At 37.9% G+C, this 72,089-nt stretch overlaps 3 long non-coding RNA genes across 9 annotated transcripts; 1 reads left to right on the top strand and 2 right to left on the bottom strand.

Moving 5' to 3' along the window:
• Positions 1-24,000: 24,000 nt before the first annotated feature.
• On the bottom strand, positions 24,001-27,425 carry LOC135290764 (uncharacterized). The gene is made up of 3 exons (XR_010353561.1): positions 25,789-27,425; positions 25,506-25,675; positions 24,001-24,495 (listed from the first exon to the last, which is right to left on the bottom strand). It is a non-coding gene; the product is annotated as an uncharacterized LOC135290764 (long non-coding RNA).
• Positions 27,426-28,253: 828 nt separating this feature from the next.
• On the top strand, positions 28,254-45,879 carry LOC135290765 (uncharacterized). 7 transcript variants are annotated; one of them, XR_010353568.1, is made up of 8 exons: positions 28,254-28,503; positions 37,334-37,478; positions 38,010-38,358; positions 38,757-38,938; positions 40,405-40,517; positions 41,454-41,605; positions 44,644-44,766; positions 45,122-45,879. It is a non-coding gene; the product is annotated as an uncharacterized LOC135290765 (long non-coding RNA). The 7 variants fall into 7 exon arrangements; XR_010353567.1 differs by having other exon boundaries at positions 28,307-28,503; positions 37,334-37,406; positions 38,010-38,167; positions 45,122-45,873; XR_010353564.1 differs by having other exon boundaries at positions 28,310-28,503; positions 38,010-38,167; positions 41,477-41,605; positions 45,122-45,871.
• Positions 45,880-46,004: 125 nt separating this feature from the next.
• Positions 46,005-53,724, bottom strand: LOC135290767 (uncharacterized). Its single transcript, XR_010353569.1, has 3 exons — positions 53,627-53,724; positions 53,183-53,345; positions 46,005-46,177 (listed from the first exon to the last, which is right to left on the bottom strand). It is a non-coding gene; the product is annotated as an uncharacterized LOC135290767 (long non-coding RNA).
• Positions 53,725-72,089: the final 18,365 nt, after the last annotated feature.

Here is a 72,089-nt window from a genome sequence, read left to right as displayed (position 1 = left end):
TTCATTGGAAGATTCTCTGAGGAGATCAGTGGTGAAACAGTGGGAAAAGATCTAGCTCAGGAATATAGTTCAGGAACTTGCCTGAGCTATTAAGGACAATGAAAAGAAACAACAGATGAAACCAATGGCAGATAGCAGATATATTTTCTTTGGTTTCTGGTCAGGATGGGGCACCACAGGATGCACAAGAACAAAGCTGACTCTTCCTGCTCTATACCACCCATTTCCATGTAAATTAAATCTGTAATGCGTGAATTTTAAATGTTTTACTCTATAAAAGAAGAAAAATGAGAACAAGAAAAAAGGAAGTAGGAATATGATGAGAATGGTCAGGAAGAGGGTACACTGTATTTAATATCTTTTGATTTCTCAAATAGTTGTAAGAACCATTACTAACTTGCCAGAATCACAGTGGGAAAGGAGTTTCACATTGCATATGAATGCTCACATGTTGTGAAACCTGTGAATCCCAGAGACATTTGATACCTGGTGCTGCAGCATATGAATAGAAAATTAACAACTTTCCCAGGTGCAAAGGAAACAAACATCTAAATGCTTCTTGTCCTGCAGATCAGCTACAGGCCTCTGAAGTCTAAGCAGCAGATGAAGGCACAATTTTCTTAGAGTCCTGACAAACATGGCAGACAGGTAGGCAGAATTAAGGTAACATATTCTCTGGAACCTTTAGACTCCAAGTGGATGCATAATCTGAGCATCAGCTTCAGAAAGGATGCTCAGGAAAATAATGAATATGCTAATGTATTAAAATAGTCAATAATGTATGCTATTGATGCCCTAATGCTATGATGTAGAGTAAAAATCTGTCCAGATGAGACCTTACCATTTATAGGTAGACTGAACAAGGCTTATATTCCAAAATATACTACGTACAGCTAGCTGTTTGGAGCCAGGGAGGAATTCCTTTTTTTGCTGCACTATTTCTGTGGCTGTGAAAGGATCAGGAAAACAGGCAGAACTCAGTGTAGATATCATGTTATAGGCAGCAAGGTCATTCAGGATGCCATCCAGCAGGTGACACATCTCTCACGTGTGACACATCTCTCACATGTGCACAGCCCAGGATCTGCAATGCTGGTGAGCAGGACCCAGGTGCCCTCACCCCTGCCATGCCAAGGGGTCCCTCTGCCCTCAATTCTGCAACCTGTAGTTTATACTATGATATGTGCTATTCTTTTCCTTCTATATCTTCATGCCTTGCATCGTGGCGTTAGTCTCTGCACTTTATAAGGTTAAAATCTACTAGACAGCGTGATCGATGTCACATATATTCCCATTAAATATTATTGAATAATATGCAGGCACAAAACTTAACAAACAATCATGGAATTAATGAATGGTTTGGGTTGGAAGGGAGGTGAAAGATCACATAGTTCCAACCTCCCTGCCATGGGAGAACACCCTCCACTAGACAAGGCTGCTCAGTCATCATGCAACGCCTGCACCAGATCAAGTGTGGTCCAGTTAGTGTTAATAGCACCACAAGCAGGAACAGCTAAGGAGTAGGTTCTGCTGAAAACTACATAGGTACTGTGGGAAAAAATTTGGTCAACTACCACACTGCAGAGGGCAGACAAATGATGATACTCATCTAAGGACTCTCTCATTGATCTCACCAATTTAAGGAAACATTTTCCCTTTTCTCTTTTGCTTGGTCTTTCCCCTCATCCCCAAAGTAATTTTGAAATCAAGATCTGCTCTCTGCTGTGGACTCCACAAACCTAAGTTTCTTTGTGCTACATGACACATTTATTATGGGTACACCTGTCAACTCAGTCTCAGTTTTGACTCTTATTTTTCCTCCTTGATGTTCTCTGGAATCTATATGAACTACCCATGCAACTTCCCCCTTCTGGTCTCAAAACACCTTTTTCTCCAAAGATTTATAGAATCTCATTGATTTCAATAAAGAATGAATAAGATTTTAAACTAATGTTTTACACAAAATTCTGGCCATATAAAGGATTTAAATTACTAAATACATTAAAGCTAAGCATTGTTTTAAGGTCAAAAGGCAGACACAGTTTTTCCATATTAACTACCTCCATTAATCTGCACAGTGCTTGCCTTTGATGTATTAATATTAATGGGCTGTTAGTCTCACACAGGTTAAAACAGGGAGTGTAGAATATATACCTTCATAATTGCCATTAGTCCTGATGAGGCTGTACATCTCCAAATACAGAGAAGAGCATATATCTTCCAGTCTCATAATAGGCCATGTGAATGATCATTTCCAGGAATTAATGAACTGCATAGCTCCTTTGTTTAAAACACTATGTTAAAACTGTACACAATGAAAGAAAAAAATCTTAAATTTAAATATTTAGAATTTTAGTGTCCAGCTCTTTACTGGAATAAGGCAGAATGTCTTGCAAAAGCTAGGTGAGGGATATAACCCTTAAGTGATTTACCTTTCTTTTTAATTATTTTAATTTTAGCAATCACAGCAATGCTGTTTACTCTTTGTGCATTCTAAAACAACAAGGTTTACTTTCTGGTTTTATTTTCTGTGTTGATATATTTCAGTTTCTGCATACTTGGCCTACTTTGTAGAGTTCAAGTTTTAAACAACACAGAGAATTACCTCTGACATTAAGATTATGAAAACTGCACTCATACTTTGGGAAAAATGAAAAAGATAAAAGCAAACCCTCTAGGTTTTTAAATATCCTGCTAAAGGCCTGAAATAATAGAATATCTTAGTTTTCACTTATTGCCTACAAAAACCAAAATGTAAGTATTATTTTTTCTTAGTAATAGAAAAGTGGAACGAAGAAAGGTTTTGCTGTCAGCTGTTGTCCTTGTGTCTAGCCAGTGACCTTGTTCCAATTGCATGTGAATATAAGGAAATTTGCAAGGCTTTCTCCTGTGCTACTACTAAATGATAAGAGGTAATTACGAGAAGCATCTGGGAATTACCTAGTATTAAAAAAATAGATTAGCACGCATGATCAGAATCTTAATACATTCAGTTCCTATCTATTTTTCTTTATATGCCTTGGAATATTAAGAAGGAAATTAGTAAGTGAATGGGGAGGAATTTTATATTGGTTTTGCTGGTTGTGAGTTTTATTAACAACACCCTTCTCTTTATTCTATATTGGTTTTATATAGGAAAGGCAAGCTAAATTGAGCACATCAGATAACAGGGATATCAAAATCTCTAAACTTTAAATGGAAGCATATTTTTGCACCCTAATTGGGAATGGAGGAAAAGGAATAGTGTTAAATAAAAACTGAGGTACAAGAACTGTTCTTTGGTTTTGGATCCAAAGTGCATTGTTAGGGTAAATAGAAATCAGATATGGGTAAAACCAGAAAGAGATAGAAAGAGAAAATAAAGAGACAAATGTATGCACTGGATGATATTTGAAGAGGTAGGAAAGGACAGATCTGACATTATTAATAGTTGCACAAAATGCATTAACTCCACTGTGGAGAAAAGGGAGGAAGAGGTTCATCAAGGATCCATAAGTCCATAGTGGGCATGGGAAACACCTTCTAAAAGGGCAGAGAATAATCACAATTTGTTCATCAACTGGGACAGGGAAAAGTTATTCTAATATATTAAAATGGACTAACGAGCTGTCTTGCAAATTATTGGTCAAGAGAAACACAATCTGAGTATCTCTCCAGCAAAGTGGGAGGAAAGATAGTAGGATAAAGTTTTTTCCCCAAGAAGGTTTTTGGATACTGCCCAAGCTCCCCAGGAAGTGGGCACAGCCCTGAGGCTGCCAGAGATCCAGGAGCCTTTGGACAGCACTCTCAGACATGCACAGGGTGGGATTGTTGGAGTGTCTGTGCAGGGCTGGGAGTTAAACTTGATCATCCTTGTAGGTCCCTCCCCACTTAGGATATTCTGTGCTTCTCTGATTTTATGAACACTTGTCCATCAAAATGAATGCAAAACTTTGGAACAGGCTGCTTGGGGAAGTGATGGAATCACCTTTCCTGGAAGTGTTCAAAGGGCATGTGTGGGAATCCATGGGATTAGAGAATTTTAGGAAAGCTGGAAAAAAAAAAAGGCCTCAGAGACAGTAAGGATAGTGAAATGCTAAAGCAGCAGAAAAGAGATATCAGCAGTAGCGAAGACATGAGAAATAGAACAATAAAGCTATGTAGTTTGGCTTTCTAAGTTGCAAAAAGGTATATTGTAGTAAATATTTAGAAGGTTAAATATGAATAGGGCTCTGTGCTTTGTCTTTGAGAGAAAGCATGTATGAGAGAAAAAGGTGTTTTTGTTTTAACCAAAGCTACACGTGCTCCATGTGGTTGGATAGAACTACTGTCAATATGCTTTTGCTCTATGTAATTGGCTGAAACTGCGTCTGAAACTATCTTATAATATGTTGCAACATTAAGTTTCCTCGGCCTTCTGTCTGGATAGCGAGCTGCTCGCATCAATCCATTGCCATAGCCATGTAATGAGACTGGTTCTTCTTAAATAAATAGCTCACAACACTATTCAGATGTGGTCCCGTTCTGTTCGTGTCTGTATATAAACTGCCGGTGTCAAATGGTGCCCCTCTGTGAGGAGGACTTTAGATTAGAATAAAAAAGAAAATCTTGGATAAACTTGGGAGCCGGAGACCCAGGTTGTTAAACAGGAGGAATACATCATCCCCTCGTCTTCTACATCTGATGTCTTTGTAAGTAATCTTTTTCTACGGGCTTCCTGGGTGACAGAAATGGGAAATCATTTATCTAAAACAGAATGGGACGTTTTTTACCGGCTTGAGAAAATATTACAAGATAAAGGACGTTCAGATATCACAAAAAATGAACTGAAAGACTTATTAGTCTGGGTAAAAGCGAACACTCAAAATATAGACTTGCAGTCTGCTTTTACCTTTGTTTTTTGGGATCAAATAAACTGGAAAATCTATAATCTGTTCTCTCTCAAAAAGGACGAGACTATAAGCAAACTCATGCCTGTTTCCAGGGCTTTGTTAGAGTGTTTTAAACAAACTGACTGTAATACAGACATTTCCAAACAACAGAACAAAAAATCTTGTTCAGAAGCTTTAAATCCAAGTCATACCGAGTCACTGTCCTTTTCTGTGGAAGTTTTGGGTTCCACTCAGAGTTCCTTTCCTTCCAAAGTGTCCAGTGTCATGTCTTCTGGAGATGGCGAACCGGAACAGCTTCCATCACGGGTCACGTCCCCTGTTTCTTCCAGGCTTGCCAGCGTTTCTGCAGCTGAGAGCAGTCCTTCGCCCCTCCCTCTGGGAAAAAATGAACTTTTGCCATGTCAGGAAATTTATTCTGAAATTTTGTTGCGTTCTGGGAATGAGAATGTGCGCGAGTTCTGTTGGGGGTGGGTGCGAGCCGCGCAAAGGTGGTAGATGATAATTTGCAGAGGTTTTGTGATAAAGGAATTGCGTGTTCTGAAACTGTACAAGCAAGGTTGGCCGAGACAGCTTGGGATCTGTTTTGCCTGGTCGGGGAGCTGAGGGCGTCATTCCTGCCACTGTTTCCTCTTCTCGTACAGACACCCCTTTGGGTTTGATTCAGGCGGGCAGTGTGTGTTGCCCTTCGAAAAATCCTTTTCTAGTGAATTGTTCTGTTAAGCCTCTGCCAGGTTTTTCTATGGCTCGCCAAGCTTTTGGTACAGAGGATGAAATAACTGTAGCTGTGACGCTGCCTTCAGAGAACAGGGCAGAGGGAAAGATAGAGGCAGCAGTCGACAGCCAGAGGTTTGAAAAGAAAGCAGGAGATTTTTGAAAGGTCCCTGTGGAGGTGCAGGCTGAGATTTTGAGGGATTTGAAATCTGTCTCATTTGTTGTTGAAGGAAAAAATAGCATTTTAAACTTTCAGTCTAATATTGGCAACCCTCCAGCTGAGTCCTCACTGGCAGGGAGTCAGTGTGAAACATGCAGTAAGGTTATAGAAATTATCAAAAATATAAATTCAAGGACAAGTAGCCAGGCTGAGACAAATTTTGGATTTATTCCACAATCCAGAGAACACAACTCCTCCCCAAGCCCTCTTGGGAGGGCTCCGGAGGGGGCGTGGTCCATGGTTGAGCCCGCCTCTGTCCCTCTGGGCAGGGCTCCAGGGGAGGCGTGTTGTTCAGGTGTCTCTGCTAGGAATTCGGAGGCATGTTCTCCCACCCATCCTGGCAGAACTCCTGGGAAAGTTCGTTGCTTCAGCAACGTCCCTGCCAAGAATTCGGACACTGGCATGGTTCCCGGCAGAGCCACTGTCAGTGAAACTGTCAATTCCAACCCTGATCCTTCTTTAAAACTGCCGGACTAGTCTGATATTAATCAACAATTAGAAAAAGATTTGGATTCAAAGAAACAACTCCTTGCATTACCTGTAAGATATAGTCGTAATGATGTTAACCCTAGATATGAAAGTCTCTCTCACCATGACATAAAGGAATTACGTCAGGCTTTGAAAGAAAGTGGGTTCTCTTCTCCTTATTTTAATAGTGTGTTGAAAAGTACTTTTGATTCTTATGGTTTGGTCCCTGCTGATTGTCGAAATATAGCTTCACTGATTTTAACCAATTCACAATACCTTCTATGGGAATTACAATGGAAAAAACTTCTTAATAAGTTAGTTGAAAAATATGTAAATACTGATCATGCAGATTTAGATGTTGTTCAATTAGCAGGCGATCCACCTTACCACAGAGCAGAAAATCAAGCAGTAGATTTGCCTCAGTCTGTATTAGCTGATATTAAAGATGCTGCTAGGGAAGCCTTATTTTCAGTAGAGCCAGCTGGCACACATGTAAATTCTTATACCTTGATTAAACAAGGTGAAACAGAATCCTATGGTTCTTTTTTGGATAGACTAACCCAAGCAGTTGAAAGGCAATGTCCAGATGAAAAAGCTCATTCTTATATTGTTCAAAATCTTGCTTTTGTAAATGCCAATGATGAATGTAGAAAAATTATTTTAACTTTGCCTGATCAGCCTCCAACTGTTGTGCAGATGTTAACAGCATGCAGCAGAATAGGTGGACCACAACACCTTGCAAATTTACAGGTCAACGCGTTAGAAAAAACATTAGAAGGTAATTTGACAAAACGAATGGATAAATTTGAAAAGCTGTTAGAAAAAAAGCTTGGGGAAAATTCTGTTAACACTGCGCAGTTGGAATCTGATAAAAGGCCTTGTTGCTTTACTTGTGGTAAACCAGGTCATGTTAGAAAGGATTGTCCTGCGAAAACATTTCCATCCAAACAACTTTCTATCTGCCCTCGAGGCCGAAAAGGGAGGCATCTTGCTAAGCATTGTCACTCTCTTTTTGATATCGATGGCAAGCCTCTGTCATTGAAAACAGCGTGCATTACCACTGCGCTCAGACACAAGTAGTGGTACCCCCTGGGAACCAGGTACCCATTCAAATGATGATGGTACCTCAGTCATTTGTGCCTCAATCAACCAATCCACAAACGATTCCAGCTCAATATCCTCAAGCACAAGGATCGAATTGGCCTCCTCAAAATTAATTCCTCTATTAAATAATTTATGCTGGGTGAACATTCCTACTGGAATTGTAAATCCTTTTCAGCAAGGGCAAAATTTTTTAATTCTAGGCAAAGTCAATAACAAATTTCTTGGACTCTCAATTCTTCCTACTGTTGTTTCGGTAAACTCTAATGAAGAGCTAAAGATTTTAGCTCTTGCACTTGAAGTTCCTATGGTAATTCCTCCAAAAACACCTTGCTATTGCATTTCTGTTTCCTGTGAATACCCACAAGCAAAACAACTTTTTTGCCATTGAAAAAAGACTATCTTAATTGGGCAATGCAAAATTCTGATGATTTACAGTATGCTTTCTTGAGCTTCCCAGGTGCTTGTTCTGTTCACTACCCATCTCACAAACTATTGCAAGCAAAATTGAGTTTTAGAGAAAAACCTAAATTAAGTGAAGAACCTTTAAATGCAGTCACTCTCTTCACTGATGGCTCTGGCAAAAGTCACAAATCGGTTGTAACTTGGTTGAACCAAAAAACTAATGCTTGGGAGTCAGACATTCAAATAGTAGAAGGGTCACCTCAGATTGTTGAGCTTGCTGCTGTGGTTCGAGCTTTTCAGCTCTTTCCTTAACCTCTTAACTTGATAACAGATTCTGCTTATGTTGCTAATGTAGCTAGGAGATTAGAAGGGTCAATTTTAAAAGATGTTAGTAATGATACTCTATATGGTTGGCTTTCATGTCTTTATACAACTTTGCAATGTAAAACTAATCCATATTTTGTTTCTCACATCAGGGCTCATTCTTCACTTCCTGGATTTTCAGTGGAAGAAAACGCGAGAGCAGACAAACTGACGATGGTCATTTCAAACACTTTACCAAACATTTTTGAACAAGCAAAACTGAGTCATGCCTTTTTTCACCAAAACGCACAAGCACTTTTGCGAATGTTTCAAATTACTAAAAGTCAAGGTAAAGCTATCATCAATACTTGCCCTGACTGTCAGCTTGTGCAGCCTCCTGTTTCCACAGGAGCGGTCAATCCACAAGGTTTGCAAAGCCTGCAGTTATGGCAAACAGATATCACTAAATACCATTCCTTTGGCAAATTTAAAAACATTCATGTTTCAGTAGACATGTTCTCTGGTGCAATGTTTGCTTCTCTTCACACAGGTAAAACAGACAATCATGCCTGTCATCATTTTCTGCAAGCTTTTGCTTCATTGGGTGTGCCCCAAGAAGTAAAAACTAGCAATGGTCCCGCATACATATCTCAAAAATTAGCCACATTTCTAAAAGAATGGGGTGTTTGTCACATCTTTGGTATTCCTCACTCTCCCACAAGCCAAGCAATTATTGAAAAGACACATCAAACATTAAAACGCATTTTAGATCAACAGAGAGGGGGAGCAGAAGTCACACCTCAGATGAGACTGAACAAAGTTTTGTATGTTTCTAATTTCCGAACAGTTCGTTTGCAGAACCTGATCCTCCAATTTTTAGGCATTTTTCAAATAACACTCAGGCGAAACTGAAAGAAAATCCACCTGGTTTAATTAGAAACCCTGAATCTGGACAAATCAGAAGGTCCTTTCCGATTAATAACCTGGGGCAAAGGGTATGCTTCTGTCTCTACAGGTGCTGGAATTAGGTGAGTCCCCGCCAAAACGTCAAACCATATCGCACCCCAGAACGTGTTGACAAGTCCAGAACCGAGGAAGCAAGTACGCAGACGTGAGCTGAGCAGAGGGATCCCGGGTCATGCCTGACGTTCCTTGTTCATCGGTGGAACCTGCAAATTCTGATTTTGTGTTAATGTTATTTATAATTGTGTCAATTGTGTGTCACATGTTTGTTTTGTAGGTTTTTGTTTTTGTTGAAAGCTAAATTTTAAAAATTGATATATATGTAATGATTCTGCCAAAACTTAGCTCATGGATAAGACGAAGCAAATGCAAGTTGTATGTTGGTATTGGTGGGTTTTAATTCTTTTTTGTCGTGCAGATTTGCCTATGGAACAACCAAAAACAAATGTTTGGGTTGACCTTAGCCAAAGCAGCCGGCTCAGATACCATATGTTTGTCTAATTCAGAACCAGAAAAACCTTTCTCCACCTGTCTGGTTGGTGTGCCAGTAAAAGAGTTGCCTTTAGTCAAAAAACAATCCAATGGTAAGCCAGGTGAAATTGACAATGGAAACAATCCCACATTGAATTGGAACGTTTGGGCCAAAAATCTTCCTAGGGCAGCTTCTGAACCCCAAGAATTAGATATCCTGGGTTCTTTAACAATGGATTTTTGCTTTACCTTCATAGCTAGTGCTTGGTGAAAAGGTGATCTCCAAATTTTAATGTTACTCCTCATTACTTTGCATATAGAAATTTGAGTTTTTGGTGTAATTTTTCAAACAGTTGGCATGTGCTTCCTGAGGCTGACCTATATCCACAGCAATTGCCTAAGGGATATTGGTTCATTTGTGGAGACAGGGCTTGGCAAGGCATTCCAGCACACCTTGAAGGTGGCCCTTGTAGCATTGGGATGCTCACTGTAATCACACCCTCAGCTAAAGTGGTCATGAAAGGAAATACAGGAAAACAAGATCTGCTCATCATTACGATGAGAACTGTGAGAGTGATTTTATGCCTTGGGAAGCTGCAAGAAGGGTTTCAGCAAGTATATTTTTACCCCAATTGATTTCAGCAGTGGCTTTGAAACAATTAGATCGAGTTGGGTGTTGGCTGAGCAAGTAAACTAATGCCACATCCTCTGCTATTAGTGATATGTTGACCGATGTTGATAGTGTTGCACATGCTATCCTTCAAAACAGAGCAGCAATTAACTTTCTTTTACTGGTACAAGGGCATGGTTGTGAGGAATTTGAAGGACTGTGTTGTATGAACCTGTCCGATCATTCAGAATCCATTCACAAAAGCATACAAAAACTGAAAGATTTGACAGCCCAAATTAAAGAGGATGGTGAATCCTGGTTGGATGATCTGTTCCAAGAATGGAGCTTTGTACCTTGGCTAAGGCAACTTTGCAAGATAGGTCTCTATATATTGGGTGTTTTGGTAATGATGTTGATAGTAATCCCCCACATACTTCAGTGTGTGCGACAGATGATGAAAAAAACAGTCAAGGAAATTTTTGTTATACAAGAGAGAGGGGTAGGAAGTAGAAGCACAGAGAGTGTTTGAAATCTCACAGAAATGACAGATGAAGGTATAGAAATGGAGGAGGGTTTTGAGTTAAGATCCTGGAATTGACAAGAGTTTTTTGAACAATGACTTATAACTATTGTCAGACATGATTCATATCTTTTCACTGACTGGGCCTTCACAGCATTAAATTGCTGTGCTGTAACATAGCGATGATTAGAGTCTTCAAGAATAGGCCTCAAGCAGATAGTAAGCAAAAGTGTTGTAGTAGGGCTATGAAACGCAAGTAGTGGACGACATGGTTTTGAAGATTTCTTTTTGGGTCAACAGAGAGGGGGAATTGTGGGAATCCATGGGATTAGAGGATTTTAGGAAAGCTGGGAAAAAGAAAGGCCTCAGAGACAGTAAGGATAGTGAAATGCTAAAGCAGCAAAAAAGGGATATCAGCAGTAGTGAAGACACGAGAAATAGAACAATAAAGCTATGTAGTTTGGTTTTCTAAGTTGCAAAAAGGTATATTGTAGTAAATATTTAGAAGGTTAAATATGAATAGGGCTCTGTGCTTTGTCTTTTATAAACGAACCATTGTATGAGAGAAAAAGCTGCTATTGTTTTAACCAAAGCTACGTGTGCTCCATGTGGTTGGATAGAACTACTGTCAATATGCTTTTGCTCTATGTAATTGGCTGAAACTGCGTCTGAAACTATCTTATAATATGTTGCAACATTAAGTTTCCTCGGCCTTCTGTCTGGATAGCGAGCTGCTCTCATTGATCCATTGCCATAGCCATGTAATGAGACTGATGCTTCTTAAATAAACAGCTCACAACACTATTCAGGTGTGGTCCCATTCCGTTCGTGTCTGTATATAAACTGCCGGCGTCAGGTGTGTGAGTGTGGAACTTGGGGACATGGTTTGGTGGTGAACACAGTGGTGCTGATTTATTGGTTGGACTCAATGATCTCAGAGGTTTTTTTTAATCTTAACAATCCTATGATTCGGTGATTCCAGCCCTGACCCATGTATTAAAATTGTAGGAGTAGTGAGCTGTTTAATCATTATTTCTTGCTGTTGCTATTTTCTCAAAGAGAACACAAAAGAATCAATACAGTGGGGAGCGACAATAGTCATGTTTATTGTATTCTATTTTAATAAAGAAATTATATTCATACCTATACTCAAATCTAAAATCCAGATTTTGTAAGAAGCAGAAATTAGAATATATGCTATTCTGCTTTTCACCAACCATTAAGTTTCTGACTGAGACAGAAAAGATATTTCTTCATAAAAATATACATACAACAAATGCACTTCAAAAAGAGAGCAATACTTACCATGTTTCCAACAGAGAAAGGAACTTAAATTTTTGAAACCAAACATTACTGCAGGAAGACTAAAGAAGACAGTACTTTGTGTAGTCACAAGAAAACTTTGTTTCATAAGCTTAAAAGTATAATTGATTTCATATTTTGTACCAGAACAAAACAAAACTTTGCATAAAATTTAATTAAAAGTCTTTATAAAATGTGTCCCAAGGCTGCTTGGCCTTCCCTCCCCCCCCCCCCACCCTTCCCCCCCCAGTTTTGTTCTTTATGACTGAATAAGCAATGATAAAATTGAAAGATTTCAGGGAAGAAAGAAATGGGTGAGCAATGTGATTATGAAGGAAATATATGCTAGGCAAATTTCTGAGTTCTCCTTGAATTGCTTCACCATATTATTCAGGGTTTTCTTCCTCTATTTTGTGCATATCTTTGGTTCATAATATACACAGTTTTGTTAACTCATATACACTTCAAGTTCTGCTGCTTGATGACAGTGAGAAAACCTATTAACAGACTCCTTGCCAACAGAAGTGAGCTGTGTTCATAGGGATAATCAAGGAACATATTCCCTGTGAGAAAAGTGTCTCATTTAACTTTCAAATAGGTAGCATGTAATTTGACAGGTTCATTTGGCACAAATTTGGAAAGGATTTCTCATGTTGTCCAAGATTTACATGATGTTCCGAGAATATATTTTCAGAAAAGCCTTTTTTTTCAATGCTACATCTTCAAGCCTTTGTAGCATTTTGTTGAATAATTTCTTTACCATTAGGAGTAGATGGGTGATGAAAATTGCCTTAAATTTGAATATACTTTAGGACCACGTCGGAGCCCTTAATGCACTGCAGCTATTCCAACAAAGCAGTAGATCAATACAGCTGATTAGGTAGATCATAATAATGGAAAATCTGAACTGTAAGAAGACCCCACGAAATCTTCCCTTTGTTGTGGTAGCTTCTATGTGTCAGGCACAGACTACCAACTGAATTGACAGAAAATTGAATAGCCCTCAAACTTCTAAAGGAAATTTCCTGAATTAGTAGAAGAATGAATAGGCTCAAAACGTCCAAATGAAATCCAGGCAAATTAAATTCATGTAAGTAAAAATGTCTTCCTAAAGTCCTCCATGTGAAAGAGAAAAAAGTTAAGATCCACATTTCCCTGTTTGCTAATCTTGAAGTCTGCTTCCACATTAACAAAGAAATTGTAAAATCTCCTCTTTGAAGGAAGGTCATAACTTTTCCAGCTAATTATATTTAAACTTAGTATGCAGTAACCAAAAGATTAAGATCTCTGTTGTTGTGGCAAAGTCAGCTGGATTACATCAATTTATACAAGGGCTACACCAAAGATCAAGGATACGAAGACTGAAAACAGCAGTAGCTGCTTCAGTAATTCCATTATGATGTTTTTCTGGATTCTGGAAACCTTGAATACACAAGAACTCTTATTAAATCCCAAATGTATCTACAATTTTCCAGCTACTTCTTTAGCTTTTGATTTTTCATAAACAATATTGGCCGGCAGATCAATTGTAATTCAAGAGATTACTTGTATGTAACTTGTGAGATTACTTTCTGAAGTTTTGAACAATTAATCATTTATTTAATTTTGGATATCAGACCTACAATTAAAAATGAGAAACCAGATTTTGTTTTCATACCTATAGCCTGTATAATGACATATTTACTTTCTTCTAGGAATTTGCGTATATATATCCTATAGGTAGGATTTTCTCTGGTTGTTTCTGCTTTATTCAAATCCTTCCCAGAGAATTTATAAAATATACATTAATAATAATAAGTTAGTTTTGATATTGTTTTATTGGTGTTGTTGAGACTCATGTTTCTCATGTTTCTAATGTTGAAATGTTTAATTTTGGACTGCTTAAATTCTGCACTGTCATTGTGTGCTGCAATTCATGTAATTGTTTGTGATTGCAGAAGAAGACAAGATTTATTTCTGTATTTTCCACATCACTGATATTTTTTTTCTGTGATTGTGTTTTTTTCCAGCCATGCCAACATCACAAAAGTAAGAAATAGTTAAAAATTCCCCTAGTGAGTCACAAAGAATGAGAATGTGAAACAGGGTCTTGCCTTTCACTGAAACAGACCTCATAGCTTCAAAGGAAGTGTCCTGAACAAAGAACCACCTGGGTTTTATTGAGCAGTCTGGGGTTTTCCTGCTGAGTGTCAGCTCCTGCTGTGTCCCTTGTCACCTGGCTGGCACCACAGGTCCCCTGCCCTGTGTGATACAAGGGATCAGAGCCAGTTCACAGCATCTCGAGCCTGCAAGAGGGAAATTACTTAAGAAACCCATGACTCAAAAGAGGAAGGTTGAGCATGAAGACTAATCAGCAGGAGAAGGCAGAATTATTAACCAACAGAAAATAGAATATTAATTAATAAGAGAAACAGGTAACTTGTACCCCCTTAACTGGGATTTCTTTGTTTGCTGAAATGCACGCAAGTGTAAAGTTTTGACAATCGGTGTGTTTCATTTGTGAAAACCTCCACTTGTACCCTGAGCAGAATAAACCATGTCTCCTTTCTATACTAGGCCCTGTGTCTGTGTTTAGACACTCTTTAAACTGGCAAATCCAGAGCCAGATTAGGTAAATATAAATATACACACCTCACTGAAATGCACTGCAAGAGTTACCTGCTCAATGTGTTATTATTTCAGATAGAAACATCCATTTTAATATTTAAGCTGCTTGACAGTTCTGAATAGTTTAATCTCTTTCTCTGAGATCTCTATAGTTGCCTTCAGAGACACTTCTGCAGCTGATGCTGCACATGAACCCAGCCCACAGGGCATGACACCTCACACAGATCATCAGATTGTTGGTCTCCTTTCTTGTTGTTCCAGAAAGAATTAAAACTGTGTGATCAAGGATCTCTACTAGGACTGTACCACAAGGCTTTCACACATTCAGAAGTAGGGCAGACTGAAAGAAGGGTGTCACAGTCCTGGAGACCAGATACTCTTCCTGCACACATTTTTGGGGATCTTTACTGTGGAATAAATGCTGTCCAATGTAAGGCCCTGGATGTCTATGTGCAGCTGAAAGAGTTGGGTCAACATTTTTTTTTTTTCACAGATTAATTATTTCCCATCAAAACCCTAATTACTCTACAGCCCCAGTGATCCTTCCAAAAGTCTTCAACCTCCCAACACTTCTTTCAAGAATTGACCAACAAATAGGGACACAAACACATCTTTCCTTTTCTACTAGTTCATTTTCCATGCTCTTTCAGAATGAGCTTTGTCCTATATTTCCACAAGTTTTATAAGCCACTGTGCTCCATGTAATCTATGTGGATAATGTCCTTTAGCATGGGGACTCCCTGACATTTTTGAATTCATGTGGGTTTTTTAAGTGAACACAATACAAAAAGGATGAGCCTTAAGCATATCTTAATTACATGGCAGAAGCACATGTATTTTTATTACCACGAGAAAAAAAATACATGTGCATGACCATGGCCTCTGGAAAATCCATATACAGCCTGAGGAATCTGTTCTCATGTACCCGTCTTACAGTCTAGACACACTTAAGAGTAAAATGTCACTGTTATTAGAATTTTAACAACTTTAAAGTTGTCAAAATCTTAACTCTGAGACAATAGAAATTCAGAATAACATCATGTAGCTTGAGACTGTGCTGGGCTTCAGTGCACATATCTCTGTTTCACAGTGCAATAAAGTAACTTGAAAATGAGTTTATTATATTGCAGGAGGGACCTATCTTTCTAGTGTTTCCACCTGCAATAGGAATAATAGCCAATTAATATTTTATAAAAGCTTGTGGAGCATGTAAAGCAGCAATTACTGTATCTGTGATAACTGGTCTATGAATATGTATGATAAAATTCTCAACATAGCTGTATACATGAAAGACTTGATCAAGATATATTAGGATAGAAGTGAGATGGGATACAGGGCCTTTGAAAACAAAATGTAATGGCATTTTCACAGGAAATAGTCATTCAGCTGTAAAAATAAGGTGTGATAATGGAATTTTTGTATGGAAAAGAAAACACTTGAGAATTTCCTTTGAGACTCAATATTCAGTTAAGGTTTTTTTATCACAAAAAGGTCAGAATCTGTGGACATATGTGAAAAACACTGACATGATCATTGTATCCTTTTTTCTTTCCTTTTTTTAATCATGTTCTGCTGACAGATGATAATTACTTCTGTCCAGCAATTCTTAGTTCCAGTGGTATTCACTAAAATTACAGTACCATTAATGGGAAGAAATGTAATAAAACTCCTTTCCCAAGATTCACATGAGAGAGTAATGACGTCCAGTTAGGTGGGGAACAGATAGTTGAAACTTCTATCCCAACACTTCTATCCCAAGTTTTACCTGGTGATAGAGGGTCCATTCCTACAAAAACTTTAAATATAAGTAAAATCTTATTTTGGGATAATCACAAACAGTGAATGTCCTAGCACAAAAGAAATCATGAACTGAAAACCATAATGGAGCTGCATCCTGTACCCACCTCTGTGGTCCACACCAGCTAGAATGTTCAAGCACTGCCAACAGTTCTTACATTGAACTGCTTTGGCTTTTTCTATCTCTTAAAACACTGAAAACATTCACTTCTTCTACTTTTTAGCTGACATTATGGCATTAATGTAGATCACAGATTTCCCAAGTCTGAATATGAGCCTCTATTACTCTGTCTTCGGTATTGTGTGGGATCCTACCAATTTGTCTCTATACTGAAATAGAGAAGGGGAAAGGAATCATGGAAGCACTGGCCACCAGGATCAAAGGATGCTGAGGTGGCGTCATGGTGTAAGCTCAGTGGCAACTCACTCAGGTCCTCTTTCCCCCACACCCCAGCGAATGGGGAGGAGAATCAAAAGTAAAAGTTGTAAGTTAAGAACAGTTAAATAACTGAAAACAGAGCAAAATTTAATAATAATAGTAAATAGTAATGAGGACAATAAAAAGGGAAGAACCCAACAAGTGATGCACAATGCAATTTTTCACCACGTGCTGATCAATGATAGATGTCATCCCAAGCCCAAACAGAGGATAGCATTTATTTCTTTGTGTTTTTATACATTGAGGACTCATCAGATCCTTTGGAGAAGTCATAAGCTGGTCTGAATAGTGTTCCTAGCAGAATTAAGCTACCATAAAGGTAGTTTAGGATCCTACAACATTTAACCCACTGTGCTGTCATATGGCAGGTATATGAAGGTGGTGAAGCCAGGGCACAGGTTGCCCAGAGTAGTTGTGTCTGCCTCATCCCTGGAAGTGTCCCTGGCCAGGCTGGATGGGATTTGGAGTGACCTTGGGTAGTGGAAGATGTCCCTGCCCATGGCAGGGGTTTGGAACAGGATGGTCTTTAAGATCCTTTCCAACCCAAACTGTTCTGTGATTCTGTGTTTGAGCCCCACAGCACGATTGAATACAAGAGGCTGCAGCATGATCTTGACCAGCAAAGCCATCAATTAGCAAAAAACACTCAATTTAATTTACCATATCAAAGTGAAATACAACTTTATTTTAAGACAGGATTTTCTGACACCCTATCTGAAACCACCAAATAAAAGAAAACTTTGGCATTGGGCTAAGGATTAGAATCATATGATTGCTAATAAAAAATACATACTGAACTATCAAGCTTGTGCAAATTAAAGTTTTGGTTTTTTTCTCTCTTTCTTAACACAGGATATAATATTCTATTTCATCAAGTGATTCTATCAGAATATTAAATTTTTCCATTAGCAGGATTAGACTAAGTCTTAATATTAAACTATATACGTCAGTTCAATTAAACAAGATAGGTCCCCTCACCCTGTTACCATGCTGATATTATTCCAGCTAAAACCTTTGCCTTACATTCAACAGGGGTTTGAGCAGACCACAGCTCTGAATATTAGGAGCTGTCCTGGGTGACTGCTGGTAATGAAGAGCAACAACTAGGAGATAAATCACTGCCATCAAATAGGTTTAAACAAAAATAATATTTTTATATTTTATGGAGAAAATTACATGAAATGCCAAGCATGTGGATTTAATGAATATGACTTTATAAAACTATAAACAAGATGGGTTTAAATTTCTCTTTTCCTTTTTTTTTTAACAGAACAGTGGAAACAAATTAAATTTGCTTTGAGATGCACTACTTATAACTATCATCTGTGTTGTAAACACCTCCTCTGTAATCAGAAATTCAATATTGCAGACCACAAAGACCACTGAGGTGTTAAGCTGAAAGGCAGGAGGAAAGCAGGAAAAAACATTTTTTTTTCCTTTTTCTAGGGAAAACATATGGGTTTTTTTCCCAATTGGAAAGCCTTAAATGAGATTCAGTTAGTTGATGACTGGAAAATGATGCTTAATGTCCAATTAGAAAAATGTATTATTAGAGTCATGCAGATAACTCTGCAGCCCAGGGATTCATATTCCATTTTGCAGGTAGTTCAGGCACCATATTTTTATTCTTTATATTACTTTATATTGTTTAGGCACACATTAGCATGAATGGCCAAGCAAAAATCATGTGCTTGCATGGCCTTCAGTAAAACACTTTTTCTTGTATTAGAACCATGGTGGGGCCTTTCACTTAAACCTTTGAAGGGAGGTTTTAGTAATGAGAGAGTAACAAAGCATATTAATGCTAGAAGCTGCTAACTTAACAAAACAAGTCCAAGCTATAATTCTGTCTATTATCCAGGTATATGGATAAAAGCAATGAAGTGGGATGACAACTGTGTGCTGCAAGCCAAAGGGCTGGTTTTGTCTAAATCAAGTTTCACACACAGTGTTGCTTCATAATTTACATTTCTGAAGTTCAAGCCATGAAAACTGGAAGAAAATTTATTGGAGTTGTGGTATAGTGCTGTGAATGGGTTAGAACTTGGTTTAACAGAGGTTAAAGCATGAAATGAACAGAAGCAGAATATTATTTGTTGCACATAAGTACCATGAGACACCTTGGAATGAAAAAAACTTCATAGAGCTTCAGCTAATGTGGAAAGTAACAAGGAAACATTTGTTCTTCAGGAACAGAGCTGGTGTCAACAAGTAATTGCACATTCCTATCTATAAAAAGCCTCATGGAATGATAACAAAGTGAAAAAGTGTTTTGTTTGTGAAGGTTTCAGTGAGTAAATTAGTAAATTTTTGGTGTGTACAAAGGTTATGTAAATTGCCATTCTGCTATCAAGAAAGACCTAGGGGGTCTTTGGGCAGGAAGAAAACATTCTGAGGCAGCTACAGGATGTTTAACACCTTCCACCTCCCTCTTAGCAATGGCTAGATGCTGTCGTGTAACTGGTATGGCCTAGGGACTGTGTTGGGGCTGTGGCACACAGCAATTTTGTCTCTGTCAGAAGGGTGGAGGAATACATTGATTCAGGGTGATCTCACAAGGAACACGAGTCTGCTCTGTCTGGCATTTGTAAAATCACATTAATATAATTACTGGAGGTTTAAAGGGGTACAGGGTGACTAAATCTGTCCCAGGGTCTTTGTGAATTCACTCTGCTCTAAGCAGCTTCATACCAAACTCCATGCTGCAATGAGTTACCAGAGAGATGTTGCTAATTTACAGGCAAAAGAGTACCCACATGCTTAAAATTTTATTCTGGTGTTTTGTGGGGTTTTTTTATCTGCTTGAAATCAAGAGTACATTTTTTCTTTACCTCAGTGAAGGCAGTATTTTACCCCGACACAATTTTTAAAACCACATTTCATGAGCTTTTAAGGAAACCTGCATTTAAAAAAAAAGATAACTATAATATTCTGATTGCAGTGAGGATTTTGTATATCTCCGCAGTTAAAATAGGAAAAATTCTTGTACATATTTTTTAATATCATAATTTAAAAACTTTATTGCCAAGACTCATAGTTTTTCAATGTTTTGACTGCTGATATTAAACAATGTAACTGCAAAGTACTGGAATAGATCAGTTTCCTAAAACATATTAATGTAATAAGCAATCAGCTTAAAATTGTTTGAAATAAACATGTCTACTTACTTAAATAAAGTCAGTTCATTTTCCTTCCCTTTGGTATGACTTACACCCTTTCCTGAGCACTTTAATCTTTTAGCATAATTAAAACCCACTAAACACTACTTCAGTTCATCATCCCCAACATCACTAATGGATCCTTCCTGCTCTCAGTGATCTGATGATTACGGATAATATTTCTCTACAGAAAAGTCATTCATATCAGAAGCACATCCCAGAGTAAATTTAATTTGTAACTTATGTGCTGTAAATATAAACATCGCAGTGAAAAGGTTTGTCTTGTTTATGCTCTTATGTAGGCATATTCATTAAACCTGTATTTTCTACGGTTTATGAGATTCATTCAAAATTGAAATGTCACACAGTCAGTTTGGTCTATATGACTACAGAGACTTGCTTGCTGGTTTTCCTTTTCATTATTACCCATTACCCTGATGTTTCTACTCCATCATGCTTGCAAAAAGTATACAACAGTTACTACCTACAACTTCTTGTGTTCTGTGCCTTCAATGGAAGGGAATATTTGGCTCCTACAGGAAAGACATTTTATAGTGCTTCTGGGAGACAGCCAGGAACAGCTGGGATACATGAACTAGGTTGTCAAATGAGATACATATTCTTTCTTCTGTCGTTCAGCTGTTGTTAAAGGTGTGTCTAGCAAACAAAAACCACTTTTTTGGTTACAGGAAAAAGTACAGATGGATTTGGGAATGCGGCACTGTGTAAGCTTGAGGCTTAGATTTGCCTTTGAACTGTAGTCTAGCAGTTGTGTTGTCCAGCTGTAGTACCATGTGAAGATGAAGAATTCTCTTCCTGAGAAAGCAGGGGGATTCCTACAGCACCAGGGATCTTCCAGAGCCAAAGGTTTTGTCATGCCCCCTATGGCAGAGACAACTCAGCAACTCCATGGCCTCTGTTTTCTGGAACTGAGTTGGGTGGTTCACATCATTCCTCTTAGGAAGCCTTAAATTAGTCTGAAAGTTTTATTGTGCTTTCTTCTTATTGAATTTCTTCAAGAAAAAAAAGCACACTTTCATGCTCTGGTCTTCTGCTGACAACACTGCATTGAGAATGTTTTGTTTTACCCAGATATACTGATTTCAAGAACAATCAAGACCTGCTCATGGGTGAACATCTGTGAGTCAATGCCTTGAGGAAAGATCCAGAAAGAAATCAAGAAAGAGGAAAGAGCAAGAATGAAATTAAATAAATATGCATCTACCATAGATGCAGGGGTCCTAAATCCAGTGCAGAGGTACTAATAAGACAAAACAGAGCCTGGGACACAAAGCTGGGGAAGTCTTGTCCAAACAGCAGTGAACAGACACAGAAAATCAGGTTTTTTTCTGCTTTGTTTTCCAAGAATCAGTACTGGCACTTCTACTGGTTTTATATTATTTATTATCATCATCATCATCATCAACATCATCATCATCATCAACATTGTCATTATTTATTCGTAGTTGCCGGTTGATTTTTGGAAATTAAACACGATAATTTTGAATGAAAGCCTTCACAACCCCTGATGAATGGATAGATCAATGGATGTGAGAATTGGAAATATCTGGGTTTGTTTCTTCCAATAAAACTTCAGCTTTTTGTTTCTGTCTACTCACTGTTTTGCAGCCTTGTTTCACTTTGATGTGATTTTGCAAAATTTCCAGCCCTCCATGAAGTTTTCAGAAATAGAGGTCTCCTTAAGGCAGGTGTCATAAGCTCTTGGAGACATATTTCACACCCAAGATAGCTCAGCTACCTTAAAGCCATAAAATCAGCAGGATGGCTTGTGTGGTAGTGTTGGAAACAAAAAAGTTTTAATAAAAGGAAAGTAATAAAACTCTTTACAGAGCAACTCAAGCCAGGTGCAATAGGGTCTTGCCCCTGGTAAAACACCTCACAAAAGTGATTAGTTTCTTTGTTCTCTTCTTTTTCTAGTAAATTGCCCAGGTGGGACTTTTTGACTTCTATCCAATTAGATATCCTTAAGTTTGAGGTGAAGTCCACCAGGTCCTATGAGATGTCTTTTCACCTAATTGAGGGGAGGAATTTCTGGGCTCTTTTCCTTTCTGTGGAGACAAAGGATAGTTTTGTCATTCTGTCCACAGGGAGCACATTCCTATAGTTTTCTGTCTGATTTTCGTTTATAAAAGTTTAATTCCATGTCTTTGCTCTCAGCATTTTTAATAACGCTCAGCAATTAGGAAGAGAAATAAAAGTATTAATCAGAAGCAGCTATCAACAGTGTTAATCATATACATCTTGATTCCTTACTGTAGGAGAAGTTCTACTATTGATGTTAAAAAATGTGAAGGACAAGGATAAAAATGGGGTGTCTGAATTCAGGGCAGTACTGAAAACATCTCCTAAATTGAGAAAATCCTAAATCAGCTCATGGCTGTTTAAGTCACCCTGAGCTGTGTCTCATACAATGTCTAAAAAGTGATTCAGGCATCACATTTTATAAAACATTTGACTGTTTTTCAATTCAAATTCGACATTTATTATTAATAGCTTAATGCTTGAATTCATATTCAGACAGAAGCACTGTTTGTACATTCTGGAGGAGTTATGACTCCTGCTGAAGTTCATGGAAAATCTCCCATGGTTGTTGAAAGGAAGCAAGGTTTCATCTTTCATATGAAGGGAAGATCTAACAAGCAATTGTTTTCACATATTTTATAAAAATAAGTAATCATATAACATACACATAGGATTTGCTAATATCTCCAGAGATACCTTAGTGAGCTTTTGCTGTTAACGTTGATATACTGCAAGCTTGATAAAGATTTTAACTGTGTTAGACTTAATTCCTGTGTAATATGAAACTTGTTGTGTTTAATCAGAGAACATCAGTTACACCAGAATTAAGTAAATTCAAGTTAGAAATACTTCCCTTCATCATAGGTTACTGAAAGCCTGCGAAGTTCTGAGCTATAGAATTGTAGCCAAGACTAGTTTAAATTGCCTAAGAAAGAGATAAAGATACTTTTTTTTTTTTTTCGTGAATGATGAGCCAGTTTCAAGCACTTTGATAAAAGAAGTACGTTAATAAACTGCAGTGAGTCTGGAAAAAGCCTACAAAATATTTGGGTCCAGAGCACTTTGTGAGAATTTGGGGGAACTGACCATGAGCAGAAATGGCTTAGTGGGCATCCTTTCCATACCTGCAAGGAGTTTCTGAGCAGATTGTGAGTGTTTAATGAGGTTGGTGGCAGCAGAAGAAAAGAAAATGGTTGTAAATTAGAATGAGGATAGTTACAATTTGACATAAAGAAATATTTCTCAAGGCAAGAATAGTCTAATGCAAGAAATGTTCTAGCATTTGAAGAGTTTGCCAAAGAAAGCTGTGAAATCTTTCACCCAGGAAGACAGTGAACTGTTGAAAGCTGACAGGAACTTTGTCTGAATTCAGGGCCATCCTGCCTCAAGCAGGAGGCTGGAATAGAAACCTGCTAAGGTTGAAAGATGAATAATTCTATTACATTAACCGGGAAAAAAAGGACTGCTAGAAGCAGTAAAATATGTTTTACTTCTATTTACAACTCTTTCTCAAAGTTTGAAGTAACAATTCATTTCTAGAACCTCTGATTGGTGAGGAAAGGGGCAAAGGAGATTATTTAAATTCATTTCAGGGTTCATCCCTCACTGATGATGACTTGGTATAATGAAACGTTGGAGAGCTGCCATGCTATGCAACAACAGCTTTGTCAAGATTCTGCAATCCTATGAAGGATGAATATGAAGTTTCCTGGTTCTTGATTATGAAACCCACATTTTCTCTTAACTTAAAAGTTAAGTGGGTTTGATGGAGAATTTGTTAAGGATTTGTTATATACATTATTCTGCATTTCTCTGATTGCTCTTTTTTAATACAGGACAGATTCTTTTTATTCTCTGAAATAACACGGAAATTGAAAATAGCAAGCTCACCATTTACAAATATCCAGTATAAATCAAATAATTTGTGCTCCATAAAAATTTCCTCTTGCCATGTCCATAATCATTAAATTGAGAGAGAATTGGGATTCTCTCAGAATCAGAAGATAAGATTGTTGACAAGTCTTCAGGGAGACCTTAGAGCCCCTTCTCGTACCTAAAGAGACTTCAAGAAACCTGGAGAGGGACTTTGGGAACGGGCCTGGAGTGACAGGAAAAGGGGATATTAGCTTGCCACTGCCAGAGAGCAAGGACAGATGGGATATATTGGAAGAAATTTTTGTCTGGGAGGGTGGTGAGGCCCTGGCACAGGTTTCCCAGAGAAGCTGTGGCTGTCCCAGTCCTGGAAGTGTCCCAGGCCTGGTTGGATGAGGTTTAGAGTAACCTGGATTAGTGGAAGGTGTCCTGCCTATGGGAAGGGGTCAAAATTTGATGATTTGTAAGGTCCCGCCATACCAAAACAACTGTGACTTCAATACTAAGCATTTATCATTTTGGGTATTCTCATTAAGTTAATGAAGTTGGAACTTTGTTATGCTACCAACTGCTTCTTTTACTCTGTATAAAGCTGAATTTTCTTGCTTCTCCATTCTCTTTCCCTCCACAGCAGCTAATAAAAAAGGAAAGAAGGAAAGAAAAAAAAGTTAATTAAATTCAGATGGAGTGTGTCAAGCATTGTCAAGACTTCAATGGCTATCTTAATAAGAAGTAAAACCCATATTGATTAAGATTCATAGTAATTAAAAGTCTTAAAAAAAAGTTTTGATAAGGAAAATTGTACTGCATTTCTAAACCTTCATCAATTTGTCAAGTACAAAATGTCAAAGCTGATGAATATACCTAATTGACATTAGCACTAACTTAGACTAGAACACCAGAGAAAATAAGCAGAAATTTAACTACCATTTTCTCTTCCTTTGATGATTTGATAGATGGATAAAGCAGCTCTACGTAAGGCCACTTATAACACCTCCTGTCAGGGAATTTTGGATTTCATTAAACAGAATAACAGTCATTAAGACAAAGGCTTCTTGCCAATTTATTTCTCTGTGGCACTAATGAGGATGTCTATCTGCTCTCCATCATGACTTGGTATGTCTTATTATTATTAGCACCCAGTTAGCAGGTGAGAAATCTGAAGTACACCAGGGTGGCAGGACTTGTCCAAGGTCTCAAATGTCATTGACCATGTAAAGCTTTAGAGCTGTTAACTCCTAGCTCTGGTCTATCTGCAAGGCTGCTGCTAATGCTGTTTAATGCTATTTTGTACAATGTGGATATCATCCTATTTTTCCATGACTTTTCTTTAATGTCAAAATATTTGCATCCAAATAATGCCCCTTAAAAGCAGGTATATCACCTTCACTGATAGCTAAGTAATAGTAAATTGAATTAATTAAAAAAATAATTCTATTTCTTGGTGAAATTGATTATTGGAGTGTTATAAAAGTAATTACAGCAATACTTTGAAACAACATGCCATTCCATAAAGATCATTGTAGGTGCTTACTTTTCAGAAGGAAGATAAAGTGAGTATATATGGGTGTTCTTAAAATAGTGCATTTTAGAAGGAAAGCTCTAGATGAAGTTAATATAAACAACAGAAAAAAAATTAATAACCAGGAACTCAGCTGCTTAATTCCTTGAAGCTTCCAGCTGTATTTTGTGATCCTCATATACCATCAGTCTCTTGAGCCATCTTGACTTCTGTAAAGACTAGGTCATTTGGACTGTAATCCTAGGCATAGAAAGTAAAGTGCTCCCACTGGAACTGGAGGTTGGTTTTGTTACTGCAAGATAAAGAAAGGAATCAACTTCCATCAAACAATAATACAGATTTGCAGATATTCAATCAGATATAGAAAGCTAAGAGAGTGAAATGCAACATTTGACTCGGACTTACCAGCAGTGGCTCTGGTTCCAGGTATAAGTTACTGAGCTAATTTACGCCATCAGTTTGCTGTTCCAAGGAGCTTCAGGGGCAGCTTCTTTCTTTACCTTCCTCTTCGTCTCTGGAAATACTTTCCACTTTGTCCCCAGTGAAGAGATACTCGAGCAGAAATTAGTGTGCTCTCTGAATGCTCAGTCCCTCACATGCACTTGCAAAATATTTGTTGAGTTGCACACTCAGTGTCTGCCTTCTTTTCACAGTTCCTTCACCTCCATCAGCTAATGTCCTATGATCATTTTAAAAGTCATCTAGTCTAAAACATAACTTTATATAGGCGCTTTATTACAATTTTATCGTTCAGTGTTTGGATAGGTCCACACTGGGTGTGTTGCATGTGTCTGTGGGTGCAGCACAGGGAAGAAAAGAAGGACTAAAGAAATTTTATGGGAGTCTCCTTGTCTGAAGATTAGGTGATAAATGAACTTACTCTTAAACTTGGATCATAAAATCACATCATTTAGGCTGGGAAAAACCTCTAAGATGATTGAGTTCAGTAATTGAGTGTTGCCCAAGCCCACCACCAAACCATGTCTCTGAGTGCTACAGCTGCATATCTATTAAATCCCTCTAGGGATGATGACTCTGCAACTTCCCTGGGAAACCAGTTCCAGGATGTGACAATCCTTTTTTCCCCTGTAATATAAATTCTAAGCCTCCCCTGTGCAACTTGAGATGAATGCCAGTCTGGGTGTGGAGCATGGGTGAAAATCCCCAAGGATTTATGTTTGGTGATTTTCCACTGGTGCTGCAAACAGAATATAGTTATTAACTGTCTGCAATGGACACAGAAGGAGGGATAGGCAAAAAGTGAATTGAAAAGATGGGGAAATAAAACCAAGCAGAAGAAAATGGCTGCTGAATTTTAAAGTTCATTTCAGCATTAACTTGTATAGCTCAACACCATGAGGAAAAGCAAAAGTATTCAGCAAACTCAGGCAGAAAAGTATAACAAATCTTAAGTCAGATTGATGATACCTCAGGAACTGTATTTCAAAGGGATTTAGATGGTTATACCCTACATTACACAGAAAGTGTGATAACCATGCAAGTAAATGTTAATTTCCATGGAAATTACAACAATAAAGCACTTTGAGGTACTATCTTTCATGCAGCAAAGGTCCCAGGGTACTTTACTATTCAAAACAATTTAAAACAGCGACAGACAACGTTTTCTGTGTTTGATTTAAAATCAGCAATGAAAACCAGCTCTTGCATTTCTAAAAATGATAAACATTCTGCATTCAGAGACAAAACTTTTTTCTGTACTGCCTCTGATTCCACAGTGACCTGAACTCTATACTGTTAGTCTGCTTCTCTGCTTGCTGGTGTTGCTGGATGGACCTTCCATCTGTTAGTGAACATCAACCCTCCCTGAGGTAACAGCTTTACAGCACAGAAAATTTACAAAATGGTACTTAAAGTTCACTCTTCCTTTGTGTCTAGATCTATTGGTGGAGAAGAAAATGTCTTCCAAAACAACACTTTAACTGCAAACAGCACCAGACTGTCTTGGGGATATCAGTTTTCATTCCACAACACCCCAGAACTCAGGTGTCAGGAATGATCCTTACTTGCTTTACTTGCTTTGTTTTTTTGGTTGTGTTTTTGTTTTTTGGTTTTTTTTTCTCCCCATAATTCTCACATTAAGTACCTCTTCTGTTTAAATGTCTGTACTGCAATATTTTTTATAGCTTGGCCTCAATAGATGCAGACACTAGCAAATGTGTTTTAATTTCTCATCCACTTAGAAAGCCCAACTTCTTTTCTGTCTTCTTTTTGGGTATGTTCACATTGGCCTCTTTCTTTAATGTTGAAATTTTCATGATTCCAGACAGGTGACTTTGAAGGGTTGAGGAACATCTAGATGCTTTTTTGCTTACTTTTCTTTGTTATGTTGACGTCACATTTCATTAGCTGAAGATCTTCAGGATTTTTCATTACATTGATATCACGTTTTATTAGCTGCAGATCTTTTCTAAAACCTTTTGCACACTAAGCTTTTTTCTAAATGTAAATCCTCCATAAACGCTCTGGAATTAATTCCTATTAAGTTTAATCCAAATTTAAAATGGAAAAAAATATAGGTAGCCTGATGGAATGTTCTCAAAACAGCTTACTTGGCATTAGTTGTAATTTGTTTTCATATCAGTGTTTGAAGGGTTATTTCCTATGTCCTAGCTAGTTTTTTTTCTGAGAGGCATCATTTGCCATGCAAAGGCAAACTGTGTCTCAAAATTAACTAAAATTTGGGAATTTTAATATAGATTATATGGCTAATATAATTGCAAAGGTTGCACTACTAAAATGCTTTTATTTCTGCAGATGAGTTAAACCAGTGTGGTTCAATTGCTGGCACAAGGACTGGGTGTGATCCATGAATCCCTTTTATTTGAGTGTCTATCACATCCTATTGTTCCTTGACAAAAAAATCTTTTGTGGAACATCTTGAGTGTGATTCCACAACATGTACAGGACAAAGGATGAGACTCAGCCAGCACAGGTTTAGAAAAAGCAGGTCCTGCCTGAGCAGCCTGGTCTCTGCTGGCAGCTGACCTGCCTGATGGCTGAGGGACAGGCTGTGGCTGTGTCTGCCTGCACTCCAGCCAAGCCTTTGACTCCGTCTCCCACAGCATCTCCTGGAAAAGCTGCAGCTCAGGGCCTGGACAGGTTCATCCTCTCTGGGCTAGGATCTGGCTGATGGCCTGGCCAGAGGGTGCTGGGGATGGTGCCACATCCAGCTGAGAGCCGGCCACCGTGGTGTGCCCAGGGATCAGTGCTGGGGCCAGGGCTGTTTAAAATCTTTACTGGGGTAAAAATCCCTTCTGGATGAGGGGATCGAGACTACCCATGGTAAATTCATGGAGGATACGAAGCTGGGTGGGAGTGTGGATCTACTGGAAGGCAGGAGGGCTCTGGAGAGGGGTCTGGACAGGCTGGATCCACAGCCTGAGGCCAATGGTGTGAGGGGTAACAAGAACAAGTGCCAGATCTTGCACTTGTGACACAACCCCGGCAGCTCCAGGCTGGGCAGAGGGGCTGGAAAGGACCCTTTGGGAAAGGCCCTGGGGGTGCTGGTGCCAGGGGCTGGACATGAGCCCAGGGTGCCAGGGGGGCAAGAGGCCAATGGCCCCTGGGCTGTCCCAGCCAGGCTGTGACACAGCCCCAGGGCAATGCCCGTCCCTGTGCTGGCCCTGCTGAGGCACCTCCAGTGCTGGGACAGCTCTGGGCCCTCAGCACAAGAGAGACACTGAGGGGCTGGAGCGTGTCCAGGGCAGGGAACGGGGCTGGGAAGGGGCTGGAGCCCCAGGAGAGGCTGAGGGAGCTGGGAAGGGGCTGAGCCTGGAGCAAAGGAGGCTCAGGGGGGACCTTGTGGCTCTGCACAGCTCCTGCCAGGAGGGGACAGCCGGGGGGGTCGGGCTGTGCTCCAGGGAACAGGGACAGGAGGAGAGGGAACGGCCTCAGGCTGGGCCAGGGGAGGTTCTGGTTGAACAACACAAAAACTTTCTTCTCTGAAGCTGTTGCCAATTATTGGAAGGGACTCCACCTCCAGGGAGGTGTTGGAGTACTCAACAAATGACTGGACGTGGCACTCAGTGCTCTTGTCTGGTGGTGATCATTTAAAGGCTGGATTCAATGGTCTTAGAGGTCTTTTCTAACTTGAAATTCCTAATCTCTGTGATTCCCACACCTTCCACATTCCCTGTGTTTTCATATGAAAGAGATGTAGGGAGTCACAGCTCTTCCTCCAGTGCTTTTGCAGCCCAGCATCCATCAGCTAACTGGAACTGCCAGCCTTCTTCTGAGATCTTGGGCTGCCATAAGGAACCCAAAGCAAGGAGTCATTCCCTGTATTAACTTAAACCCTCTCACACTCACAGATGAGTACTTATTGAGAACTTCCACTTAAAACTTTTAGTTCATTTTGGAGGAGAGAAGGTAAGGAGATATCTTTACCAGAACTGAAATTTCTACAAAATCTTAAAAATTAATGCCATTTTCTGTTGAAATGCACTGGTTTTCAATAATGAGAATAAAGTATATAGCATGTTACTTTAGTTCAGACTGCTGTTGAAGATATGGTTTGTACAAATATAGATTTTTTTTGACATTTAATAAATTTCCTTCCTCTGACCCCAGGTGATGGTTCTAGTCCCTATGACACAGGTTGCTTCCCTCTCACTTATGCCAGTAACATCTGGATTTGTTGCTAAAGAAAATTTTTCACTAATTAAATCCTGGGCTGTCACAGTGTCATTTGCAAGATCCATTTCCACTTTTTAGTCTTTGAGAGGTACAGGAGCAGATGGTGAGGACTTAGAGAAAGAAAATGAAATGGCCTTACTGATTTTGGCCATAGATCAATATATTAATATAATTTCAGAATCATTAAGGTTGGAAAAGTCCTGTAACAGCATAGAGTCCAACCATTAACCCAGCACTTCCAGATTCACCATCATAACATGCCTCTAAGCACAACATCTACCCAGTTTTGAACACTTTGAGGGACGTTGATTCCATCACTGCCCCGGGCAACATCTTCCAATTTGTGACAACCCTTTCAGTGAAGAAATATTCTCTGTATATTAAATATAAACCCGGCACAACTTGAGACCACATCCTCTTGTCCTGTTAAGCTTCCACCTCTGTGTCTGGAGGAGGTCAAAAGCAACACATGAGGGGAAAATCATGCCCAGTAAAAATATGAAGCGATAATTTTGCTGGATACTCTTCCATGTATCACTTGGAAACCTCCAGAAACGTTGATAGTGTCATAGGTCGTGTTAGCAGCCTTCATGGATTGTCTTGTCCATCCTGCCCTTGAACCAAGGCAGACTCCAGAACCTGAAGGAACCTCTCAGGACTGTTCAGCAAACCTCAGTATGGATTGTTTGAATAACAACATCCATTTTTTTCATCTTAGACTGCTTGCATATGAAGATCATCTGATGCTTTCAGCGATTTAACTGGAAAAGCAATCCAAAGTAAATCTTATTGCCCCTCCCACAGGCAACTCATTTTTTTTTCCCCTCTTGCATGTCTTGTTCCTCACTAATTAGTGACTTGGATTATTTCAGCTACCTGTCTGCTGAGAATCCCACCTGCTCAGGATGTAGCATACACAGTGATAAAATTAACAATTTTCCAAATAGTGTTTTTTGCTCTTTTTCTCCTTCTTTTCTTTTTCTTAACATGTTTTTGGGAGGTTTTCGGGGTTTTTTGGTTTTGGTTTTTGTGGGATTTTTTTTGTTTGTTTGGGTTTTTTTGTTGTTGTTGTTTTTTTAGTTTTGGGTTTTTTTGTTTTTTTTTTTTTTGTTGTTGTTGTTGTTGGTTTTGTGGGGTTTTTTTGTTGTTTTGTTTTGTTTTGTTTTGTTTTTTATTTTTTGGATGCTGCTGAGAATTACATTGGTTCTTTCATGTCTGTCTGTTATAAACTCCAATTTAATCTTTGAGCTCCAATAATTTGCACAGACTACATTTCTTCTAACATAAAGATTAGGCTATTGTGATTTAGTTTCCTCACGTAAATCACTTTGTATTTGTTTGAAACAAACATTTTCTTCTCCTATTCCACCACTGATTCTTATCACCTTCTTTAATTCTTCAGGCAGCTTTCATCTTTTCTACCGGTAAATACTACACTACCATTACCAAAATGTGATCTTCTGCTCTTTCAAGTCTCTTTCAATTAGTGTTAGGGCTCTACCAACTAATTTATTAACCTGGTTTCCCTTAACACTTTCATTGTGAGGAGTTTTGACAGAATCTTCTTGGAGGGCGAACTGGGCTCTATTAACCAGACTGATTCTCCTTCTCTGTATGATATTAAATTATTGTTTCATGAGGTAGGATGCTGCCCAAGCTCTGCAAAAGCTACCTGTCAAATGAAGCCATAAGAATAATTAAATACTTCATCACTTTTGCAACTCTTCCACTATTTAAGCATTTCCTTTTAAATTTTTTGGGCATTAGGTTTTTTTTATCTCTCTTGGATGGGGAAAATTTGCTCTTTCTCAAATAAAAGATGGGAGACTTCAGGGAAACAGTTGCAGAAGAAACAAAGCATTTTAATAAACTGATAATTTAGAACAAGCTTTATAAAACTTATAATCTAGTGATTTTTTTTTTTTAAATAGCAATTTGAATATTTCATGGGATATGTAAGAAGTAAAATTTTATAAATTTAACAAAAAAGAAAAGTATTAATACTGAAACAGAGATTTAAAGATATTTAAAAAATCTGGTAAAATGCTATCATGTTATATCCCAAGACAATTTTTTGCCCTAATTTTTTGATTTGTAGATGTGAGGGATGACATGTGCTAAGGAGGGATAACATTGGAGGGATGCAAGTAAAATGGCAGAGAAACACTTCTTCCAGGCAAAGATCTTCTATCATCTGTTCACTCATATAACTCTGCTTAATAAAAAAGTGCCAAGTGAAAATATTTAATTTTCTAGCTTTTCTAATTTACATGCCCTGAATCTAAGCCACTTTGTTTTGATTTATGACCATCAGTAGATGTGGAAATGAAAACCATTTTTGTATAACTTCTACCCTCCAGCTGTTGGGCTTTCAGGCTCTATAGCAATTTTCTGGAATCTCATGCTTATTTCTTTGGAGAGCAGACCAAGGGGTCTGTAGCAACTGTGATCTGGAGAGGGGTTGAGAGTGCTGGGAGTGCTCAGCCTGGTGTAAAGAAGCCTCTGGGGCCTAAAAATGCTCCAAGAGAGCTGCAGAGGGCCTGCAGTGACAGGACAAGGGGAATGGCTTCCCACTGACAGAGGGCAGGGCTACATTAGGTAGGAAGGAAGGCTAGGAAGAATTTCCTGAGGCCCTAGCACAGGTTGCTCAGAAAATCTGTGGCTGTCCCATCCCTGGAAGTGTCCCATCCCAGACTCGACAAGGCTTGGAGCAACCTGGGGCAGTGGAAGGTGTCCCTGCCCACGGCAGCTGGAGTTGGACTGGATGGTCTTTAGATCCCTTCCAACCCAAACCATTCCACGGTTCTGTGGTTTCTTTTTCTGTGTACAGTGCAGTAGAACCAAATCCCTGTCCATGACTTGGGTTTGTAGGTGTTGCCATAAGCCTGCACAAAACCAGGACATCAAAATTTCTGGAAGCAGTAACAGAAATCCCTGTTTTATTTCCCCCTTTCCTTGAGCCAGCATTTCAGGTGTCTGTGTGCAGACCACAGTAATGCTGGTGTAGAATATATGGTTAAGGTTTCCACTGGGTGGACAAAAAGGTGATTTAATATGAGCCTGCCTTGAGTGTAATAACAGACACCTCAACAAAACCAATCTCGCACATTGTTAAGAAACTACAAAGAAGTTGTCTCAATTAATCTCCCAAGACCCTATCTTTAGTCTCTGTAGAGAAATAAGAAATTCTGGAAGTGACTCATTTGGCCTATTTTTATCTTTTACTTTAGAATGAAACTAATCATATCTAGTCTCCACTGACCACACTGAGAAGGGGTCCATTTACCAGAAATGGGAGTGTGGAGTGACTAAGGCAGATGTGGATCTTTCTGTTTAGTCTGGTTACTAACTAGAAAAGTATGAATTATGCCTTTGCATGGAACTCAAACACAAGAAGTTAGATTGCAACATAGGCAGACAGAAAGAGACTTGCAGTGGATCCTCAGCTCCTCTTCCAGATGAGTGAGCAGTATTTCCAATAGCCTGTTTGCTTCTGGACACATTTTACTTCTAGGTACATTTCTCAAGGCTCCTTTGAGCACAAGATGTTCACATCCTGTAAAGGAGGGGAAAGGATTTTAGAAGGTGGTAAAAGGGAAAAGGCCACTCCTGTCACACAGGTATTCTCTAACACCTTTTGCCTGTTTGTCTTGGTCAGTGTGTAGTAATTAGTATATCCTAAAGACTGTTGTAATGGGTAAGATTTAAGGGTGTGAACTGGCAGACTTCCTGTATTAGAAATTCTACATGTTTCTTTCAACATTCTAAAAATACGTAATTCAGGAAGATTTTAATGGTATTTTTTTTGTTGTTGTTATTCACAAAATATTTACAGAAATAGAAAACTTGGCATACTAAAACATGGCAAAACCATACTAAACATGGGGGGAAAAAAAGCACTTATTTTGCAGTTATTTTTAAGTCTGGAGATTGATATTGAAATTGTTTTTTCTCTTACCAGCTTGCCAGTGAAACTTGTCACGCAGCTGAAGGAGGTCTGTTTTTGCTACAAAGCCGAACAGTGATTCCTATCGCTTTAGATACATGTGCTCCTGCTGTGTTAAATGTTCCTTCAATACTTCTGGCACCCCTGGTTTAGCTCAAATCCCAGGGTAACAGACCACAGGGCAGCAAATAAACCACTGAGTAATTTTCTACTCTGTATATAAAGGAGCTGTGGAGAATCAGACTTGCTGCTGAAGATACTGCAAGCTAGCTTCACACCCCAATTCCTCTACATGTTTTTTGCCTCTTTTCCTTCAGCATGGAGAGTCTGTTCTTGATCCTCAAACTAGGCAGAAAATTGTATTTGCTTATTTTTCTAAGAGACCTTAAACCCACTTTGTTTACATAGGATACTTAGTTTTCATGCTGCCGTTTCAAGCTATTAAGAGTGAAAGGTCTATCACTTTACAGAGCTGAAAAATTACCCCATTCCTGGCTTGAAAGAGCAGATTGATAAGCAGGGTTGGGTTTGGATCAGAATAGGAGGTAAAAAATAATGACCATCTCTGTTTTTTAAATCAAGATCAGAGTAAAAAAAATCCAGAAACTTTGTCATGAGATGATAGGAAAGCCCATGGGATGGGAGAAAGAAAGAGATAATCAAATGTCATCAATTTAACTGGTAAAATATCGTAAGACATCTGAGAATAATATCACTGGAACCAACTCAGATATTTTTAAAAAAAACAGATTGCAGAAAAAGTACAACAAGGTACAATATTGGATTATCATGTTTTTTTTGGAAGATATTGTTTTTCAAAAGAAAGACTGTGTTGACACCCCAGTTTTGGGCTTTTCTTCTCAAAAATTGTCGCTGAAATGGTCTGTTTATAATGATACATTATTCTATCTTTTTGCATTTGCCTACCAGCTTCATTTCAGAGTGCCTGAATTACCATTTCAAGTACTGTCTATAAAATTCCTAAGGAATTTACAGTTAAAAGTAAGCAAAAGATCATCTGCCAAGTATAATAGAACTGAAGTGATGTGTAACAAATTCACTTGCATGGGAATTGCATTTCTGAAAGGACTTCAGATCTGGCTGTGAGTACACAGAATAATTCCACAAAGGAAAAGAACAATTTAAAAGTAATCAAAATATTGTGCTTGGCTTTGTCTACATTAATGTAAAGTTTCATCATGAGATTAAGGTGAAAAACTGAAAATGCCTGGAGACTCTGTCCCTCCTGACAAAAAATGATCTGGCCTCAGGAGTCCATGGCATTTCTCAGCTGCTCTACAGAAACATGATATTCCTGGGCATGATGCCTTCACTATTTAGGAAAAGCCAATTAGTACTGAACACTGGAGCAAAATGAGTCTCTCCATTGCATATGATGCTTTTCCCCCAGGGAAGAGAATGAAAGAGAAACAATGTGTGACAGTACAGTCATGTTGCTTAATGCACTCCTGGAAGAAACCCAGCTTTTGTTGTGAGCAAGATTGTTTAAAGCCTATGAGGAACAGATTTGGGTGTTTCATTCCAAAAAACCAAAAAAAAAAAAAAAAAAAAAAAAAGAAAAAGAGAGAGAGAAAGAAAGGGGTGTGTGAAATGAGGTTTTATGTTTGCTCTTTGTTTTTGTTGTTCTTATTTGGTCATGGGTGTTGGGTTTGTTGTGTGCATTTTTTGGTGTGAAATCAGAATAATTTCATTAAATACTTTGCATGAAGGAAATTCCTAAATACTGATTCACATGAACAGGCAGATATAATGAGTAATTTTTTTTTTCTGTACATGAATTAAATTGTCTCATCCAGTACAAAATTAACACCAGTTTTCTTCTTGACAGAAGTTGGTTGCAATTAGGGTTTTCTGGGATAATTAGCAATGTGCAGTGGTTGTAGCTGCAGGGTTTTGAGGGAAGCAAAACAGATTCGAAGCAAAAAAATAGAGTGCCACAATCTAGAACTCCAAAATGGAGCCTAAATTCCCATTAAAGTGTTCCATCCCTGTCAGTGTCCAAGGCCTGGTTGGACAGGGCTTGGAGAAACCTGGGACAGTGGAAGGTGTCCCTACCAGTGGCAGGGAGGATTGGAATGAGATGGTGCTTTGTGTCTCTTTCAATCCAAACCATTCTGTGATTCTGTGATTCTCTATGATTTTTTGATGATTCTGTATTAGAAAAAGAAGTGTTAATCATTCATTTTATTCACTGATTCTCACATGGCACCTCTCTTTAGCACAGACCATTCCTATATTTAAGTAAATTATTTTCATCCTGTATTACTTCTGTTATATTGGAAGACTGTTTTTATAGCATGTTATCTGTGACAATATAGTACTAAAATTTAGGCTGGGGAATACTTTTAACTTATTTTTACCTTATTTTCTATCTGTAATATTTCACCTTTGTCATGAATCACAGGATTCCTCTCACACTGATGTAGTTTAGTGGTGGATTTGACATTTTTAGGTTAATGGTTGAACTTAATTGTGTTAAAGGGCTTTTCCTACCTAAAGGATTCTATGGCTTCTATGATTCTATGCCTTGTATACAAAGTAAACATACCTTTTGTTTTCAAGTGCCAGATTTGCAAAGCAGGAGGTGAATGTGTCTTCACCTTGATGCAAATAATTTTAATTTTGCACATTCTTAACAATGATTACCTTTGCCACTATTCCATGACAAAACTCCCATTCCCTTCACTTGGTGGTATCAGTAGCGTTCCTCTAATCTTCAAGGGGCTGGCACAGATAAAATCCTGCTGTACTACTCTCAACCATGTCCTGTTGGACTCATCTTACGATGTCTCTGCAAAACAGAGACCCCTGACTAGGCAGGAGCTTCAAAGCTGAGACATTCCCACATCACAGCTGAAAAGTTACTGGCTCTCAGTGACTGATATTGAGGAAAAGAGCCATTTTATGATTCTATGAAAAGAGCAGAAGAGCCTTTCTGGGCAGGTGAACAGAGGTGTAATTGGAAATCTGGACTCATAGAGTTTTTTGGGTCCAAATGGACCTCAAAAGTCATCTCGTTTCAACCCCATGCCATAGAGAGAGGCACTTTCCACTAGACCAGATTGCTCCAAGGCCTATCTAACCTCCTCCTAAACACTTCCAGGGGTGGGACATCTACAATTTCTCCAAGCAAGCTGTCTCAGTGGCTCCCCACCCACAGAGTGAAGCACTTCTTTAAAATATCTAATCTAATACTACCCTTTTACAGTCTGAAGACATTTTCCCTTACTGTGTCACTCCATCCTCTTGCCAAAAGTGACTTTCCAGCTCTTTTATAGGCCTTTTAGGTACTGGAAGGGTCTCTAAGCTCTCTGCATCCTTCTCCAGGGTGAACAACTCCCTCAGCCTGACTCCAGCCCTCTGGACATCTTTGTGGCCTCCTCTGGACTCACTCAAACAGGTCAATGTCCTTCCTGTGATGGGAACCTCAGAGCTTGATGCTGTTGTCCAGCTGTGATCTTACAGAACAAAGGTGGGAGGGAATCACTTTCCTTGACCTGCTAGTCAGATTTCTTTATACTTATGTATATATTTTATGTATTATCTCATATCCCTGTGTATAAAAATCTTCTGAGCAGTCTGATAGTGCATCTGTGTAGTTTCTGAGCCTGCTCGGCTGGGGCAAATACTGATCTCTGCAGATCAGATCCAGGGGTGATGACAAACCTGGAGGCTGCTGCCGCCATCCCCTGCCCACTGCTCCTGAACCCTTTAGCTGTATGCAGGGAAGGAAGAGGATTTTTTTGGCGTTCACTGAGCTTGGTGGGCTTGTGAGGTTTATTTCTGAGTGCAAAAGTGGGTCTGTGTTGATGCACAGCCCCTCGGGGAAGGAGGGCGAGCTGGCACAGAGAGCGGGGCTCAGCACGGAGGATGCAGCAGATGCTCGGTGCCATCTAGTGGGATGAAACACAGAGAACATCGGGAAGGCTGAACAAAAAAAAGTGCCTGATCGCGCAGGTTATTTCACGGACTTTTGCTCACGACAATTTATATTTCTCTGCAGGGCAGAAAGCCACGCTCCTGGATGCATAAATACATACTCATAACACGCACGTCAGCACAGCAAAGTTTTAGAGCCGTGGCAGAGCTGGTTTTCTCACTGAGAGCATACACTGCCTCTTATCTTGCAGCTCCAGCTCTAAAGTGTCGGGTTCTGCAGTGGTGAGCAGCGAGGATTTCTACCTGCTATGCCTTTTTTGCTTCCTGGGAACTAAGATTAAAAGGGAAAGAATAAAAGGGAATTAAATTATTTGTGTGGCTGTAAGGAAAGGCTGAGAGAATTTGGATTGTTGAGAGGGGAGAAGGCTCCAGAGTGACCTGATTGTGGCCCCCAGTACCTGCAAGAGTTATAAGTAAGTAAGAAAGAGACTTTTGAAAAGGCTTGAAGGGGTAAGTGAAGAGGGAAATGGCTTTAAACTGACAGAGAGAGGTTTAGATTAGATATTAGGAAGAAATTCTGTACTGCAAGTGTGGTGAGGCCCTGGCACAGGTTGCACAGAGAAGCCGTGGCTGCTCTGTTCCTGAAGTGTCCCAGGCCAGATTGGACAGGGCTTGGAGCAACCTGGAATAGTGGAACCTGTCCCTGCCTGTGACAGGGAGATGGAACAAGGTGAGCTTTAGGTCCCTTCCAACCAAACCATTCTGTGATTCTATAAATAATAGCCTGAAATTTCTGGGAAACCATAGCATTATATAGTGTCTAGCTAATAATTATTAAATAAATGCCTCTTACTCTGAGTCTCTCTCTTAGGAGACACTGCAGTGCAGCCATATACAAAACACAGGAAAATCAGAGTCTCTGATCGTTGTCTCATTTGAAATGGTCAGAGATTAAAGCTGAAGGAAAACAGGAGCACTGGTATGGTTGCTAAAGGTCTATGGAAGAGTCAACAAATCAGTATTATCCTGGCCAACACAACACACGGAACTCAGGTATGTCCCTTCCTGAATAGTTCCTGGAATTACTATAGGAAGTCACAGTCACAGCTCTATTAACCAAAACTGAAGAGGCAGAGTTAACATAGCCTCTTTCCAAAACTGAAGGGACTATTTACCATGTTTATCTTAACCTCACCTGTAGGAAATAGAATAAGTCACATTCCCAAAAATGTCACCTGGGGAAAAAAGTATTGCAAAATACATCCCAAAGCATTACTCTTGCACCTTATTTTATGAATTTTGTATAATGTTTTCCAGCTGGCTCACTATCATATTTTTTAATAAGTTTCATTATGATTTCTTTTCACTAAACTTAGATGAGCCATGCTGATATAGGATTACAACTTCACTTTGAAATTCCTTAAAAGATAAAAAACTAGGAAAAGGATTCAACAGACCCATTTTGCCAAATATTTTTTTATGGTTAAATCAATAATAAGATTATTATATATTTTTGAGTTTCAGAAAATACTATCTGCATTCATAAACCCAATTAGTTTCTGTTCCTCTCACCTATTACCAGCAACATTTCTGACCTAAAAGGAGTAATTCTACTTTCTGCTATCAGAACTCTTACTCACTGCCTGCCTGCCTCTGTTGGGATCCCATTTCTGAGCCCATTTAGATCAGTCTTTCAGAAAGCTCTTTTTGAGCAGGTCTCAGATAGGGTCAGATTGCAAGATTAAACAAGATGCTCAAACAAACACACAGAAGTGATGGGGGGTTTTTTTGGTTTTATGTTTGTTTTTATTTTGGGGTAGGTTTTCTTTTGTTTTTTTTTCTTCCCATTAACATTTTAAAAATCTGAGCCACCTTAAGAGTCATAAAAATTCTGAGCCTTGATAAATATCTGCAAATTACCTATGAGGTGTCTTTTTTGTACCCTAGATATCTGAAGGGTTTGCTCATTCCTCAGAAGGCCTTGCTCTCAAAAAAAAACCACCTGTAGCTGAGGAGCTGCAATTCAGCCAAAAGCAATTAAAGAAATTCAGTCAGCTGCCAAAGCAAATGGAGCCATGTTGGGGCTCAGAGTCCAGCAAGATATTTAGAGGTAGTAACCTCTCCTATAAAAAAAAAAGAACAGAAGTTTTTCCAGTTTTCTGTGGTCAAATTAGCTGAAATGCCAGAAAATGTTATTTCTCAAACTGAGGCACAGGGCCATGCCTGACAGTTCCTGATGACTGACACAGCCTTTTCTTCATTCAGCAGCCTGTGCCCTGACAATTTCATTGCTGTGCATCTCACTGTTGTGTTCAGGGAGGTAATTAAGGAGCCTGGGTCTAGTTTAGCAAGACTGATGAGGAGTGAGTACACGAATCTTCTCCAGAATTGCAGAGGAACCCTCAGGATAGGAAGAGAGAGATTCATGTGCCAGATTTTCTGCCTGTCATCTTCATGTGTTTTCTTTGGGGACAGTTTGATCAATAAGTAAATGAATACTTCTGTGGCTCTTTTTGCAGGTCAATCAGTGAAATCCAGTGTTACACTTCCTCTTGCACAATCTCTGACCATAACATATTTGTGCAGCTTGAAAAATGATGTTGGGGAGCTTTTCCAACGTGTGGTTTAGTGGGTAAGATGTAGTCTGAGGAAATTAAACCTTCTTTATCTGAGTGCATATTTCAGTCTTTGTTTTCAACCAAATTCACTTAAAAAAAAAAACAAAACAAAACAAAAAAAAAAAAAAACTAAAAAAAAAAAAAAACAACATACAAAACCAACAAACAAAATACCAAAAAACAAAAACCAAAAAATCCTCCCCCAAAATTCCCCCAAAAACCAAACCTCACAAAAAAGCCCACAAAAACCCCAAACAACAAAAAACAAACATTCCCAAATCAACAACAAAACCTCAAATCAAGCAAACAAATAAGCCCAGAATACCCCAAATCCAAAACCCACTGCCTGTTTCTATGTCTCATTCACTATACTAGGAATAGTCTGACCATGATTATGGAACAGGAAACACGATGTCAACTCTGTGAATATTTACTGTTTATTTACAAGTGTTATAGAGAGCAACATAAGTAAATAGGTGTTTTCTACAGACAGATTTTCTTGGAAACATTACAACATAGACCATTCAGTTGTTTCCCAGATTTTCTTAGATTTTCTGGGAAACATTTTATGCTGCAGACAGAGATTACGGACCTTTAGAGTAATTTTTTAATTACTTTTTTCAAATTACTCTTGTTACTCTGAATTTTATAAAGAGTCTTTGTTGAATCTTGATTTTCAGCATATTTTGGTGGGTTGTTTGGGCTTTTTTGGTCTAGTTTTCAAACTAGCTTTCAACATTTTGGATGCCGAATGCTCCAGAATATTGCTCTACAACCATCAGGATAAATTCCTGTATACCTGCTGTATCCTTTGAAGTTCAGTTGCAACTGGTGGGATGGAATGAATGCCTGGTCCAGGCGGGGTGCACAATTTTCTGTGTATTAATGCCATGTGTGGGAATTACTGCTATTCATCATGGTGCTGAGTGCTTTGCAATACGGCATTGCAGTGCCTCTCTTCACAAATCTGCAGCTACGTGGGATCCCATTACCATCTTGGGGATGAAAGATCTGGCTAGTCTCTGCAAAGAGCTCGAGTGCAAGGAGAAGGATTTACCCCTGCTCGCTCTGAGGATGGCAGCAAGGACCACCACCAAGGCAGGTGCTTTTATCTCTGAGCTTATAAATAAAGGAAGGTAGAGATGAAAGACAACGACAGCCAATGAGGCAAAAGGCAGTGCAAAAGATGCTGTGAGTAAAAAGAGAAGAGAGGAAAAAAAGAAAAATCCTCCCGTGTGTGTGTCAGCTCAGTCTGCAGGTGGCTGCGTGTCTCATCCAAACCTGCAGGTGTTTCTCTCAGAACTCTGGCACCCTCAGCCTTTCCTAAGGGCCTCTGCCTTAATCAGAGCAGGAGGAAAAATCCAAGATGAGTATCACTACTTATTGAACTCCGCAAGAGGAAAGAGAATATAAAGCAAATTCGTTTAAAAGTGAATTATAAATAGAGCACAGATGAAATGCACCATCTGTCCACAAATTAGGAAGAAAAAAAGTTTTATTGCTGAAAGCAGGCACTTTTTGGTTTTGTCCAAAACATTATTACCAAAAAATAAAAACATAGAAATGCATATTTCAGTTGATCAAAATGTTTAGGAAATAAACATCTGTTCTGCTGAACTCTTTGAGGCAAAAATATTTTTTTTATTATTTTGAAAAGAATCTTAGTTTTGCTTTGACATGCATATTCAAGAGAAATATTCTAATTATCAGTTGAAATTATGTTGTCTCAGAAATTGCATTTCTATTTTTAATTTATTTCCATAAAGATTCAAAATTAAATAGGAAAAGTTGCCCCTAGATGAAATGAAACATCTTATTAGGATAAAGCACTTTAAAAAGTAATTTAAAACCTTGTGACAAAAAAAAAGGAATTATTCAAAATTCCACTCTTTACCTCAGCAACATCTCTGACTGAGTGTTTACTTCCTGTGCTTCATTTTAACAGACCTCTTCTTTCACAAAACAAAAAAAACCAAAAAAACCAACAGCAACAATCAAAAAAAAAACAAACTCACAAAAAACCCCAAAAAATAAAAAAATCCAAAACCAAAACAAACCCAAAAAACCCCTAAAAAATCCAAAAAAACCCAAAACACCCCAAAAAACCCACAAGAAAAAAAACCAACCAAAAAACCAAACAAACAAGAAAAAAAACAAAAACAAAAACAAAATAAAGGAAAACCTGGAACGAGAGGCACAATAAACCCTAAACACTTTGGGGTCACATGTATAAAACACCTGACTTCTCATGTCATTCACTTAATGGGTCCCACCATAAAGAGAATTATTTTCCTACCCATGTAGTTGTAGAGCCATAGGACCATTAGGTTGGAACAGATGACTGAGTCCAACACACTGCACTGTCCTGAGTAACACTGCAGTAAATTTCCCTCAGACATTCTTATTCACATAGGAGGAGAGCCAGTGAACCTCTTAAATCACAGTAAACCTTTGTGTTATAAATGAATACTGGGAGCTGAGTAGAGGGAAAAGAAAGTATAAACTTCTGCAAACTCCCACTCCAAAAAATTTGGGCTGAAAGGTTTCTGACAATGTAGCTCTTGGGAAAAAATAGAGTTTGATTCTAGTCGTGGCCTTCATATGTCCAAGTGTGCACTACAGTGAAAGACCAGAAAGGTTCTAACAGCAAACTCAAAAAAAAATTGATGATATTGCACTTCTAAAGTCTTCTAAAGATGAGCACTGTTATGTGCTCATCTCAGCAGAATACAGACTAATCCTAGTCACAGAGGAGGCAGAGGAGGCAAAAGAAACTCTCAAAATGTATCTTTGAAAGACAGAAAAAGAATATAAAATTAGATTTTATAAAAATATATAAATATTTAATTTAAAAACCCTAATTTTTTTTTAAATTTTTCATCACCAGGTGGCAATGTTTGCAATACAAGATGGGAGTAAGCTACAAGAATGCTATTAAATTTTTACTTCTAAAGCATCAGAGATCCTGAGACAATCCACAGCTTCTAATTAACTAGAGCTTTCTATAGCTTCACAATATAATAATAAAAAATGTTTCTTAACTCATCCATAAAATTATCCAAATCCAAGCTTTCAGATTGTGTGCTGTTTCAGCTCCCATTTTAATAAAAATATCAGTTAAGGTTTGGCAAACATCTGGCTCTGTCCTCCCACCCGCACAACTTCCCAGGCACAGAAGATCTTTTAATCCTGCAGGTTCAAAAAAATCAAAACATTCAGGCTTCTGCTAGGAACATTCAATCCTGCTCTTATCGGGGCTTCTGATACAGGGAGTTTTCATAACAGTAAATGCATCCCACATGCTTCAGAACTGTCCCTGACAGCACAAAGTGCAGACAGCTGCTGCTGCTGCTGCCTTCAATTACACCCCTGCCGTCGGTGTCTGAAGTGAGGGGTGGTCTTCTCTTTGGCTTCTCCAGACTCCACAGCTTGCTCCTGGAAGAACATTTCCTTAAATATCTGTCTCCTGCATGTGAAGAAGATATTCTTTAAATATGCCAGTGTCAACTTTAAAATTTAGAAAATGGCCAGGGCCAGGTTTGAGATTGTCCCTTTTTCATGGTCGTTTAAACTACGGGTTGAATGGAAGAAGAATTTGTGTGGCAGGGCAGAGTGGCACTAACATGAGCAAAAAAATAAATCTTGAAGAGTTTGCCTAATTGGCAGTTTCAGCAGAGCTTTTCTTTCAGCACGGTGTCCTCATCACCAGGAAAAACTGAATTTTAGCTTTCCAGGGCTTCATGTGTTGCGTCTACTGCAACTTGCAGGTGAAGTTCTCCCAGGAAGTCTCTGTGCCATGTGGAATCTCTCTGTGCTGCTTTCACAGAATGGTTAAGGTTTAAAGGACCTTAAAGCTCATCTCATTCCACCCGCTCATTCTACCTTCCACTAGACCAGGTTGCTCCAAGTCCCATCTAGCCTGTCCTTGAACACTTCCAGGGATGGGAAGTCTACAACATTGTCGATAACTAGTTAGGAATAGCTAGATTTGGTGAGCTTATTTCTCCTTTTCCAAGACGTTATTGATACCTTCCTTTATTCAGATATTTTATGAACTGCTTGAGAACTTGCTTCCAGGAGAAGAGTTGCAATTTTTATTTTTTTTTTCACCCTGCCCTTTCTTCTTCTAAGAGTAGTCAGGTTCACAGCACCCTTCTGGATTTGAGGAATGACATGAAATGGGCTTTGGGTTTGACCCCAGAAAAATGAGACATAAATTGCTGGGACTTCAAGAGCTACTTCCATTTGAAATGAAAGCATCTGGTAATTCTCCCATTTAGTGTGTGCATGTCTGTTTCTGCTTTTGTAGTAGATATGTGAGCTTTACTCTTGGACAAATTTATAATAATTTCTAACAGATCACTAGTAATATTCCTTAGGAACTCAAATAAAGTAAGTCAGCAATTAAAACCACAAAGAAATAGTTGTAATTAAATGAGAAATGGAAGGGAATTTTTGGTATTTTTAACCTCTTACATGTCCATTTTTCAACCATTAAATCAAAATAATAGTGGCATTCAAATAACAGCAGTAAGTTTTAACACACAACACCATTTCAACTTTTGTATTTTTTGGGGGGAATTCAGGCTTTTTACTTTTTTCTTTTTTTTCCCTGCAGTATGAAATGAAGAACAGAAAATTCAGAAGGCATGAAAAGAGAAAAGAAGAGGAAGAGATTCTTTAGCGGGAAATTACATTATTAGAATTAAATATTATATACAAAAACTCTGTAAAAGTGCTATGTTATATAAAAAACTAGCCATATAAAGTTAACAGCTATATTTTTCATTTTCTTGATTTTGCTTCTTTGTGATATCATTAGTGAGGAGAGGTGAAATTTTTGATCTCTGCTGCCAAGTACCCTTGTCACAGAGAAGAGGAGTGCTTACAAACACAGACTGGCTTAGGAGTTCCTGGTGGGGAAAGATAAAAAAGGAGAGTAGTAAAGGTGTGATGTGTGCAGAGAGCATTAGAGAAGGAATGAATGATGTTGGCAGCCTCATCTGGGGATCTGCACTTGGACAGGGGTGAGTTCTAGGACACAGTGGAGCTCAGTACCACAGAATCACAGAATTTGTGAGGAGCTTTCCTGTCCAGCAACCAAACACAGGAACAGATTGCACAGAGAGGCTGGGGAGTCTCCCTCTCTGGAGATATTCCAGAACTGCCCAGATTCAATCCTGTGCAACGTGTTCATGGATAATCCTGCTTGTGCAGGGGTGTTGGACCCACTGAGACCCCCTCTGAGTTCAGCTGCTGAAGGGGAATACATTTGTCTGTGATAAAAAATCTGTGATGCATCAGCAACATGCAAGAATAAATAAGATGAGAAAATCTCCACGTGTCCTGGCTCTATTTTTACTGAGTGTTTGTCACAAAAGAGTAACAGGGAGGTTGGAATTATCAAGGAATTTCATGGTAAAGGGAAACATGAGAATTTAGAAATGTGGCTTATTTCTGTTCATGGAATAGTGGAGTAGTTTATCCTAGGCCTTAGTTAATAAATAGTTGCAGATGAATGAATAAAAACAAAATACAGATTAGGAATTTTTAAAAATTGCTTTTCCATTCTCAGAGGAAGTGGGAAGGAGTGCTACAGTCCACAAGACAGAGGCTTGCTCTTGAAGCTAAAAACTACATCTATCACCATGAGCGTACTATCCTAATCTTCACCCTGCCAAAACATTGAAATGATATTGAGTTAAGAAGGTCACCAAAATAGTCTAACTTTCCTGGTAGAAGATACACACACACACACACACAAAAAAAAAAAAAAAAAAAAAAAAAAAAAAAAAAAAAAAAAAAAAAAAAAAAAAAAAAACACCACCAAACCAAAACCAAAACCACTAACTCTGAAAGCTGGTGTTGTATGTGGCTTTGATTTAGAGAGTGGACAAAGAATTGAGATAGAGTTTGAGGATTTTTTTTTTTTGCATAAACCAGAATCATGTGTTTACTCCACTTGTGGTACACCAGTAGCACCATCCTCTCTGTAATTCATGGCCTCTCATTTTAACTCATAATGTGTCTCCAATAGTGAGGTGCACAGAGGTCAGTCTGAACTCTCTATCCTTCTTATCTTTTGATTACCTACATTCCCCTGCCCTCTTTAAACAAACCATTGCTCAGATATGATAAATAACAGCTCTCCATACCTATAAACTTTTGACTCTAAGAAGACCCCATCTGGGTCTGTTTAGCAACATTTCTTCTCTGGTTGTAAGGTCTGCTAATAATTTGGACCAGGAATGTAAGCAGATAGACAAGAGAGGTTATATTTTGTCTGTAAAGCTTACATACATAGGGTAAAACATATTGAGAACATAGAACTTTGGGGAATAAAATGAGTCTGAGATAAAAACCAAATGTTTCATAGCTCTTGTCTCCTGTGTGCCAGCAACCAGATCTATTCACTAGCTGTGGATTCAAAAAATGGATTAAAGATTGGACCCCTTTGCCACTGAGCATTTATAGACCTTTTAATCCAAAGTGTCTTGGAGTTCCAGTTGAAGAGGCTGCAATCTTTGGAAATAAGTGTGTTATCGCAGTGCACACAGCTTCAGTCTTCTCCTACTGTGTTTCATCCTGGAACTGAACCCTGGCCTCCTGAAATGTTCTCAAAGGTCAGGATACAGCAATCATTTTGTGGTGAGTCCATGCCAGTTAATTTCAGCTGTATTCATTCACAGTGTCAATATAAGTTCCAAAACATTAAACAGTTGAAAAGTCAGTTTTGTCAAGATCAAAATTTTTCTTTGCAACAAGATTCTTCAGAGCATTCTTATGAAGGTAGAAGACTGAGATTTAAGTCACTGTTTCCAATCAGCGGGAACTGAACCAGTTGAGGTAGGCATGAAATGTGTCTGGTCTCTTTGTTGAAGACCAAAAGAAAATTCTCTAAAATTGAATCTCATCATTTCACAGACAGAAATTTCCTTTTTTTCTGGCAGACCTGTTAATAGTTTGCTTTCACACTGGACAGCTGGCAGTCATCAGTGACAATTAAATCACAATTAGAGGAGACGCAATTTCCGCATTGTACAGTTTTTTGGTTTTTTTTGTAAATGCTCCCTAATCTCAGGAAAACAATAAATAGAAGGAACAGCTTTCAGCTTTTAATATACCCTCTCCAGAAGATCAAAATAGTTAGCATCACCAGACAACAGCCCACCATGTTTAAACAATAATCACATAAAAATGCAGTAAGGAAAATAATTTGAAATGTGATCCAGTGATCACTGGCCTCATCTTTCCAAGACAATTTGGAAATATACCAAAGCTTTTCTGTTTGTTTTCTAAATCACAGTCTATTTGCAAGTCTGATGACACAAATGTTATGTGCTGTGTTTTTGAATGATTGTATTTTTTTCTTCTGAAATTGGACAGGAAATAATTTTGATATCTTTTTTTTCCATATAGGACGTGATGTAACTTGAATAAGAGTTCACAGCCCTAGTGACAGTGGAGGACAGAACACTACCAAAACCTACACAGATTATCAGGCAAGTAAGATATTTACAGAGAAGATGAGGGTGACAGCTTTAGCAATATTGAGAAGAAAATGGTTTAACCCTGAAATACTGCAGATAAATAAACAACAGTATTTTGTGAGTGGTTTGCTGATATCTACAAGACTGAAGACCTTGCTAACCTAAAACATACCTGTACCTCTAATGCTTATGTTTAGTGAAGAGAGCCTCTGACATTTTCCCAGGGTCCCAGCTGCCTTGTGTGGTGCTGCCCGTGGTTAATGAGGATGAAGATGGTTTAGGAGAAGATTGAAGGAGTTCAGTGTGTACAATGTCTTTTATTTAGTCTGAAATCAAAGGGTTCTGCTGTAGATGCAAAAACCATCAGAATGAGAAAAATAGAATTTTAGGGAAAAGTTTTGCCATGGAGATCATAGTAGGATATGAGATCAGCTACAGTAAGATGCAGAAGTCAAAAAGACATTTCCATACAGACTTAAGGGGAAATTTATGTTCAAGAAGATGATTTTTTTCTTTTATTTCAACAGGAAAAGATGTCCTAGAGACTAAAGAAATAAGGAAGTCAACACAATATGGCAAAACCCAGAGACAACTTAACTTCCAGCATCAAAGGCAACACTGAAAAAGATAAAGGGGGAATGAAGAGTGTGAGATCTGACTCGAGCTCCTGGGGAGTGTGTAGGTATTGTCTGTGAAAATACAAATAGTACGGCAGGGAAATGTCTGGAGTTTTGTCCAAACTTCAATCACTACTGGTGCTTTGCAGTAATAGCTCTGTGTGAAAAACATCTGCCTAAAGAAGACAGCTTCATAATTAGAAGACAAACTGATACTGAACCAAATTCAGGATTTTCTGATGCCACAAACTGGATTACCAATTATGATTTGGTTTGTTAAATCAGAGCATGCTAATCAGTGCAATCTCTTCAATGTGCAGTAAAAAAATCCTTTAATTTACTAGCATCAACATTTTGAATGAATGCAGAATGCTTTGATGTAGCAATGCCCATAATCCTGTATAAAATTAATATTTTCTTTAGGCAATGAAGTCTTCTTGTCTAAAACTCCGATAGCAGACAGGAATGTTGTGCAACTGCTTACAGCAGGATTGCTCTACAGCTGTGGTGGTTTCAAGAAATAAGGAGTTTCAAGGAATAAGGTCCCCTTTTGGAAGGGGATCTGGATTTTTATTACGCCAGTATATGTATTTATGGGGGAAAACATGGCAGCTTTTAATTGTGAAAGTCCTTCTTTATGCATGGGGAGTTTGTATGATAATTTGCTTGTTTTGTTTTAATAGTTAAATAAAGGTTTAAAAAGATTTAAGGGATGACCATAAAAAAATTTAACAGGTTATGAGAAAAATCCAGCATTTTGCCAGGTGTTCAGGATTTGTACTCTTCGGTCTGTATTTTCAGAAAACCCAAACCAAATATTTGTATTAAGAGGTTTCTGTTTTCCCAAGGACAATCTTCACTTTTGCCAACAGATGGGAGTAGAGTCAAGGAAATATTGAGCTATTTCCTTTGCTGGTGTTAGCATATTGTTCATGGCACTAAGACATGCCTCATAGAAAAAGAAGATACTACATAAGATACTCACTGCAAAAAGAAGATAAAATACTGTATTAAGAGTGTGAGGGAGAAATTTCCTAAGTAAATTCTTAAAAGATAGGTCTCAGTCAGAGAAAATATGCAAAACAATATCTTCAACATAGTCTGATTTTTGACCTTAGCTTCCTGAATTGTGTCTCGTGTAGTCACACAGTCTCAAATCATCTTATTGAGTAGTGTCAAGGAGGAAGAAACACAGAACTCTCCATCTGCCACTGAAAAGACAATTCATGAGCACAGAGTAGCTATCAAGGTCACCCAGTCTGACTGACCAATTCCTCCAATGGTGACCAGAGAGAAAGTGACCTGGTGTTAAAAGCTTTTAATTACAGCAACAAAACCACTTATATTCTCTTCAGGTGAATGCATTTGCTGTTATATGTCTTTGATGTATAGTTTCTAGTCTAAATGAAAGTTTAGGGAAACACATGTTTATAAACAACTTCTACTACTAGAATATTTGCAAGCTCTGCTGCATCTTTAAAGAAAAAAGTATTTTTTGGCTAGGCACAGAGCAGAATCCCAGAGCCTTCAATATATTCACACAGATTTAACTGCCCTATCTTTTAATTCCTGGGTCAATGTCTATTCCCAGTTTTGCCCTGGGTCAATGTCTATTCACACTTCTAGTACATGCCGTAAGAATTTGAACACTCTCCTGTGGTACTTGCATTTCTCCACTGACTACAGAGACAGGGTAGTCAGATGCACACTTAATTTAAGCATCCCAAATAGGAGGGGATTGGGTCACAAGGATGTAATCTTGACTAGTGAATTGATAAATATTTTATCAAAATGAGTCTGAGAAATAATTTAAATTATTTTCATTTCAGAAGCTGGGAATCTTTCAAATCGCTTATAAAGTCCATTTGTCTTAAAACTGCCATGTCTAAACATGAATGAAAAGTAGAAATTTCAGGCTTGTGTTATGTGACACATGCTTAACTATTTAATTCTTTTGTGAAATTGCATACTTAATAAATTCTTACCAGTTTTATTGACAAATCTAACACATTCCCTCAAAATATTTTGATTTGATTGAATCAACAATTCCTGATGAAAAGCATTTAAGTATGTATGCCCCTGTCAAAAATCACTCAAGTGTCTGTTATAGCTACGTGAAAGGACTTATGTCAGCACTGGATTACATTACACTTGTTCCAACAGTGAGGAGTTTCCAGTGGCAAACAGTGAAATAAGTCACGTTCCTGGCAAGTCATGAAGCTGTGCAGTGGGTTGGTTCCCTCTTTGAGGAATAGGCCAGGACATCAAATTTATCCCCTTCAGTCCTTCAGGAAAACACTTGGGAGGATCATGGCCACAAGCAGTGACCAGAATTTTCACTTTGCCTCCTTGCATGAGGTGATCTTGACTGAACAAAGTGCAAAATGTAGAAACACAGGTGAATGTGTCTAAAGTTAAGGTCAGCATCATGGGCCATTGCCCTTTTTTTACTCCTGTCATTAAGCAAGAATGCCAGAGAACTGTCCTTACTTCTCAGAATGAATACATTGACTCTTAAATTTTGTTCCCATGATACAAGTCTGGAATTATTAATATGAAAATCAATTTTTATTAGCAACTACTGAAATTATATTCCTATTTTATTAGCATGTAGTTTTATGAATATGTCAGGGAAAAAAAAAAACCTTCTTCCAGTTAATGATTTCTGTTCCGTGTACTCTTAATATAAAACTTCCAAATCTCATTAGCAGAACCAGCCATTGAAATGCACAATGTTAATAAAGCACAATGGAAAACTGCTGATACAGTAAGTTTGGAGTACAAATGTGGTAACTTTTATAATCACAGTGGAAAATTGAGTACTGATGGTGGTGTATACTATTACCTTGTCTAATACAGAAAATACCTTGGCAGATGAAAGAGTATAGGAATATATTTTATATTCTGGGAGTTTAAACAATCCAACACTTTGTGGGATCTCTTAGAGAGTGAGATTTGATCAGACTTTTGCAGAAATCAACTGCTCAGGTGTGGTCTTTGGATTCACAGAGATGATCCTCTCAATCCTTTAAACATATTTTGGTTTTGTGTTTTTTTGTGGGTTTTTTTTTTTTTTTTTTTTTTTTTTTTTTTTTTTTTTGTTGTTGTTGTTGTTGTTTTCCTCAGTATGTTATCTAGGATTTTAGATATAAGATACTTTGTTCCATAGCTTGATTTGTAATCCAAGTTTTATCTGGTAATCGGTGGGATTTACCCTCGTTTCAGAAGCTGAAGTCCACAAGCAGAGCTAGTTAATCTGTTTACACAAATATACATTAGCCATATGCACAGCTCTTTGGACTGCTTCCAATACTATTCCCTGGGTACCAGGAAGGCAAATAGTTGTGGTAAGATTACTGATAGAAGACGTAAATAGAAATAGGGGTGGGAATTAGCTTGTGCAGTTGGACAAATAACAGTAGGTTAAAACAAACCAATAAAAGTAGACCTAAACACCTGGATGTCTACATGTCAGTTTGCTACTAAAAATCAGACTTCAGTCAATGCTGACAGATTCTTTAATTCTTAGGGTCTCTGGGTCCATCTGTCTGCCCTAATGTGGGCTGGGTGATTCTCAGACTCTGGATTCCACCTTCAGTGGCCAGGTTCTCAGCCCAGATATCCCTGGTGCTCTCAACTTTCTCCCAGTTGAAAATGAGCAGAGAGAGCCCATCACAAAGATAACTGGAAAAAGGATGGGTGAACACCACACTCTCCCAGGTCTGAAAACAGGTTTGGCTCAAGACAACCCTGGTTTGCTATCTGCTTACATTTTTTCATAGACTCGCCCTTCTGTATGAATTCTCACTACAAAAGAAGTTTTCTATGGCACGTTATGTGAGCTTCAAAACAACAGAGCTCTTCTATGTTAATTGATGACTCATTGTAACATGTAAGATATTGGTGGACATTTGGAAATGGTAATTTTCATTGCTGTAGCACAGTTTATGCTAAGCCTTCTACAAAACTCTGGCACAGAGTTCATAAAACCCCTGAGAGATGAGCCCTTTGAGACATTGCTGAACCAAGGCTAACAAAGAGAGCCCCAGTGAGAACCTTACATCTCATCACTTTTTATTCTGGGGGGGGGGGGGGGGGGGGAGTGCAGTGCTGTGTGTGGCAGCAGTTCAGTTGTAATTAAACAGGAACTGATATATTATTTCCTTCACTGAAATACAGAACCACTTCTTGCTAGTACTTCTAATTAGACAGTAGAGAAGATATCATGAAAAAATAATGACCACTTTGCCTAGTTTCCTGGGCTGGGGAGAGAGAGCAGGAGATTGCAAACACCATTAAGATATTTCACTTGTTTTGCATTTTAAAACCAGAGCAAGAGAAATGCTGTTTCCATTGAATGCAATGGCTGACATTTTCAAAGTTATGGTGTGGCACTTACATGGATTTTACTTGAAGTAGAGGACTTCTGAATTTCAGACTTGAGAAATCTACCTGATAATGTTTGCTTTCAAACCTGAAAAAGTGGCTGATGCTGTTTCCTAAAAGCAAGCTTCTATGGTACCCAAACAAAACCTGTGAAAATTCCTTTTACACTGATTAAACAGCAATTACCTTTATAATTGTGCTGTGTAGCAGAGTCTTTGCTCAGAATATGAGCATGCCTCATCAGTTCTCCTGTCCTGCATCATACCTTGAACAGGTTTCTTCTGATTAATGGATTAATTTGTTTCCAGGTGAAATGATGACTGACTTTGACAGAGTGAGATTATCCCTGCTGATGTCACACAAATAAAGGCAATAATATTTTATACTGGAAATGCAAAATTTTCTGGGGTTACCTGACAGAACCCTGTGTTTCATATAATCACAGAAGAGTTTGTAAAGGACCATAAAGACCGTCTTGTTCCATCCCCTGCTTTGGGCAGGGACAACTTCCACTATCCCAGGGTGCTCCCAGCCCCGTCCAACCTGCTCTTGGACACTTCCAGGGACAGGACAGACACAGCTCTTCTGGGAAACACATCTTTATGACCTTTGTAGATTCTCAAAACTCACCTGGGCATAGTTGTGTGCAACCTCCTCTCGGTGAACCTGCTTTAGCATAGGGTTTGGATATCTCCACCCTTCCAATCTCCATTCCATGATCTCCACTCTTCCAGTCCCAACCAGTCTATGATTCCATGGTTCTGTGACATCTTTTTTCGGACCAGCCTGTGGATCTCCATCAGGATTTGGAACCTCCTCTGGAACCAGAAGCCTGATTGTGGAAACTAAACACACCAAGGTTACTAAACCTAGAGAGACAAAAATTGTATCAACTAAGAAATCAATGTATGGGCTATGTGTTCTGGAACTTTGCTCTACTCAATTGTTGAAAACACTCTTGCTGGCCTGAGATATCCCAGGTCTGTCTGTAAAATACATTTACCCGCTCAGTGAAGAGTTGCCCCAGTGAAACAGAGCATGGCAGCTATTTTTTGCAATGCAGCTGTACTGATACATAGTGAAGGGGCAGAAAGAGAATAGCAGAGTAAATTTCTCTCTTGAAAAATCCCAGGGCAATTTAGCTTTGCAAGTACACTTCCTTACCCTACTCACTCCTGCAAAAAACACCTAGGGAATAAATTCTTTCTTGTGAAAAAGGGCAGATCTTCCATGGTGACAAGTAGTTGGAACCCTAGTTTTTTGCTCCAGCTGCAAAAACATTTCTAACTATTATTAAATGCTTTACCTTTTTTTTTTCTCCTGACTGTTTGCTTGAGTTTTCCTTCCTCTGTGCCCTTGTATTCCCTTGAGGTTCCCACATGCTATGAATCACTGTCCCTCATCAAATGAATGCTATATTATCTTACTTCCTAGTCTCGTATTTTGACAATTTTTATTTCTCTTCATATTTTTCTGTGAATTGTGTTGTTTGTTTCTATAAATGAATCTATAGTAACTGGGCTCCTTCCAACAGAAATCAACAATTGGTGCCACAAGCACTAAGGAGAGTTATTAAAGCATTTCAGACATTGAGAATTTTTACTTTCATGCTTTCTGTTTTTAAATATAGGATGAAGAGGTTATTTATTATTTACAGTATGATTTGTTTTATTACCCTGCATTACTCCCAATGTTGGTAGATGAAGGCTGCAATGCTGGGAAGCCCCAGCATCTTCCTGGAGTACCTATCCTTTTACCATGCATTATAAATTAGATAATGAATTACTAAAGAACCAATCTGTATTTTTCTGAACAAGTTAGACACTGGTGACTCCGCCGCTGCTCCTAATGTTCTCTTTAAAGATCAAAATGCTGATATGGCCAGGAAAGATTTTCAATAACTCTACAGCATGCAAACTATGCAAGAGTGACCTCCAGGTCTGAGATAAGCGCAGCATGGCTCCTGCAGAGTCAGACAGAAAATGAAACCTTTTTGTCTCATCTGCCTTCAAAACTCACAAGATTCCCATTTTAATAGTTATATTTTATTTATAGAGCAGATGCCTACAGGGCTAAGCCTGGGTGTAGTGGACACTTGGTGGAAGAATTTCTTCTTTTTTTCTTTCACTTCAATAGGCTTTCAATCTTCCTTTGCTAGCCCTGTCAACTTTTCTTGCTCAGATCCCACCTCTCTATCACATCTTTTCCAGCCTAGAATCCCCTCAAACTCTATCCCAATTTTAGGAAAGAAGTCCTTTTTTTAACAGAAATTATGACTTTTAATGTGATAGTAGTTATTACAAATGCTGAAATTTATGATGGTGCCTTTCCTTTCTCAAAGCATTGGCTTTCAGGGAACAAACTCAGAGCTCCAGTTCTTAGTTGCTGAAGTGCTTTTTGGCATGTACTGTGTTTTTGGGGAAGTGTAGGCTGTGATTTATACATATCCTTGGACTAAACACAAGTCACTTCCAGTACCTCACTGAATCACATGGATGCCCCAAGCTTCTTCTCTTCTCAGCAGTGAAAAATGTTGATATTTTCTTAGAATATTTTATTCAGTCCTCAATTCTGATAAAATTCGTGCAAATATGGCTTCAGTTCAATAATAGTAGGCCAGAATGGTCAAATTCCCCTGAGATTTCTTCAGAAGGTAGGATGAATCTTCCTCCAAGGGACTATTTTCTCTCAGCCAGCTTGAGACAACTTCCTGCAATTCCTGTTGCATTGTCCAGGAAAAAAAAAATACACTACAACTTCTCCTTTGCATCTGGTAGTTTGAAGCAACATAAAAAAAAAAAAAGTCTGAATCTTCCACTATATTTAGTTATTTTTGTTCCATGGTATTATTATTCATAAGACTTTCTTAAATGGGGAATTAATAAGAAAATAATACATTACACTTTTTCTGTCACAGAAATGTGTGAAGGGCTTGGTGGAACACCTCCAACATTCACCTGAAAACCTCACTATTTAGTGCTCTTCATTTTAATACCAATTCTCTCCAGAAATTCTGGCTGCAATTAATTCAAACCATCTAAATTTAAAGCATACTAATTAGGCAGCCAACAAAAGGGAAAGTCTGCCCTTCCAGGAAATTGGAGCCTTAAATATAGCTCTCATCATTTAACTATTTGGATTTTAAAAGGAAGAAAGGTATTTTGAGCCAGAAGCTTCCTGGGATGTAGAGATATATGAGCTTAGGCACTCACTATCAAATAGGATAAAGCTCTGTACTAGTCTGGGTGAATAATGCGATTTCTATTACATTTTTACCTTTTTTCAGCTAAATATTTTAAGTAGTATTGTAGAAGGTTCAGAATTAACAGAACAATCTGCCTTTTCTTACACAGAACTCATGAATTGAAAAGTGTTGAGTTAGACTGGATAGCTCAAATTTTAAAAAAAGAGAAAAAGTCTAAATGATACCTGCAGCTCTGAGAAGGGCTCACAAGAGTTATGATGTTCTCCCAAACTATCTAGTAGACATTTGTAGCACTGTATGTGGCCCATGAATGCCAATAAATGAATTTCAGAAGTTGTCATAAGATCCCCAGTTCCGTGGTCTTTGACAAAAAAGCAGCTCAGGAAATTTAATTTAATCTAATTACAAGTTTTCTCAAAAGAAATCCTAGTTTCTTTTCTGATTATTTCTTTTTATCCTCTCTGGCCTAAAATAAAACCTTTGAGGACTCAGACTGAAACTAATGATGTTGCAGGCTCTCGCTCATCCTGTAACACCACCTGATGAGGCAAGAAGCCAGCTGGAGAACTTGGCCTATGAACTCTTTTTAAAATGGAAAGTTTTCAAATTGCTTGTCCAAGAGGCAAATGGATAGTTTTCTCCTCTCTCCTCGCTTTTGGGCAGTTCATAGAAATGGACATATGAGGAGCAATTTATATGAAAATTTATTTTTTCCTTTATCCTGTCTCCAGCTCCCAAATACAGTCATCCCTTTAGTAAAATGTGAAAAGATCCATGCTGCCTTAATATCAGTTTGGGTAAGTGAAACTGGGTTCATTTAAAAACTTGAATTGGAGGATGATATATTGCCATTTTTCTCTCTCCCAATACCAAAGTCATGTCACAATGATATGAGAGAATATGGTCAGCAGGACACAAAGAATACAAAATTCAAAAGATTCCCTCATTCAAATGAAGTTTGGAATTGAGTTCAGTTCAGACAACATACAGTTATAAAGATACAGTTGATCTACACCCTAACGAGGCAATATCAAGTTGGGTGAATATGTAATTTATGACCTAATATCCTCAAGTATTTTTTCTCTTCCTCTCATTCCCACAATAATCTACATTAATCCATACCAGTGTTATTTAATCTAATATACATTGAGTTTGAGGATGCTGGTGCGAGATCTAATTACTTCACTCATCTGATGGAGAATACCACTGGAGGTGTCAGATTAATGTCAGCCTAGAAGAAATAAAAGCAACTATTTTTAATGGCTTATTGTCTTCTACTCATCCTTTCAAGCTTTGTAATGCATGAAAATTGCAAGTCTTCATTACTAACATTATTATTAATAATAATTAGTTAATAATAACTATTTAGTACTTTTCTATTTGGGGAAATATGTATGTGTTTGTTGAACTTTTCTTAAAAATGTTCGGTGACAGACCTGAACAGTGGTTACATTAGATCTTTAGCTGTATATACACAGTATTAGCATTATATATTTTTAACATTCTGATTGAATGACTGAACCATGTGTAGGTGCCTGTCAAAGGCACAGTGTGTTTGCACACACACAGTGCAGGTAAACACCTCTTCATTTTCAATTTCAGAAGACAAGTGTGCTGATTGCAGCTGGGGTAGAGTTAGTTTTTTTTTCCAATGGCTGGTGTGGAGCTGTGTTTTGGGTTTGTGCTGAACACAGGGTGGATGACACAGAGATGTGTTTGTTATTGCTGAGCAGAGCTTGCACAGAGCCAAGGCCTTTGCTGCTTTTTGCACTGCCAGGCTGGGAGGGGATGGGGGTGATTGGAAGTTCAGGAGGAGACACAGCCAGGACAGGTGACCCCAAGTGACCAAAGGGATGTTCCAGACCCTGTGACATCATGCTCAGTGTATAAAGTGGGGGGAGGGAGGAGGAAGGGGGAATGTTTGGAGTGATGGTGGTTGTTTTCTCAAGTCACTGTTACATGTGATGGGTTCAACTCTCTGGAGGTGACTGAACACCTGCCTGAACATGTAAAAAAGTGAACTAATTCCCTTTTTTTGCTCTGCCTGTATTCATGGCTTTTGCTGTGCCTATTAAACTGTCTTTATCTCAACCCACGAGTTTTCCAGCTGTTTTTTTCCAGCTTTTTCCAATTCTCTCCCTGATGCCACTGGTGGAGGAGTGAGCAAATGGCTGCAAGCGCCTGGGGGCTGGATGGGGTTAAACCACAACAGTCAAAAAACTTAGACATTTTAAATTTTCTTCACATCACAAAACTCATCAGAAATACAAGTAGGGCTGGCACCTCTGGTCTTCTGTTTTGAAGTGTTACATTCATAAAACAGTGTTCATATTTATTTCTCTGAATTATTTCTGAAGCTCTCATAACAAAAGAGTCACAATATTGCCAACAACTTGTGTGTCTTTGAAATATTTCTTTTTTATGAGAAAGTCATCCAGACCCCATTACATACCAGAGACAGTGTAAAGTTTTTGATCTGCTTCTGTGCTTTCCTAAGATAATTCCTGACATGCACAATAAAAAAAAAAAAATACCTGAGAGTCCTTTGAAATAAATTTAAATTCAAGTGTTATAATTTGACCTTGTTATAACAAGTTATATTATAACTTGTTATCAAGTTGTCACTATTAAAAATTATTTATGGGATTTCCTATGAGTTGTGTTAAAATCTGTGTACAGTAAGAACTTTTGTCAACCAGACATTTAAAGCAAAATGTCCAAACACCTCATTGTCAACATAAAGGTTTTCTTTTAATATTTTGTGCTTTCCTTAAAGGAATCTAATAATATTAAAACTATCACAAATACTGTGTGTGAGAGAAAAACAAACACCTGTTTTTTAAAAAATAATTATTATTTTATAGAAATTACATGTAAAGAGGCAATTTTGATAGGAAACTTTTCTGCAAGTACCTTTATAGTCTTTGAGTATTTTTAACCTCTACTGTTTTTGTCTACCCATTATCCTGTTGAAACCAGTTATTGTTTTGCTATGAAATTTCCATTTATGTCACATCTATGACTTAAAAGAGAGATATTCAGTGAAGCAGTTATATTAAGCTTCCAATTCAAACAGATCAAGAGAAAATGTGTCTGAAGATGAGATGATTGTAATAGTATCTATTCAGTGACAAAGTCATGAGCCAGTGGTTTAAAATTATTGATTAAATTTATATTGAAACAATTCTTATTCATGTGAATAATCCAGTAGATGATGATAGTAAATATGAGTTAATATCTCATGCAAGGAAAATCTAAGTATATCCCATCACAGCTGTTAAAACAGAAATTTGGAATCTAATCATGATACTGCTACTTCTTTATTTTTTTTTCCTGCATTATTTTGGCATTTCCTGCAGTTAATCTCTGTTGGATCACCTGTTGTTCTTTTAAGTGATACAACTGCTTTACTCCTCAGTGAAGGAACCCATATGCTGTATAATCTGCTTCTCCCTGCTATGGTTCTGTCTCAGTTCTTATCCTAGAGATTGAAGAGTTTATACCCAGGTCTTTTTTAGGCAAGTTGACCTCAGGGAAAATTTTGGGAGCATATGAGCTAGATTTGGGACTTATTAGGTTTGATTCTTGTGATGCCTATGTTGACTGGCAAGATTAAAATGTTAAAAAATCAACAAAAGAAACAAAATAAACAAAAAAAATCTTGAATTCAAATGTTTATGTAACTTCAAACCAACAAACAAATAACAACAGTCTTGCCATCTGCTTCATACATTTTAAATAAATGTTTTTTAGAGAATGGAAAAATTAGTGAGGAAAAAGATGGAAGAATACAAGCCTTGATTATTAAAGTTCATTCTCTGATACCTGTAGAATAAATCTAGTGTGATATGATTATTTTTAGTTTTATATTCAAAATTGTTCAAGAACAATATTAATTTTACCACAGCTATTCCATGTGTCAAGTTTCCTACAGAATAGATACAAGAATGTTTAGAGAAGACTTTGAAATTGTAATGTATAAGCTGTTGAAAGGACTTGTTCATTTCCCAGTTACTTTCCATCAAAATGATTAAATAATTTCAATTTTCTTAATGAATGAAATGCAAACATTTATTTGCTATCAAAATTGATAAAATTTATTGTTATTTAAAATATAAAATAATTATACTACAGTGTAGATTTCTGTTTAAAAACAACTTGAACATTGGTAAATTCAGGGGAAAAAAGGTTATAGTTTGATTCTGGTAGCCAAATTATTATTGATTAATGACATGATTACAGATTCTCTTTATGACAAGAATTTACAGAATATTTAAAAACATCTCAGAAAACTAATATTTTGAAAGATTATTGCTATTAAATTGAACAATAAAATCAAATCCATCTGATTGAAAAAGCATACAAGAAAATTCTAATGATAACATTTTAAGCTGTTATACATTTTCTTTCAATTTTTGTGTTTCAGTAAAAAGATAAATTATGATACATTTCAACACAAAAATTGTCTTTAAGTGTTTCTTAAACTATATTATTTCTTTCAGACAACATGTCAGTTGAAACGACTATTGACAAGTATGTTTAATTTTCAATCAATTGATGAACTGCTGAGAAAAAATATCCTTCAAAAATAATATGTTTTATTGAAAAAAAGGCTACACAATAGTTTACTTCTAAAAGGGAGGACAACAGTTATAGAAATAATATTAGAATTTTAATGATTTGAATATTTAAGACAGAAGAAGTACATCTGCTTTTCTCTCATGGAATATTATGGCTAAACCTTTCTTTGTGGTTTGGTAAAGTTATCTGCACTGCTGTACTCACAGCTCAAATAATCACTCTGGGCACAGAAGACCAGGTGGTCATCTCCTCTTTCCTTGACCAAACATGTACATAACCTCTTGACTAGAATAGTTTGCTACCCGTAAATCATAAAAAATTCTTGAGGGTACCTTTTTTGCCAATTAAAGTCTGCTTCTAAAACTTTTTTTTTTTTTTTTTCTGCCAGAAGCTATACCTGGCCACAGGAGCTTCCTAATTATAGCAAAACAGTGTTTTAGCCTGCTGCTGATGGAAGATTTGCAGAAACCTCTGTGACTGAAGTCCCAGTGGTGTACATGTGGCCAGGACAGTGTTAGAGAGAAATCTGGATGATAAAAGACACGATGTGTCTTTTAATTCTGCAGTTTCTGAAAATGAATGCAAAGCTGTTATTCAACCATTTCATCTACCACATGCATATATTTGTGAAGGACAAAAGTGCTAATGGAGAATAAAAGTATGTGGATGTTTCTATAGCAAATGACGTGGAATAGCAAAGAATTGCAGAAAAACATGAGGATTATCCAGCAAATCCAGTAAGATTTACTTTTAACAAAACCCTGTTTTAAATAGGATTTAAAAGGAAAAAACAAACAAACAAACAAACAAACCAAAAAAAAAAAAAACAAAATAAAAAAAAAACCAAAACAAAACATACTTTTAATACTTTGATGATGTCTAAAACATGCCTAATAATAGCTATTATTACATAAGACATGGAACTGGGTAAGAGTGATCATCAGAAACACTACAGCTTCCAAGCCTTTTTTTTCCTTCTGGAAAGTGGTTTTGAGAGCAGCAGAAGGAATTTTGGCCTCATAATCTGTGCAATTTTGTCCTAGAAAGAACAAAGGATGAGACTACTTCAAGGACAAGAGTAAGAAACAGGTTCCTCCAGCATGGTTTGATGTCCCTGGTATTGAGGGCCTTCAAGACTACAGAAATTTAAAACCAAACCAAATATATATATATATATATATATATATATATATATATATACACAGAATTTGGAAAAAAAAAAAAGTCAATTACTAACTTTTTATGTTTTTATCCCCTGAGTAATTGTACACATGATAGTCTGGAGAGGCCAGAATTTATTTTCAGTCTTATAATAAATTGTCCCTAATCAGACTGATGTTCAGAAATATCTTTTTTATTTGATTTTTAATGACTTACCCAAAAGTGGGCACAGAAATTCCTGTTATTGTAAACCAAAATAGAGCATCTTATGAAGCTTTTGTCTAGTTTGCTCATTATTTCTCTAAATCTGTTACCGCTCCCAGAGCTGAAGTGTGGTAAGATAATATACAAATATTCTTAGTCTGCTTCAGTGCAATGTCAGATAGGCTGGTTTAAAGTCATAGCCTTTCTGATTTAAAGGCCTATTAAGCTGGCTGACCACACCAAAATTGATTAGAAGCAATAATTTGGTCTGTTACTGTGATTCAGCTGGGAAGATACTAATGAACTAATAGTGGCCAACAGCAGCCTTAAATCTCAACAGCTGTTTTTGCAGGGATCATGTATTTATACCCCAGTATCCTGCTGTTAAATACATTCTTAATGTGTCTCAAAATAGGTTTATATCTCTCCTTGCTATCTAGCATACATTATTAAAAATATCATGTCAATTAATATTTATACATGTTTTTATACATAATGTTTTATAAAGACTCATAATCTGGCCAAAATGACACCCTCCCTTTTATGGATTAGTGGGATATGTTCCCTGTCTGCATAGATTATAGAAAACAAACAACTTAAAATATAGTAACTATTCAGTAATTCTTCTATCATAGGGCAGGGCACTTCATTTTAAATTCCCAACTATGAGCCAAATTCGACTTTATCACCGGAAAACTCGCAATATATCCATTATCTTCAGATTAAAGCTAAAAGCTTTTGATATGACAAGCAGGCAATTCATCCTGTTTATCATCTGACAGCTAATTCTCCTCTTCATGCTGCAATAGTGGAGTACAAGTGTTCATTTTGTCACAGTAGCTTTGCCCTGCCTGAATTTCTCCCCTTAATGCATGTTTGTATTAATCTCCAGATTGTCTTCAAAGTGAGAAGGTGGATGTCCCTGCCAAAATTTTAGCACTTCTAAATAATTGATATAATCTCACTGGAGCTCAGAGAGAATTCTTAACCAATCCATCAATCTATTTTAAAGAGTGAGCACAGACTTGGGGAAGTGGGGGAAACAGAGATGAAAGGTAATTACTTTCAGCAATGAAATGTCTAGCTAGAATTTCCATCCTTTACATTTACAAATTTTCATTTGACTCTAACTGCCTTTGTTGAGGAACAGACCAGTTATATGAGTGTTACATTTGCTGTTTACTCTACTTCTATCTCCTCTCCTTCAAATCTGCACAGACATCATGCAGAAATTATAAAAGGCAGATGTACCTTGGCCTTTGCAGCTGTAAATTCATTAGCTGAATGATAATTTTGCTTGTGGATTACAGGATTTCTCATTTGAAGTTAAAATGTATCCATGGGTCCTCAATTAAAAATTGGGCTGAATATTGAAATAAGAGAAATTTACTTATTCATTAGTTTGTTTTGTTTGGTTAATTTTTTTTAATAGAAAAATGAAAAAAAAAAAAAATAGCCCTTAAAGACACAGTTGTGTTTTTCTTCCTGAAATTAATTTCAGGAACTGAAAGAGTCTCACTTTTACTATTTATTTAATTACCTGTGTCTTAGATACAGAACAATTTTATTTACCAGTTTACCAGCTGTTACCAGATTAAATTAACATATTTTGATACAATACTAATTGGGGAACTATTGTAATTGTCAAATGCATGGAAAGTTTATGGTGGGGAGAGACAAAAGCATTTATTCCTCAAGGTGGCTCAAACCTGAATGACTCTGCTGCACCTGGTGTCATGTTGGAGTTCACCCCTGGGCTTTCTCTGAAACACTGCAACTTTTACTGAGTAGTGGTAGAGTCCAGATTTGGATCTGCATTTCAAACCAAAATAAAAACACAAACCTCTCTCAGGATGTAGGAGTGAGGCCTTGGGGATGCCTTCCACACTGTTCCTGTGGTTCACTTCATCCCTAGAAACGACTGATCCAGACAGAGGTGTTATGACTTTGAATTCTTCCCCCAACATATATTATTTGTAGCTAATGACTTGAATGCAGACACAATGACCAAAAATGTGGTATGCCCCAAAAATATGACTCATTAGCTGCCCAACTTTTATGTGACAAGTAGGAAACAGAAAACTTTTTAAAGTTTGGGTGCAGCTCCTCCAAACATAGCAGGGCCGGGATACTAGGCTTTCAAACAGCACAATTTTTTGGGGGAACATCCAAAATATTCTTATAATGTAGATGACTTGTGAAGGAAAAGCTAATTAGGAGAAGAACTCACTAAGGACATGCTAAAGAAAAACATTGATGAAGCGTGGGAACAGGTTGTCTGGAGAAGCTTGTGGCTCCCCAGTCCCTGGAAAGGTTCAAGATTGGATGGAGCTTGGAGAAACCTCTGGAAGGCTGACAGGAGGAAAACAATGACAGGAGACTGGAGTGAGATGGTCTCTAAGGTCTCTTCCAATGCAAACTGATCTATGATTCTACAATCCTCTGAATTGGATCAGCTGCATCTACTTTACTGGTATTTTCTGAACTATGTTGAATAAGGATCAGCTCTTAAATCAGAGCCTGTGAGACAACAGCCACTACCAGAGGACTGAAATGAGTGTGGCATCAGACATTCTCAACTTCTCAATGTCATTACACAGATGATAGTCCTGATGCTGAGATAGAGCAGGAATCATTCAGAATAAACAAGCAACCCTATTATTTTCCAGTAGTGAGAGATGTGGGAACACATGTACCGGTGAGCTAAAAAGTCCATACCCTTATTCACAACAGAATTTGCTACAAACAATGACAAAACCAAAATAAGTTCCAGGATCGCTTTTACCCTACTCTGATGCATGAGGAGGCCTTGGAGGGGTTGTGGTCAATATCTCTGATACACCTACCCAGCCCAAGGATTCACAGGATGAGAGAAAATGGCCTCAAGTGGCACTAAGGAAAGTTTACAATGGATGTTGGGAAAAAAAAATCCTTCACTAAAACAGTTTTCTAGCCCTGGCACAAGGGGGCCTGGGGCTGTGGTGGAGGCACCAGCCTGAGTGTGTTCAAAAGGCACATGCTTGGCACTTTGGGATACGGTTTAGGGTCAGCACAGCGGTGCTGAGTTAACAGATGGGCTCCAGGATCTCACAGTTATTTTTCCAACCTTCATGGTTGTATATTGCACTAATTCTGCTGGAGTAAGCTGATCTGGCTTGAGGCATTCCTAAGGCGTCTGTGACAGAGTTCTAGCAACCCGAAGATTTGTGTACTTCACATAAAATCCTTTGAGTAATTTCCATCTTAAAGGACATCTTCTCCTTATTTTCCTCTCCTCTAAATCTTACTTATAAGCAAAGATAGTGAGTTCCTATTTGAAGGTTTTATTTTTAATGACCTGTTTTTTCATCTGAGTGTAACAATGGAGGATGATTGAAGAGCTGAGACCCAAAGACTCTTCAATTTTACAAATTGGTTTAATTTGATGAAGAAGGAATGCTACATTTTGTTAAATTATATTATGATAAAGAGGAGCTGGTAGCTTCTCAGCATGAATCTGAAAGCAAATTATTTCTACAAAAAAAGGACGATGTATTTAACCAGACAAGTAATTATGTTGTGGTGCTACTATCTCCCCTGCTTCAGATTAGAAAAAGAATTCAATTATCACTCCATTAGATCAAAAAATAATTTTAGTGATACATTCAAATTGAATTCATTTATTCCTAAGCATGCTCTGGATTAACCTTCACGCATTTGGCTGATTAGAATCTTCAGTCAATACTGTTATTCAAAAAAATCTGCATTAACTTGCTACAATTTGTATTTTATGTTAACATGTCCTGTTATTGATTTTTCTGATGCATTATGCCATAAATAATATTTAATTTTCCATGTCAGATAAGTGGATTTCTCACACAGTTTCATAAAATTTGGTTTTTTCTGTTATATTGCCTCCTTACCCCACTTTCCAGGTAACAATTACATTTCCATGACCATCTTAAGATGCTGCAAAGATGTAAGTTCAAAGGAAAGTCTTCCAAAACAAAAAGGAAATCTTATCCTTGTTTTATAAAGCTGTGATTTTTCTTGGTTTTTTTTCATTTTTCAATTTGGCCCATATTTTAAGTGATTCCCTGTCTGTTTCCTTCTCTGTCACAACCTGATCCAGCAGACCAAGGTCCTGCATAAAGATAAAATTGTGGCAAGGCAGAAATAAGAGTAAGGTGTTGTTACAAGTTTGGTTCCATATATACCATGGGTAGCTGTAAGAGTTTGACTGTGGCAGATTTCCACACTGCCCAGGGAGATGTTTGAATGCTTTCTTAGCAGATCAATCCTGACGACTTTTTTTTTTTTTTCCCACAAAATCATCGTGTCTAGCGTATTAACACATGCAATATCCCTGTTTGTCCAAAAGTTTTAAGTAAAACATTTCATCAGCAGGCCAGGGAGATTGTCTAGACCTCTCAAAATTCATATAGATAAGCTTTATTCCTTTTATTTTTCTTTTTAAATTAAATATCATAGATGATACAGTCCTCCCAAGCAGGATGAAGAGGCAGGAGGACCATTCTTGTAAGCAGCTGGGAGAACTCTCATGACCACTGCCCCTTGGTTCTCATAGGGTACATCAACTTAGCAGGTGTCTGCTGGAAATAAAGCACAGCAGAGAGCAAAGGGCTGAGGAGGTTCCTGAGGTGTGTGGAGCAGACCTTTCTGACTCAGCTGGTGAGTGAGACAACCAGAGGAGGAACCTTGAGGTGCTGATGGTGAAGAGAGGAGGGCTGGTGGTTCATGGTTTCAAAGGTTTAGTGCTGCCTTGGGCTCCTTGACCACAAAATGAGTTTCCCATTGTCAGGGAAGGAAGAAGAAAGGTCAGCAGAACTGCCCCTTGGGCTGCTGGAGAGTTTGGCTGGTTTAGGAGACAGATTCCCCTGGAAGTCTTTGTGGAAAATGAAGTCCAGGAGGGCTGGATGTTCCTCAGGAAGGAAAACTTAGAGGTACAACATCAGGCATGTTGGAACCCTGACTGCTGAGAATTTTAAACTGTCTGTGCTGACAAGCACTGACCCCCAAGAGAACACTGCATTTGACCTGAGGTTGTGGGGAAAGCTTCCAAAATGGAATGACAGAACTGGGATTGCGGGTGTGGAGTTTGAATAGAAGTGTGTCATATCACATAATAGAAAACTTAGAGTTTAAGGTTTTGAATATCGTAATATATATAGAGCAAGATGGAGGTTTTAGGGTGAAGGTTGGTCCTTCTTCTTCATCTTCTTCTTCACTTTCTTCACCTTCTTCCTCACTTTCTTCTCCATGGGTTTGGGTGGCATTGTGTAATTGGATAAAAAAGTCCACATTGCAGGGCATGAGTGGTTGGTTATTGGGTTAAAAGTAAAAATAATTTGGGTGTAATTTCTTAATTGGACAGTTTATTCTTAAAAGGCCTTGTAGAGAAAGAGACACAGCTCTCTTTTTAGTTTTTTTGAGTGAAATGCTGTAGAACTCAGGGTTTGTGAGACTGTAACATAGATAAGAACTAACAAACATCTGAGTCCCAACAAGAAATACCATCTGGAGTATTTAATCCCAACCCTGGCAAAAAGAAATTAAGAATCTGCAAGGCAGTGCCCACATGCCAAGAGATTAGCAAGTGGGGAAGGGGATTTGCCTCTCCAAACAGAGAGCGTTGGCTGAAACTTGGGGGAAACAAGGAGAGTGTAACTCCTCTACAAGTTCAGGTGGAACTTAGGAAAAATTATTTATCAGAAAAGGTTTTCAAGGACTGGAGCACACTGCCCAGGGAAGTGGTGGAGTCACCATCCTTGGAGGGATATAGGATTTGTAGATAGAACACCTAAAGGCATTGGTTAGGGATGGGCTTGGCAGCGCTGGGCAAACAGCTGGACTTGATGAACTTAAAGCCTTTTTCCAACCTAAATGATTCTGTGATTCTATGATAGTATTCTCATCTCAGTAGGTGAGTTTAATGTGTTTTATCATCCTTATATGAGAGAGCATAAAATCTTGTGCATTTTTAATTACAGGAGAGATGTGGGCACTAAACACTTCAGAGAGGAGTACAAATTTTATTTTCTATAATTTTTAAGGGTTACATATGGTTGCATGTCCCAAAATTACTAAAATCTTTCTGACTTACTTTACCACTAAGCACTGAAATTTTTCCTGTGGTGTTTTAAATTACCTCACCCATTTTCTGTAGTTCAAAAATCAATATAACTTGGAAGCTATGGCTGTTTTCCATTTTGTTCCTTTACGACATTTGTTACCTTTTATTTCCTATTTGTTTCATTCTTTACCGCAGAACTTAGGAGAACTTAGCAGAATAACCAAGATTTTTGATAGCTGAATTTTGGTTCTGACCAACCTTAACATGGAAAATTCTTAGTTAATTTATTCTAATTTATTTGCCCATTCAGTTAAAGCCCTCATCTATTGTATTCATAATTTCTCTCTGATTTGGACTAATGGCCTACTTGAAAGAAATTTTATGAAGTACTATTCAGCATTTATTTTCCCTATTTGAAGTCCTTAGGAAAAAACCTCTACACTTAATGATGATTTCTATCTGAAATAGGAAATAGTTTTCTATTTTTTACAGCAGTGCCTTACAGCATAAGAGAAACCCTCAGCCTTTGCCTCTTACACTGAATATGCTGTAACATAAATTTATATGTGCTTTAAAAAAATTTCCTCTTGTTTTCTAGCTCTACTTCATGACCTGAAAGCTATCTTTACTAAGAGATAAGTAGCAAGTTCAATCAGTTCACTGATGCAGTGGGATTCTCTGAGGTGTCACTCACAAACCATCTACCAGCTTTATCCCTTCTGTTCTTGTTACAGCCCAAATGCAACATCTCACTCAAGCAAAGCATATCAACATATAAAAATGTTAATTTTATCTATGTAGCCTCTTCAATAATCTTTCTATGTCAGCCTCCTTAAAAAAAATTCCTTTGTTTCTGAGTTTAAGGATTATGCTTGTTTTTTTCCTATCTGATAATTTTCCTGAATTTCACTCTATTAGTACCTTGTTTTCCCACTCTTGCTCTGACAATATTCTCGTATTTTCATATAGGGAGAAGAATTTGCCTGTGTGGAGACAAGCGTTGTTTGCCCCAGTATCTGTCAGGTTCATAATTTTTGCCATAACTTGGTATCAGCGTAGTTTGAAAATTGTACACCTTGCCCAGACCTAGCATACAACAATAAATTATCCCCAGAAGAGGGCTAGCAGGAATTTTCTAGTCTCTTCCTAAGCCCTCTAGGCCTACTCCAACCTCTGGATATTTGCAACAGAATGAGATTAATTACAGTGTCTATCAGGGTTCATGGATTTGCCAATTTCCATTAAAAAAAAAAAAAAAAAAAAAAAAAAGAAAATATTATTCAGTTACATCTGCCACAGGTAGCCCACAGAAGCTGTGGCTGCCCCATCCCCCTGGAAGTGTTCAAGGCCAGATTGAAAGAACCTGGTCTGGTGGAAGGTGTCTCTGCCCATGCAGGGAGGTGAAATGAGATGAGCTTCACAACCCCTTCCAAAAGAAACTATTTTGTGACTCTAATTCTGTAACATTAAAACCTGCAAGGCACTAAAACTTGTTTCCAAAGCCATATAATTTCCCCACTTCATCAACACTAAATTTTTGCTTTGCATTTCCTGAGTTTCTGGCTTGCCACTTTGAAGAAAGCATTCTACATGTGCAGTTCATCACAGCAATTTTTCCTTTAGTGTTCGGTTTTCTTCTCACATTTTAGGGTGTTTGACTTCGTGTCCTCAGCTAGTGGAACCCATGCACTGTCCAAGCAGCTTGGTGGACTCTTTCTGTTCTAAGGAAAAGCCAGGATTTCTTCATGGGCAGCCGAAACCTTTTCTGAGCTTTTCAAAATAGTTTTGGAATACATATAAAAGATCACACGTTACCAAAAAGAAAAAAAAAAAAGGCAAATGACCACCAGCATTTAGTAGGCAGAGAGTCCTTCACAGTGTTGTGAATTATTCCATATCTTAAATATTCTCCCTTATATGACTCAGGTTTTGGTGTGCTTTTCTTCCTAATAGTTTATTTCATAATTTCCCCTTTTTATGGAGTGGTGTCCTTTCATTTGCTGGGTTCTTGTTTATCCTTTTAAGACAAGCAGCAGTTCTTGGGAATTTTGTTTGTTTATATTTTTTGTTTGTTTTGGGTTGGGTTGGGTTGGGTTGGGTTGGTTTTGATTTTTTTTTTATTGTTATAGCTTTGTTGTTCATTTTGTTATTTATTTCTTTCAGCTCAAGGGGTACCACAATGACATTATTTTAGTATTTTTGTAGAGTGTGTTGACTACACAATACTGGCACCAATTCACTATAGGGTACAGAGAAAACTACACAGGCATTGTCACCATCCTTAGTAATTAAGTGTCTTAATGTTTTCATTTCAGAGTTCTTATTGGAATGTGTTGGTTTTTAAATTTTTTTATTTTCTTTTTTTTTTTATTCTTCAGAAAGGTACCTGAATCCAACATGCTACAGTTTATTTGAAAGAAGGAAGAAAATTGTAACCATTGAGTTCAGCTCACACACAAAAAAAGGGGAGAATTTTGCATTCATTGAGCTAACCACTCTTCACTGCACTGTTTCATTTTAATCTAATGCCATTCCACCTCCTCTTTCTTTTGTCCTGGCAGAGTCAATTATAACCACAGATTGCTACATGGAATTGCAGCACTAGGGAAACTGTTAGCACCTAGCTGCTCTGGCACAAGATCACACTAAACAGCTTATTAAGATTCAGCCATCAGCTCTGATGAGTTGCATGCAGTAAAGGGCTGGGATTTACTTCCAACTCATTTAATTACAGAAATCAATGAATTCACAGAGCAAAGCCATGAACAGGGAGATCAACTCGACTTGGCCACCGTTTCAATTTGAGATCTCAAGACTTTACAAGTGAGACAGCACTGAGAATCTGTTCAGTCTTGGAGGTTTGAACAATGAAACAATGGTAGCACAGTTGCACATATCTCTACCCTGATATCAAAGTATTTTCATTATTTCACAGATAAGATAAATAAAATTGAACTAATTTTATTTATCTTAAAAATAATGGACTATGTTATAAATAGGGTCACAAGGGTACTTATCACATAACACAGGGGATTCTGTCATAAATAAGGCCACCAGGATACTCTGGCAGAAAAGAATTTTAAGAATGTTTTTAATGTTTAAGAATTCCACACAACTGAAAATCCAATTGGTTGCACTGAAGACTTTTTTTTTTTTTTACCTTTGAATAGCTACCTAAGCACTCTCTTAACTCTCTCCCCTAAAGCAGGTAAAGAAAATGGTGAATCAAAGAACCTCACCCAAAATGGTAACACCAAGAATCTAATCCAACCTGTTTTGGTGATGGCTAAAGTAGCAGTTAGGCTATTTAAATTTCATAAAATGTACAAAGCTGAGGTAACCACAAGATATTTTCCTCAGTGCACACAAAGTTGGAAGAGCATGAAAGGATAAGTAAATGTTATAAAATAAATTGCAGGGTTTTTTGGGATCTTGCAATGCATCACTCTATTTCCTGGCTATCCCCTGTGAAAGTATGGCTTTTGTCACATGGTTTCACAATTTATTCATTAAACTTTAATATGTCATCTGCCTTGCTTTCTTGGTATGCCATTACTGTGTGATGTTAACTACAAAACCAAATACTAAACACAGCTTTGGGGAGAACAAGCCCTCAGGAAAATGAAAAAAAGAGAGCAAAGGAATACATGAGCAGGTAGAACAGAACATGAAGGGGGAATAAGGACAAATTAGAGAATAAAAGTAACCACAATTTAAAAATGCAAGCAGAAGTCCAAGATATGCTAATCAAAAAATGTCCTATTATGCAAATGTAACAGTAATTGCTGAGCATATGTATTTGAATCTCAAAAGGAGAGAAAAAAATATGTAACAGCTACTGATGCCATATTGTACATTTGAGTAATTTA

Source organism: Passer domesticus, chromosome Z (assembly GCF_036417665.1).
Source record: "Passer domesticus isolate bPasDom1 chromosome Z, bPasDom1.hap1, whole genome shotgun sequence".
NCBI classification, from domain to species: Eukaryota; Metazoa; Chordata; class Aves; order Passeriformes; family Passeridae; genus Passer; species Passer domesticus.
This window is presented reverse-complemented; position numbering and strand designations above follow the sequence as displayed.